The sequence below is a fragment of the Cygnus olor genome, chromosome 2 (genome assembly GCF_009769625.2).
Source record: "Cygnus olor isolate bCygOlo1 chromosome 2, bCygOlo1.pri.v2, whole genome shotgun sequence".
Lineage (NCBI taxonomy): Eukaryota > Metazoa > Chordata > Aves > Anseriformes > Anatidae > Cygnus > Cygnus olor.
In genome coordinates this window covers 160340177-160406878 of record NC_049170.1, presented here as the reverse complement: position 1 = coordinate 160406878, position 66702 = coordinate 160340177, and the positions used below count along the sequence as shown (strand labels likewise).

General features: G+C 69.8%; 3 protein-coding genes across 31 annotated transcripts in view; 1 reads left to right on the top strand and 2 right to left on the bottom strand.

Annotated features, from left to right (window-relative positions):
- Positions 1-9738: 9738 nt before the first annotated feature.
- Positions 9739-63903, bottom strand: PLEC (plectin). 29 transcript variants are annotated; one of them, XM_040547537.1, is made up of 36 exons: positions 63714-63903; positions 62994-63034; positions 62447-62563; positions 58445-58640; positions 36014-36075; positions 35011-35025; positions 34503-34592; positions 34118-34153; positions 32704-32781; positions 32487-32579; positions 32135-32301; positions 30308-30423; positions 30066-30172; positions 29871-29990; positions 28869-28964; positions 28444-28571; positions 27473-27566; positions 26908-27372; positions 26652-26729; positions 26253-26414; positions 25413-25517; positions 25185-25280; positions 24967-25092; positions 24405-24557; positions 24156-24310; positions 23942-24068; positions 23677-23860; positions 23431-23588; positions 23021-23199; positions 22638-22776; positions 22204-22560; positions 22040-22123; positions 21802-21906; positions 21527-21625; positions 16705-20085; positions 9739-16208 (listed from the first exon to the last, which is right to left on the bottom strand). In XM_040547537.1, exons 1-36 carry the CDS (start codon positions 63838-63840, stop codon positions 9885-9887), a joined length of 14160 nt encoding a protein of 4719 aa, XP_040403471.1. In that variant the 5' UTR covers positions 63841-63903; the 3' UTR covers positions 9739-9884. The 29 variants fall into 29 exon arrangements, with proteins under 29 accessions (XP_040403471.1, XP_040403474.1, XP_040403482.1 ...); XM_040547540.1 differs by lacking the exon at positions 35011-35025 and having other exon boundaries at positions 63714-63902; XM_040547548.1 differs by lacking the exon at positions 62994-63034 and having other exon boundaries at positions 63714-63728.
- On the top strand, positions 38174-41196 carry LOC121065088 (basic proline-rich protein-like). The gene is made up of 2 exons (XM_040547569.1): positions 38174-38251; positions 38283-41196. The coding sequence occupies exons 1-2, from the start codon at positions 38243-38245 to the stop codon at positions 40134-40136; spliced, it is 1863 nt and encodes a 620-aa protein (XP_040403503.1). The 5' UTR covers positions 38174-38242; the 3' UTR covers positions 40137-41196.
- Positions 63904-65790: 1887 nt separating the features above from the next.
- Positions 65791-66702, bottom strand: part of PARP10 (poly(ADP-ribose) polymerase family member 10) — a 5146-nt gene continuing 4234 nt past the window's right edge. The window contains exons 8-10 of the mRNA XM_040547568.1: positions 66635-66702; positions 66354-66528; positions 65791-66250 (exon numbers count right to left, since the gene is read on the bottom strand). The exon at positions 66635-66702 is cut by the window's right edge and continues 66 nt beyond it. Coding sequence (XP_040403502.1) covers positions 65946-66250; positions 66354-66528; positions 66635-66702 — 548 coding nt within the window. The 3' untranslated portion in view covers positions 65791-65945. The remainder of the gene's footprint in view (positions 66251-66353; positions 66529-66634) is intronic.

Here is a 66702-nt window from a genome sequence, read left to right as displayed (position 1 = left end):
TATCCCCAAAGGAGCCACGCCAACTGCGAGGCACTGAGGCCTGGCCAAGGGTGCTGAGCCCCTGGTGCTGCCTCTGTGCTGGGGCGGTGATGCTGCCCCACCAAGCACCCCAAAGAGGAGCTGGCCGGGGGGGCTGCACCCCTCGCCTGCTGCCCCCAGACCCAGCTCCATCTGCCACCTCCCGCAGCACTGCTCTCGCCCCCTCACCACGCAGCCCCATGGAGGGTGTGCAGGAGCCTGGACACCCCCGGCACAGCCGCCACGCTGGTGAGGCACCCGTGCCCCCGAGCACCCGGCCAGGGCCCCCCGAGGTGGGGGCAGCAGCCCCGGCTCCCTCCTGGAGCCGCTCGCTGTGCCCGACCTGCGCACCTGCCCGGAGCCCGCCTGGCACGCTCCCCGGCCTCAGGTACGGGCTGGGGGTGGCACGGGTGCCCCGGGCAGAGCGAGCGCAGCACGGGGCAGCGGCAGGAGCGGTCGGCTGGAATCCGCAGCCTCAGATCCCGGGAGCTGGGTGGGTTTCTCCTCGGCCTCGGCTTTGTCTGCGCCAGAGCCGCAATGAATGGCCCTTTCAGTTTGTGCTGTCATGTGTGCGCAGGGAGCCCGTGTGCTGGCCAGTCCCAGAACAAAAGGAGCCAGCGAGGGACTGCTCACAGGGCCGCGAGGAGGGGCTGGCCAGGGCAGCCCCCGCCGGCCGGGTGCTCCCGCTGCTGCTCCACACAGAGGCCGTGCTGGCCGGGGAGTTGGGGGGACGCCTCACACCCTGCTGGCAGGGGCCTGCGAGCAGATGGGCACGCAGGGCTGCGCAGCGGGGACACGGCTGCACGCGCCTGGGCAGTGTGTGCAACCCTCCCTGTGCACAGCTGCACACCCCTTGCTGGACGGAGGTGAGGCAGGACAGGGCTGCGCCCGGTGCAGGAGGTGGCCCTGCTGCCTGCAGGGTACGGGCAGGGACCGGCTGCCGGCAGGGGCTCGAGGCTCCAAGCTCACCGCAGCCAAAGGAGGTGCCGGTGGGGTACTGAGGCACAGCCGTGCCACGGGCAGGTCTGGCTGAGCACCGTGGGGCTGGGGAGGGTGGACCGGGGACACAGCACCCTGCCTGGTCCCTTGGTGCCAGTGGGAGTTTGGCGGGGCCACGCCATTCCCACCAGCCACAGCCAGGCACTGTCCTGCTTGGGGACTGAGACCTCACCAGCCTCTGCGAAACGTGGGCTGGGTCCTGCCTGGCTCTGCCGGCTGCCGTTCGCCCGGGGCAAGCCTATTACCTGCAGCGCAGGGCCCGGCTCCGGCAGCCTCTTCTCCACGGCGTCCAGCCAGTGCCGCAGGGCCAGCAGCTGCTCGTGCACTTCCAGCCGCCACTCCGTCCCCTCACCCCGCTGCTGCACCCTGCGGAGAGAGCGCGGGACATGCAGGGCTTCAGGGACACAGGGCACAGCCAGGACGTGCAGGCGTCCCTCCAGGGACCCCCTCAGTTTGGGTGGGACAGCGATGAATAACACCCTTGTCCCTTTCCCAGCGGCTGACCCAGACGGGACGGTGCCGGATTCACCCCAGCCCCTGCCATCACGAAGATGCCCATGAGCGGTCCCTGGCCCTGGACAGCCCTCGACGTGCCCGGCAGAGACCCGTACCTCTCCAGCTCCTCCGCCTCTGGTGACAACCCCTCCGCGCTCGTCCCAGAGAGCCCGGTGCCATCCGCAGCGAAGTGCGTCTGCAGAAAGAGCAGAAGGAAGGGGTGGGACGGGGTTTTCTGGCAGGGGCGCAGCGGGGCCAGTACCTGCGGGCAGGTGGAGCGGCGTAGTGCCACAGGGCAGCAGGGATGCGACCCAAGAGGGACCCCGTGGGTGTGACCCCGTCCCAGCCCAGGTGCCCAGGAAGCTGAAATCACGTTGTTCCAGCTGCTCTGTCATCCGGGCAAGGCCCTGCATGCTCGCCTCGCACTGGCACAGACTTGGCCCATCGCAGTCAGGGGCCCACCACATCCCTAAATCCGCTCCTCGCAAGGCCAGCAGCGCCAGACCCTGTGCTTGGTGCCAGGCTGAGCCCAGCCCACGCCGACCCGCAGTGCTGCCTGGGGCGTGATGGCTCCCAGCACCAGGGCAGGGAAAGCCCCTCAGTGCCCCAGAGAGCTCCCCACCTGCCCAAACCCTGCAGCCGGTGGCACACTGAGGCACTGCTCTGTCCCTGTCCCTGCACCACCGAGCCAGGCTGCCCCGTGCCGCATTGCACCCATCCCTGCATAGCCCATGGGTGGGTGTGGGATGCGCGGAGGGCTGGGCAGGCTTTGCAAACCCCAGCACCAAAGCCCCAGGAGCAGCAACTGTCTGGGGGCGCTGCCCAGAGGAGGCTGAGCTGCGCAGCACAAAGGACCCCCCGTGTTAGCTCACATGCTGGCTGCCTGTGGGAGTCCTCCCCTGCCTCCAGTGTCACCCCTGTGCTCTCCCAGTCCAGACCAGTGGGCTGGCAGGACTCGTCACCAGCAGTCTCGAGATGGGCACAGCACTGGGAGTGATGACTTTCTGACCCTGTCCCCACTGGGGCAGCGTCACCTCGCCCCATTTCCACCTCCTGTACATAGACTGCGTGTCTCAGACCAGTTACTGCATGCCCAGTCCCTGCAGCCCGCAGCCCCGCATGCGCCCTTGTGATCCCTCGCCCTCGCCGCCCCCCAGCAGTGGCCAGAGCAGCCCCGAGCCCTGTGCTGGCGCCCAGGGGCCAGCCCCAGCCCTGCCCGGCTGCAGAACCACTTGCCACCCTCCGCCAGCCTGGCTGAACATCATGAAGGAGGGCAGGATCCAGTGCTGTGAGTACCACTGGGAATCCCAAAGAGGGAAAAGCGTGTGGCAGAAAAGCACGCGGTGCCGGCAGCTGGATGAGAGCAGAGCAGGCGCTGCATGTGCCACAGTGAGCATCCATGTGTGGGACAAGGGGCTGCATCCACAAAAGGCTGTGGAAGCACGCGGGAAGAGGAGACACAGCCAAGCCTGAGGCATCCGTTGGCAGAGCAAAGGAGCTCAAAGGAGCTCAGGGTCGCACAGACCTTACCCAGGGCACAGCCAGAGAGCCGCCGAGAGGCGGGAGCGGGAGCACGACTGCTGCGAGAGGCCGTGGGAGGTGAAGTACAAACCTCCTGTGGGATGCTGTGAGAAGGGTGATGACAAGGAACGTGAGCACGAGGCAGAGAGAGGGTGGGCGTGTGGCCCCCACACAGATCTGCTGGCCGTGCATTTGAGATGCCGTGCATCGGCTCTGCCTGCAAGGGGCAGAGGCTGAGGACCACAGGCTCGATAAGCAGGGACATGGAATATTTTCACAAGCACGAGGAGTGACCATGGTGTTCACAGTCAAGTTCAGGCAGTCCGTGGGGCTCTTCGCTGCCCATGCTCCCCTCACTGCCCCCAGCTCAGCGCAGCAATGGGATGCGCTTCTCCAGCAACTGTGCCCAAACCCCAGCATGGGCTGGCAGGGAATGGAGCCCTGGCTACCGCTGCCAGCCCGTCACAGACACCACGCGGCATCGTGTCTGCACGGCTCCTGGGGACGTGCCGATGGACACGCGACAAGAGCAGAACCCCAAACCACTGCGGGTGCCCATGCGCTGGGTATTGCGTGCACCTGCAGTGGGAGCAGCCACAGCAGGCCCTGTGGCCACCACCCAGGCACATCTGGGTGCACCCAAAGCAGCCACCAGCCCCAGCTCGGCTGCTGGCCGGGGACAGCCACCAGGCACAGCTCCGTCCTGGGACATGACAACCAGAACAAACAGATTTGGAGCCGCCTGACAGCAGTGACGCGGTGCCTTAGGAGGGGGGCACAGGTCCCCGCGCTGCCGCAGTGCCTGCAGCCCTGTCAGCGGCTTCAGAGCTCAGGGCGCCCCGAGGCCTCTCGGTATCGCCGCAGCCCCTGGCCGGCCCCGCAGCCTGGCGGCACCCACCCGTGGCAGAGGCTGCCGGGCAGCCAGTGCCATCAGCCCTGCTCCTGCCTCCCGGGGCCTGCAGCCAGCAGAGGGGTGGGTTCAGCAGCCGGGACCACCGAGCACACTGCCAACAGCAGCCCACTGTGCTGACTGCACCGTGCCATGCAGCGGCACCAGGACACGGGCACACCCCACGGGGCAGCGCTGTCCTCAGCCGATGAGCATCAAGATTTCCACGGGGGCTGGGGGGGCTGCGTGCCGCCCCACAGTGACTGGGGGCTCCGTGCCCCGGGGCAGCGGCAGGCCGCTGGGGAGCCGCTGGGCTCCACACGTGTGGAGGAAGCAGAGCGGGGCAGCTTATGGCCCTAAAGAAAAGTTCAGCACCCTGGTGAAGGGGGGGGGCGTGGGAGAGGCCAGTCCTGCTTTGTGGCTGCCTGCTAAGCTGTACACAGCGTTCCCAGCGCGGCGAGCCGCGGGCTGCAGCGCGGCGCCAGCAGTGCCCGGGGCAGCGGGCGCACGGAGCTGGCAGCCGCTGCATGCCAGCGGGGACGAGCTGGCAGCCGTGGCCCCGCTTGGGATGGAAGCCACAGGTCCCCCGCGGCCGGACAGGGCCCTGCAGCCAAGGGCAATGCGCACCCCGGGCATGAGCTCCCGTGCCAGCAGCAGGGCTGGTGCCCGTCTCGGCTGCCACGCACCTGGGAGCACCGAGCCCCTCTGGCAAGCGTCGGCGGGGTCCCCGCAAGTGTTTTGTGTAAGTTGGTCACTGGCTGTTTGCAAATGTTTGTGCGCGCAGGCGGGCCCGCGTCGCAGGGCTGAGTGACAGCCATTATGGGCGCCACATTCAGCGCCCCGCATACCGCTGCCCAGAGGTTTTAATGCTGCGTGACTGTTCAGCTCGCAGGGGCTGAAAGGAGTGAACTCTGGCCTGCACGTCAGCGGGGCAAGCTAAGCTGCAGTGCATTAAAAACGGGAATAGAATAGAGTTATCCATCATAATTAGCCTGGCCCAATTACACGCTCGCTCGGCCGCTCCCAGCGCGCGGTGTCGTGCCGTGGCAGCTGACACTGCTCAGCGCCGCTCCCCTGGCCCGGCTGCAGCCCCGGCGCTCCCTCGCGCGGCGCTTGTGCTCGCTCGGCTGCGCCAGGGCCACCGGGGCTACAGGCACTGGGCAAACCTGCAGCAGCTCCAGCGGGGAGCAGTGGGACTGGGCAGCCCCTGCCACAGCTCTGCCCTGGCCCCCAGGGGCACGGTGGCATGGCAAGGGGCTCCCTGATGAGCTCCCCGATCCCTGGGAAAGCCTCGCTGCGGGATTTGGCTGGTCACAGCTGGTACCGGAGGCTGACAAGCAGCAGCGCCAGGGGCAGGTCCCCGGCTTCCCGCTGTCCCTGTGCCCGTGGTCCTGACGGTGCCGCTTGTCCGCACGGTGCCTGGCTGATGCCGAGTCCTGCTGCGCGACACCGAGGCACCGGTGCTGCCAGGTGCACAAGAAGCAACGCGGCTCTAGCGTGAGTGTGTGGGAGCCAGAGAGGCGTGGATGTGGGGGGTGTCCCTCCCCTGCACGCCCCACCGGGGACCTGCCCCTTTACCAGGCACTGCAGCGGGGTCCCACCACCCGGCCCCACTGCCATGCCAGGAGGCCGCCCATGCCATGGCCAACGTGGGCACAGTGCCGCGGGCCTGGGGCATGGGGTCCCCTCAGCAATCAGGCGCTGCTCCCAGGGGCCGAGGCTTCCCAGAAGGAGCCCGCAGGATTTGCAGAGTTCAGAGTTCGCTCTCAGGAGTTCTCAGCCCCAGGAAGGGGAGGTCAACCGCCCCCCCAGGAGGGTCTTTGCAGATAAGGGTATCTAGTCCATGGAGTGGGGTAGGGACGGGGGGGTTCTCCCTGAAGGCAGAAGGGTCTCAGTGGGCTCATGAGGTTTGTGAGAGGTGTCCAGCCCCGAGGGGCAGCAGGAAGGTGGAGGTGAGGCAGCAGGAATTACCTCTGGTGGCAGTGAGGTGGTGCACAGCCCCAGGGTGCTGATGAGCACGGGGTGCAGGCTCCGCACCGGCTGTGCCACCCTGGGGGAGCTGCCCCCTGCTGGGACCCATCCTAAGCCCACGAGGATGGGCGCAGCAGCCTGCAGCCACCCCTGACACGAGGGCTGTGCCCGCGCGGTGCCCCCACCCCTGCCACATCCAGTAGCTGTGTCCCAGCGCACCACGCTGCAGGGAGGGACGCTGCTGCTATTTGCTGACGCGCAATGCAATTAACTTGCTCCCAAGCCACTGCCATCTGTCTGGGTCAGCCCAGGCTCTCCCTGGGTGCCGCTACATGGCTGATGCGCTCAGCTGCTCCCAGCATGGTCCTGCTGCTGCTGGGCAGATCCCGCCGGCCCCAATATCGCACGGAGCGGGCCCTGCCCCTGCACCACCCGGCAGCCCGCTTGTGCCACGCTCAGCCCTGCTGTGCCAGCTCTGGTCTTCCTGGCATGGTGCCTGGCGCCCAGCCCAGCCCAGGGCCTGCAGGGCTGCAAGGACTTCATGTGCCAGTAGAGCCAGTGCCAGGAAATCCTCCTGAGCAGGTGCCTCCACGCTCAGGTTTGCCCACACAAACCCTGCCGCTTGGTTACCGGCCAGCTCGCCCCTGCCTGCCCAGGCCGCTCTGTCCCGGAAGCCATGCGGGGCGTTCCCAAGCACTGGGACCCATCCACGATGCTTTGTGCACCACCAGGCTGAGTGAGCCACGCTCCTGTTGCACCACAGGGACAAGCAGAGGCCAGCGGCCCACTGTGCACGGCCCCAGCAAGGCTCTGCTCACGCAGCAGCTGCACACATCGGCACCAGCACAGCAGCGCCCTGGGGTGCAGTGGGCACTGCCATACGCACTGCACTGCACAGGGGGTCAGAGCGGTGCTTGTGCACAAGATGCATCCTCAGGAGCCTCCACTCCACCAGCAGTGCCCCCCTGCTGCTGCTACCCCCGCCCCCAAAACCAGGGAGCCACTGGCAAGGGGCTGCAGCCTCCCAGGGCCATCTGAGCCCGCGGCCCTGCTGGGCCCACACTCACCTTTATGCAGAGCACACCCAACTCCGGGAGCCCAGGGCAGCCAGCAGCGTACCTGGGGTCCCTGGGACAATCCTGCAGCCCTGGTCTGGGCACAGTGGCATGGGGGGGGGGCTGCCTGGGCATGGCTTTGCATGCACCGAGCAGACTGGCATAGCACTCACACCAGGCACTGGGCAGTGTCTGCGGGCAGCAGGGTCCTGCTGGCCCCAGGTCACTGTACCAGTGCCCCAGCCATGCCCCAGCTGGACAGGCAGCCTCCTCCTCCACCCCGCCAGCAAGCACCCACAGTGGCACAGCCCCAGAGTGCAGGGGGTGACTGAGAGCCCCCGGCCCACCCACGGGGCACGGCCGCTGACCAGGGAGCAGCGAGTGTGAACAGACCACGCGGAGCTGCCGGCTGGTTTCATAGGATCTCTTTTACTGACCTCACTGGGGAGAGCCACGGGTCTATACTGCATGTTTTACAAACACTTCACGGTATATACAAGTCAGGTTTTAGTGTTTTGCCCCCAAAAAGAGATGCTTTTGGATTATTGATAAGCCCCTGCTGCCCTGATGAGAAATGATTGGGAAATCAGGGAAGCGCAGGGACCCAAAGGAGTGGGAGCCCTGGCTCGGGCTGGGTATGTTACAGAATCGCCCACGTTAGTATGTCATGCAAAAGCAAAACTGGATAATGAGAATAATAACAAATGCTGAGGAATAACATGATCGATTTACACATGGCAAAACGAGAGAAGGTGGGAAGGAGGAGAGGTGCTGTGGAGATCCGCGAGCGAGCCGTGGCACTGTGCGTGGAGGCTGATCCTGAGGGAGGATGGGGTGCACTGGCACGGGGCGAGGGGAGGGCCAGGCAACCGCGCGGGTGCCTCTGGGGCCAGGGTGGCCAGGCCGGGCAGGCACAGCCCCCGCTGCCACCTCACTTATTGCTTCAGCCCCTGCTGGGGCACCGGTGGAGGATGTGGTGGGGCTGGGGCCACGCGCTGCCAGGGGGCAGGGGCGGCTGGTTAGTCAGGGGCTCCCGTGCTGCGGAGCACCTCCTGCACCTGGGCAGCATGGCCCCAGGTCTCTGAGCGGGGATCTGGCAAGCGCAAAGGGAGAGGGAGCATTTCCCAGTGTCCTCAAGTGCGGTCCCACTTGCCCCAGCACTGGGGTACGGGCTCCGTGGCAGCGGTGAGGGGAGTTGGGATGGACATCCAGCAACACTAAAACAAAGCGAACAAAAAAGATGGGATGAGACAGGAGGACTGGCCCATGATATGAAGCCACTGAGCCCAGCCGGCAGCGCCACGTGCCCGCCCCACACCAGCCTGCTCGCCCCGTGGAGCCTGGGCACAGCAGGAGCTCGTGGGGAGAGCCAGAACTGCTCTGGCACGGCCATGGCTGAAAAGCCTCCACTGCTGGCCATGCTACCCCTGCACGTGCTTGGAGGAAAGCAATGCCCCGTGGCCATTTCACAGTCACAGTCTGGAGGACGTGCTCCCCCCCCCCAACAGCAGCCCAGCAGCAGCCCCGCAAGCTGCAGGACCACGGGAAGCCCCCGAGAGTAGGGAAAGGTCAGCATTACCTGCGCAGGTGAGCTCAGCCGAGGCGCTGCCGCGTCCAGGGCTCCCCTCGAGCTGATCCACGACCTGCTAACGTCGGAGACCCAGCTGAGGAACTCGCCCAGCGGCAAGGGGACATCTTTGGTGGGACTGGAAAAAGACATCTGCCAGAGAGAGCGCGCGTTATTGCGGGTGATGGGAAGGAGAGGAAAGCCAAGAGGAAAGGAATTCCCATAGGAAAGAGGAGACCGGTTTTAAGATCTGCTTTCTCTCCAGCCAGAGCGCGCTCCAGGCCCGCCCCACACAGAGGCTCCCACGGCCGGAGGAGCCTCGGCGAGGGGCAGACGTGCAGCCGGGCAGTGGGCTGGGGCCTGGGTGCAGAAACCACGCGCAGCACGCACAGATCCAGGCTGGCTTTGGCAGCAAGGAGTCAGCAGGGCTCCAGCATGGGCTCTGCCGAGCAGCTGCCAGTTTGTTAGGCTACGTCAGCGTTAAGAAACAGACCTTGTGCGGAGCACTTCCCAGATACACGGAGAGACAGACAGATAGATAGATAGACAGCGAGGTGCAGGTGCCGCCGCCAGCTGGCGGCCACACAGCTGCGCGTGGGGCAAGCCAAGCGAGCGGGCGGGCTGGCGGAGGTGGTGGGCACACAGCGAAGCCCCTGGGTGGGCGCAGCGGCGGTGCGGGGCAGCTCCCTCCGCACGGCACGGAAGCAGCGGGCAGCGCCAGCGCGCACTTACGGTCGGGGCACCGGGTCCGCGGTGGCGGCAGGGCTGTGCCGGGAAGCCAAGGAAAGGAGCTGGGGCAGCTCGGGAGGGGGCGCAGAGCCCCTGTGCCGTGCTGAGGGCAGGTGGAAGGGTCCGGGTGGCTCCAGAGTGGTGCACGGGATCGGGCTGCCCAGTGCTGAGTGGTGGGGGAGCCTGTGGCAGCGTCCTCCTCCGTCCCAGCCAGGCATGCCGCAGGGACAGCGCCGTCTCCTCCTTCAAGGTGCGGGGGTGAAGCCGGTAGGTTTTAATTACAAAAGAGTTGCTAAGTGGTTAGATCAAAAACACAAAACTGTTTTCAGGTTCTGCTTCGCTGTGTCCGAGTGGCTGGGCAGGATCTGCTCTGCAGAGGGCACGAACGGCAGCAAGCTCCCGGGGCTGTGGATCTGGGAGGGTAGTGTGTTCTCTCTCACATCTCTTAATATACAAATACTGTCAGAACAATCGTATATATTAATATATTAGTCTTTTTGGTTAAACTTTAGGCACTGCTTTGGAAGAATGGAGTTTAAAAATTAAAAAATAATAATAATAGTGATTAGCCAGCAGCATTGCAACATGCGGAGCAGGAGAGGCGGGCGGGCTCCTCAGAGGCTGGACGGGGCAGGCAGCCTCACGCCACGCTGAGCGGAGGCCCCCACAGCCCTGCCACACTCGCCTGCTGCCCGCAGAGCCCGCTCAGGAGGGATGGGGTGACGGAGGAGTCTCCTGCATCCACCGCACTCTGGGGACCTGCCATGTATCTGCGCCCAAAGCTGGAGGACGAGAAGGAGGAGGAAGAGTAGGTCATGGAGAAGCCAGAGCTGGTGGCGTCGAAGCTCCCTCGCCTGGAGCTCGACCTGGATCCCGTCCGGGAGCCCGACCGCGAGCCGGAGGTGGATCCGGCACTGCTGACGTTGTAGGGGCTGTAGTAGCCCTTGCTGGACTGGGAGGAGGCCTCCAGCAGCCGCAAGCCAGTCCCGTCCTCGATCATGCTCCGGTCCATTGCGTCCTTGTAGGAGATCTTCAGCTTGGTTTTGGGGCAGGTGAGATACTTGGAGTAGGTGTTCACGTCCCGCAGCTTCTGGGCCGTGCGTGTATCGATGGTGCCCTTCTGCAGTGCCTCATCCAAGGAGACCCGGCCCTCGACATCAGGCTCGATCAGGCCCCCTGTCAGGTACTGCACCTCCAGGAAGCGCTGCCCGGCCTCGTAGTATAGCCAGCCCTTCTTCAGGGCCTGGGCCGCCGACATCTTCGTCTTGGTCCGCGGGTCCTCGAAGCCGTAGAAGGCCTTCTGTGCCAGGTTGATGCGGTCCACCATGATTTTGTCAACCAGGCCCTTGTTCACCGCATCCGCGACAGAGCACTTGTCCCCAGTGTTGGGGTCAATGATGCCCCCGGTGCAGGCCTGGGCTTCCAGCAGTCTCTGCCCCGTGATGTTGTCTACAAGGTTGCGGTGCATTGCCTCCGTGATGGACACCTTCTCCAGAGTGTCCGTGTCCAGGATGCCTGCCACCGGCCCAGTCTCCTCGGTTGGGTCACTCCACATCTGCGTTCTCAAGGGGGCCGGGCTGACAGTATAGGAGGAAGACGAGCCCACAGAAGACGATCGCGACCGGAAGCCACCCATGTTGCCAGAGAGCATGTCTGCAAACTCAGTGATGGAAAGGGTGCCTGAGCGGTACTGGTCCAGGGCCGACTGGTCGATCAGGCCCTTGCTGATGGCATCATCTATGTCGTACTGGCGCCCCGAGCGCCTGTCGATGATCATGGACTTCACCACGCCATCAGAGGAGGAGGTGGTGATCTCCTCCCACTCGCACTCCTGTTCTGACAGCTCCAGGTAGGTCTGGTGGTCGATGAGGCCCTTGCGATAGGCTTCGTACACGGACATCTCCTTGCCTGTCTCTGGGTCGACGATCACAACCCTGCGCTTGCGGACAGAGGACTTGGAGGAGGTCTTCCTCTCACGCTTCTTCTCCTTCAGGGGCAGGAGGCAGAGGCCGGTCTCTGGGTCAGTGATGCACCGCTCCATGAGCTGCAGGTAGGTGAGGTTCTCCTCCGTGTTCGGATCAAAGAAGCCCTTGGTGTCATCACTGGGATCTAGTAGGATCTCATTCATCTCCTCGTCGAAAAGGCCCCTCTTGTAGGCAATCTCCACAGGGAGGCGATGGCTCTCCTCAGGATCAATTATGCCTCCTGTGGCAATCTGGGCCTCGAGCAAGCGGATCCCATGGTCCTTCAGGATCAGACCCTTCTTCATGGCCTGGAATAGGGAGATGAGCTTTCCAGTGTAGGGATCCCGGTAGCCAGTGACCGCCCTCTCAGCAGAGAGCAACTTGTCCTTGAACTCAGGGCCCACAATGCCCATCCGCACAGCCTCCTCCACAGTCAGCTTGAGGCCCTTGATGGGGTCAATCACGTACCCCGTGGCCGCCTGCGCCTCCAGGAGCTCAAACGCAGTGCCTGGCCTGATGATGCCCTTCTTCATGGCCTGGTACACGGACAGCCGCTCCTTCGTGGAATCCACAAAGACACCAGCAATGCAGCTGGTGCCCTCCAGGAACTTCTTTAGGTTCTTGGAGACCTCCTCGATGGAAGTGAGGCCCTCCTGGAGGCGCTGGGCGGTGGCTTCATCCATCACCTGCGAGCGGACCAGCTCCTCCACAGTGATCTGCTTCCGCAGCCCCCGGAAGGTGAGCTTCCTCGTGTCGCAGAGTGGGAGCAGGAGGAGCCCGCTGGTCTCATCTTTGCGGCACCGCTTCAGGAGCTGTGTGTAGCTGAGCTTCTCATCTGTGGATGGATCCACATAGCTTCGCACCTCACTGGGCTCAGACAGCATGTCATACGTGTCCTTGTTGATGAAGCCCCGCTGGTAGGCCACCTCCAGGGGCAGATGGAAGCCCAGGTGTGGGTCAATGATGCCACCAGTGGCTATCTGGGCATCCAGGAGCTTGAGGGCCTCTTCGCTAGGAATGAGGTCTTTCTTCATGGCCTGGAAGATGGAAATCTTCTGTTCACTGTATGGGTCTCTGTAACCTGTCACAGCCCTCTCTGCGGACAGGAGTCGGTCATGGATTTCAGGCCCCACCAAGCCTTTCCTGACGGCTTCATCGACAGTCAGCATCTCGTTCTTTATGGGGTCAATCATGAAGCCAGTGGCTGCCTGGGCCTCCAGGAGCGAGCGGGCCACCTCAGAGCTGATCAGCCCCTTCTTCAAAGCCTGGTAGATACTGAGTTTCTGCTTGGAAGAGGGGATGTAGATGCCAGCAACACAGCCTGACCCATAGAGATACTTCCAGATAGTCTCCACATCCAAGAGCTCCCGGAAGGTTTTGGAGCCCTGCTTCAGTAGGTTGTAGATGTCCTGAGAGATGATCTTGGCCTCATAGAGGTCCTCGGCTGTGATGCGGCGCCGGACATAGTCATAGGATGTGAGATTCTGCTGCCGAATGATCTCAGTCTTCTCGATGATCTCAATGATGATGATGATCATGCGCTCCTTGGACACACGGCCTGACTGGAACTCCTCCATGAGCTGCTTCCTCTGCTCCTCGGGCAGCAGGTCTGAGTGCATGATTTCCCAGAGTGACATAGAGGAACCCGCCCTGCTGCCCACGGGGATGTCCACCTGTGTCTCCTCAAACACCTTTCGTGTCTCTGCCTCCGTGTACACGTGGGTGGTCTCTACCACCGTTGGCTTCTCAGGCTCCCGCAGAGGCAGCAGGTACAGGCCTGTCTCAGGATCCTCAATGCACCTCTCCTTCAGCTGCATGTAGGTGAGGTTCTCATGCGTGTTGGGGTCAAAGAAGCCCTTGGTGTCATCGGTTGCGTCAGAGAGGATCCGGTTCATCTCCTCATCAAAGTAGCCACGCTTGTAAGCCACTTCCACAGGGAGGCGGTGGCTGTGCACGGGGTCGATGATGCCACCGGTGGCGATCTGGGCCTCGAGCAGGCGGATGCCGTGCTCCTTGACAATTAGTCCCTTCTTCATGGCCTCAAAGAGTGAGATGGTGTTCCCCGAGTAGGGGTCCTTGTACCCAGTGACAGCCTTCTCAGCAGACAGCAGCTTCTCGTGCAGCTCAGGCCCGACAACGCCGGCCTTCACCGCCTCATTGACATACAGTTTCCTGTTCTTCACAGGGTCAATCAAGAACCCAGTTGCTGCCTGGGCCTCCAGGAGGACCACAGCAGTGCTGGACCTCAGCAGGTTCCTCTTCATAGCCTCATAGATGTTCAGCTTCTCCTTAGTCGCCTCCACGTAGACGCCGGCAATGCAGTCACTCCCATGCAGGAATCTCCTCACTGTCTCTGTCTCGGCGAGTTCTTTCACTGATTTCTTACCTTCTTTCAGTTGCTCATACTGGGCTTTGCTGATGATGCGGGACTCCACCAGCTCGCTGGCAGGTACAGGTGCCCGGAGACCGCTGAACGTCAGCTTCTCCTGCTTTTTGGTCTCTGTCTCCTCAATGATGGTGATCACAATCTTGATGATCTTCTCAATGGTCACTTTGCCAGTCTTGTACTGTCGGAGGAGCTCCCGACGGTGCTCCTCTGTAAAGTACTCAGAGTGGATCAGCTCCCAGACAGTCATTGTCTGGCCCTTCAAGCTGCCTGCTGGGACTTCCACCACTGCCTTATCAAAGCTCTCCTTTGCCTGGCTGTCCGTGTAGATCTCCTCCTGCTGTGACTGGATGGCTCTGTCCGAGAGGGGCAGCAGGTAGAAGCCAGTCTGCTTGTCACGGTGGCAGTTCTTCTGCAACTGGGCATAGGTGACATGTTCTTGGGTGTTGGGACAATAGAAAGCTTTGATCTCATCATGGGCCGCAGACAAAGCCTCGTTCATCTCTGGATCAAAGTAGCCTCGCTTGTAGGCAACCTCGAGCGGGAGCCGGTGGCTATTCACAGGGTCGATGATGCCTCCAGTGGCAAGCTGGACATCCAGTAGACGGACCCCAGTGTCACCGGGTATGAGCCCCTTCTTGAGCGCTTGGAAGAGGGAAACTGTCTGGCCTGTATAGGGATCCTTGTAGCCAGTCACAGCCTTCTCTGCGGACAGCAGCTTCTCATGAAACTCTGGCCCTACAGCCTCAGCCTTCACTGCCTCGTCAACAGAGAACAGCTTGTTCCTTATGGGGTCAATGATGTAGCCAGTGGCAGCTTGCGCCTCCAGCAGGGACAGGGCGATCTCTGGCTTCACAAGGTTTCTCTTCAGGGCGTCGTAGAAGGTGAGCTTCTGGCCAGTTGACTCCACTAGGATGCCAGCAATGGCATCTGTGCCCTTCAGGTACTGCCTCACAGACTCCATCTCCGCCACATCCTTCACAGACTTCTTGCCCTGGTGCAGCTGGTTGTAGAGGTCCTTGTTGATGATTTTGCTTTCCAGCAACTCAGCGGCAGGCACAGGGGCCCGGAGCCCCTCAAAGCACATCTGGCTCTTCTTCTCACTTTCCTCCACAACCGTGATGATGATCTTAATGATCTTCTCCACTGTGATCTTGCCAGTCCTGTACTGCTGGATCAGGTCCCGCCTTTGGTCCTCAGTGAAATATTCAGAGTTGATGATCTCCCAGATGGTCACCGTCTTCCCTTGGAACTTCCCAAATGGTGCTGTCACTGTGGCCTTCTTAAAGACGTCCTTGGCTTCTTGGTCGGTGTAGACCAGCTCTCTCCCTGCAGCCGCCTGGTCAGTGAGCGGAAGGAGGCACAGTCCTGTGTCCGGGTCAGTCACACACCGCTCCATGAGCTGCAGGTAGGTGAGATTCTCCTGTGTGTTGGGGTCGAAGAAGCCTTTGGTGTCGTCGCTGGGGTCAGAGAGGATCTGGTTCATCTCCTGGTCAAAGTAGCCACGCTTGTAGGCAGCTTCTACGGGGAGGCGGTGGCTGTGCACGGGGTCGATGATGCCGCCGGTGGCGATCTGGGCCTCGAGCAGGCGGATGCCGTGCTCCTTGACAATGAGCTCCTTCTTCATGGCCTGGAAGAGGGAGATCTTGTCTCCTGTGTAAGGATCTTTGTAGCCAGTTACTGCTCGTTCAGCAGACAGCATTTTATTGTGCAATTCTGGCCCAATCACTCCCTCTCTAACCGCCTCGTTCACTGAGAGCCTCGCATTCCGCACAGGGTCAATTATGAAGCCAGAGGCAGCCTGCGCTTCCAGGAGGACCAGCGCGGTGCCTGGGCTGAGCAGCTTCTTCTTCATGGCTTCATAGATGCTCATCTTTTGATTGGTGGGTTTGATTAACAAACCAGCAATGCTGCTCTTGCCCTGAAGGTACTTCTTGACGTCTTCCCTCTGTGAGAGCTCACCAACACTCACGACACCCTTCACCAACTTGTCTAAGTTCTCCTTGCTCAATATGCCAGCCTCAGCTAGCTTCTCTGCAGATACCTTCTGACGGATGCCATCAAAGGCGAACTCTGGCTCCCCATTTTGTGCTAAGCCATCCACCACGTCTCTGCCGTTGGGCACGGCTTTGATATCTGGCATCTGTGTCATCGTAACTACAACCTCCTCAGGCAGGTCATCTGTCTGGATCATGATCTCTCGTGTCTGGGCAAGGGCGGCCTTGTGCTCTTCCTGCATCTGCTCGAGCCTCTCCCTAAGCTTCTTGTTTTCCTCTTCAAGGAGTTTTTCTTGCTGCTGCCGTTGTCTCTCCAGCTGCTGCAGCTCCTCCTGCTTATGCCTAACATTCTCCTCTGCTTCCTTCTGATGCTTCTTGGCTTCATCCAGCATGGCCTTCAGTTGCTGCTTCTCCTGCTCCATCTCCTTCTGCTGCCGCTCCTGCTCTGCCTTCAGGTTCTGTGCTTTGTCCACTTCATCTTTAAAGAGCTTCTCCAACTTAGCTTTCTCCTCCTCGATAAACTTCTCCTTCTGCAGCAAGGCATCCTTCTCCGTCAGGAAGGTCTGCTGGAGGATCTGCGTCTCCTGGCGGAGCTGTGCCTGCTGGGCCACCTGCATCTGGAGTGGGAGAGAGGACAGCACAGTCAGATGGCAACGTTCCCCCAGGAGGACAGCACTGGCAGGGCAGCGGGGGTGGGAAGACAGGCAGCAGGGTGCTACTGGGCTGCGCTGGGACGCGTGCTAGTTAGGGATGCGTCGCCCAACTGCTCTGCTACGCAGGTTAAGGGTTAAGGGAGCAGCACTGGGGTTAGGGAGCCACAGCAGGCAACACATGGGTGAAATGAGCAGGGAAAAGACAAGCTCTTTTGCGGGATGAGGGACTCGCCACCCGGCTACCGAGGCGCAGAGCTGGGGACAGCTCCTGTCTGCAGAGAGGAGCATGGCAGGACGCCCCCGGGCAGAGGCCAGCAGCCAACTCAAGGGCTGAGGCCAGCTCCCAGAGCCCGTCCAGCCACTCATGCACCCACTGTCCTGGGACACGGTGTGAGGCAGCTAGGGAGAAGGAAGGTAGCCCTGCGTACCACCACCGCTAAGGGGACCCGTAACCCAGTACCTCCTCCGCCTTCTGCTGCAGCAACGCCGCCTCCTGCTTCAGCTTCTCCTTCTCCTGCTCCAGGTCGGCGATGGCCCTCCGCAGCTTCTCCGCATCCTGGTCGCTTTGCTGCCGCTGGATCTCCAGAGTGTGCACCAGCGTCATCTTTTCCTGTGTGGCCAGCTCAGTCTCGTGCAGCCTCCCACTGATCTCCTCCGCCTGCTTCTTGAATCGCTTGGCCTCCTCCTCAGCCTTGGCCTGGGCCATGCTCATTTCCGCCACATGCAGCTTGAGGCGCTCAGCCTCGGCAGTGATCTCCAGCTGCCGCCGGCGCTCAGCCTCCAGGGTTTTCTGGAAGCCCTCAGTCTCCTCGGCCAGGCGCTGCTGCATCTGCTCCTTGTCCTCCTGCAGCCGCTTGGCGTGCTCCTGAGCCAGGTCCTTCTGCTTCTGCAGCATCTCTGCCTCGGCCTTCAGCCGTGTGGCCTCCTGTACTGCCTGCATCTTCTCCTTGAGCATCTTTTCTGCCAGCGCCCGTTGCTGTGCCAGGTCATCCTCAGCCAACTTCCGCATGCGGGCAGCCTCCTGGGCCTCCACACTGAGCCGGGCAGCCTCCTCTGCCACCTGCTTCATCTTCTCAGCCTCCTCTGCCAGAAACTTCTGTGTGTTGTCTTTGTCCTTGAGGATCAGCGCCTTGTTCTCCTCCTCAATCCGACTCTTCAGTTTTGCTAGCTCCTCCATCTGCACCCGGACCTTGAAGAGCTCCTCCTCCACCTGGGCCTTCTGCCGCACAGCGTCAGTCACCTCCTCCTTCAGTCGCTGCAGCTCCTCGTCCAGGATGCTTTTCTGGTGGTCCGTCTCATCCAGCTGCAGCTTCACCTTGGTCAGCTCCTGCTCCACCTGCGCCTTCTGCCGCAGCGTCTGCTCAGCGAACTTCTTGTGTTTCTCCATCTCGGCATCCGCCAGCTGCTTCTGCCTCAGGGCCGCCTGCTCTGCCTGCGCCCGTTTTGCCGCCTCCAGCTCAGCCTCCTTGCGCAGCTTCTCGGCATCTGCCTGGGCCTGCGCCTTGGCCTGTGCCTCTTCCTCTGCCCGCTGCTTCTGCCGCTCAGCCTCTTCCACCCGCTGCCGAGAGAGGCTGGCATCCTGCTCAGCCTTGCTGCGGGCAAACTCAGCTTCCTCGGCCAAACGCTTGGCCCTCTCGGCCTCCTCCCGAAGCCGGTCAAGGAGGCTCTGCTCCTGCCGCCGCGTCTGCAGCAGCTCCTGCTCCTTCTGTTGTACGGCGGCCAGGTGGGCCTTCTCCTCCGCTGCGATGCGCTTCTGTGCCGCCTCCCGTGCCAGCTGGATCTGCCGCTCTGACTCCTTCTCCGCCAGCTCCTTCTGCCGCCGAGCCTCCTCCACTGTGGCCTTCAGCCGCTCCACCTCCTCCAGGGCTAGCCGCCGCTGCCGCGCAGCCTCCTCCTCAGCTGCCAGGATGGCCTGCACCTTCTCCTCGGCCTCCCGCCGACGGCCCTCCTCCTCCAGTGCCAGTGCTCGCTGCCTCTCAGCCTCCCGCTCAGCCTGCTCCCGGCTGCGCTGCACCTCCTCTGCCTCGCCACGGATGCGGTTCAGCTCCCGCTCCAGGTCAGCCTTGCCTGCCGAGGCCTTCTCGAAGCTGGCCTTCAGTGCACGGATCTCCTCCTCAACCTGGCGCCGCTGCCTCAGTGTGTCCTCCACGAGGCCCTTCTGCCGCTCCAGCTCGCTCTCCGAGGAGCGCTTCAGCAAGGCAATCTTCTCCTCGATGTCCTGCTTGTGCTGGGCAGCCTGCTCCTCCAGCAGCTTGCGCTGGTAGGCCTCATCCTCTGCCAGGCGCCGCAGCCGCTCATTCTCAGCCTCTTTCTCCTTCAGGGCGATCTCGGCCTCTGCCTTCAGCCGCGAGGCCTCGTTGATGGCTGCCAGCTTCTCCTTCAGGATCCGTTCGGCCTCAGCCCGCTGCCGGCTAGCCTCCTCCTCTGCGAGCTGTCGCTGTCTCTTGGCCTCCTCAGAGAGGGCCCGCAGCCGGGCAGCCTCCTCTGCCAACTCCCGCAGCTTGCTGGCTTCAGCCTCCAGTCGCTGCTTGGACTTCTCGCTAGTGGAGCGTGACTCCTCCTCTGTCTTGGCCTTGCTCTCCAGCAGGACTTCCATCTCAGCCCGCAGCTTGGCCAGCTCCTCCTCCACCTCCTTCCTTTTCTGGATGGCCTCGCTCACCTCCTTCTTCAGCCGGAAGAGCTCCTCCTCCAGGAGCAGGCGCTGCTGCTCCCTATTCTCCATCTCTGCCTTCAGCCGGATCAGTTCCTGTTCCGCTGCCAGCTTCTGCTGGGCCGTGCCCTCTGCGAGCTCCCTCTGCTTCTCCAGCTCCTCCTCCGCCAGCTCCTTCTGCCGCAGGGCCGACTCCTCCGCCTTGGCACGCTTGCGAGCCTCCCGCTCCGCATCTTCTTTTTGCTTCTCTGCCTCCTCCTGCGCCAGAGTCTTCTTGTGGGCCACCTCCTCTGCCTGCAGCCGCAGCCGCAGCGCCTCATTGGCCTTCTGCCTCCAGTGCTCCAGCTCCTTCTCAGCCTCCTCCCGTGACTGCTCGGCCTCCAGCTGCTGCCTCTTCAGCCGCTCGGCCTCCTCCTGCAGGTGGGCCACTGTGATGTGCTCCTGCTGCAGCGACAGCTCCAGCTGTGCTGTCTTCTCGGCAAAGGAAAGCCGCTTGCTCTGCAGCTCGGCCTCGGCGCTCCGCTGGGCCACTTCCTGGGCCACCTGGATCTGCCTCTCCTTCTCAGCCTCCGCCTGCCGCATCCGCCGCTCAGCCTCCTCTGCCTGCAGCCGCAGCTTCTCCAGGTCCGCCAACGCCTTCTGCTTCTCCCGCGCTGCATCCCGCTCAGCCTGCACCTTGCGCTTCAGCTCCTCCTCTGCCTCCCGCTTCTTCTGGCTTTCCTCCTTCACCTGCCGGCGCAGGCGCTCAGCCTCCTCCTGTGCCTGCCTCTTCTGCCGCTCGGCCTCCTCAGCACGTGCCCGCAGCTCCTGCAGCTCCGTCTCGGCACCAGCCCGCTGCTTCTCAGTGGTCTCCAGCTGGAGGCGGATGAGACGGATCTCCTCCTCCACCTTCTTGCGGTTGTACTCAGCCTCCTCGATTAGCTTGACCTTGGACTTGATTTGGTGGTCGGAGTTCTGCCGCAGCTGCATCAGCTCCTGCTGGATGTTCTGCTTCTGCTGCTCAGCGTCCACGGCCACCACCTCCCGCCGGGTGACCTCCTCCTGCATGCGGAGCTGCAGCTCCCGCGCCTCCGCTTCCGCCTGCGCCTTGGCTTTGGCGTGGGCCTCGGCCAGCTGCCGCTGCTTCTCCAGCTGGGCCTCCACCTCCGCCAGCCGCTTCCTCTCCTCCTCCTTCAGCTTCTCGGCGGCTTTCTGGAGGAGAAAGAGGGTGCAGAGAAAACAGAAAGGGGGAAGAGAGAGAAATCACAACGGATGCGACCAAGCCATGGCGTCAATGCCAGCCACAACCACGCACCACCGAGACACGGGATGGTCCGGGGCAGAGGGGTGGAGGATGCGCATGGAATGGCGTCGGCTCCCTGGGCCTCCCCACGAGCTGGAGGCGGTGGCGCCAGCTTCCAGAAGACGTATGGCAGACAGGGGACACATGACTACTGATCTGACTTAGCAGGGCGCGGGCAGACAGGCGACAGGACCCGGACAGCAGTGCAGGAAGCAGGATGAACCACGTACCACAGACAAGGAATGGAGCGCGAGCCAAGCCCAAGGCAATGGAGACGGATGCAAGCAGCTTGCACACCACCACCGTGCCCACTGCCGTCCGGGCAGAGCCTCTCCCAGCCCCGTGCATGAGGGGAATGAGAGCCCCGGCCGGATGCAGCAGGACAGAAGAGAGCTGGGGTGAGGAAGGTGCCAGCTGCGCTTTCCCTGCCAGGAAAACCTTGACAATGTGGAAAGCGCTCCAAGCACCAGCACTGCCCCTGCCAGTCCGAGTCCCCCACCGGCCCGCTCCAGACAAGCCGGTGGGCTGGCTGGCTACCGAGGAGCCGACATAGCTCGTGTGTGGCTTGGGGCCGTGCTGCAGAGTGCTCGTGCTGCATGCACTGCGAGCTCAGGGACAGCCCCGGGGACGGGCACAGGCAGCACACGTGCAGGTGAGCCGGGTCCCCTTGCGCCACCCCGAGAGGTGCAGTGAGTGCCCAGGAGCGCAGGCAGGAGAGAAGGAAGGCGGGAGGGCAAGCGGCTCCCCGGAGGGCAGGAGCACAGTGAGCAGGAGCAGGGTGCGCAGGCTGCTGGCAGCCATGGGGTGAGGCGGGGGTGCCGTGAGGAGGGGGACATGCGCAGAGTGAGTACCTGGTGCAGGGATGCCAGAGTCATCCTGGTTTTTTACCCTCCATTAGATCCCCACCAACACAAACATCCCCCAAGACAAAGCACTGGCAAAGCGGCTCGACTTCCAAGGGCAGAAACCAAGAGTTAGAAAGGTTACCAAGACAGAACAACCGAGGCATCCGGTCCCGCGGCGCCCGAGCACAGCGTCATGCTGATGGCAGGTGCTGACTGCGCTACGTGTATCTGGGAAGTGCCTCCTACCACCGGTCACACCAGAGCCCGGCAGCGCCCACAGCCGGCTGTGCACCACCCCGGCTGGCCCTCGCTGCTCGGAAATTTGCTGCACCCAGAGCCAGCAGCTTCGGTCCCGGAAGCCCAGATCAGAGTGGGGTTAGAGGCCGTGGGCCAGTGTTAGTGATGGGGCTGGCAGTCATCATGAACCACGTTCCCCATTGTTATGAAGAAGAGAAAATGCAGCCGGAGTCATGCCGCCCCGCACGCCCATGCCCCGTGCCCCTACCTCCTCCTCCTCTAGCCGCCGCAGCGTCTCAGTAATGAACTTGATGTACTGGCTGGTCAGTGTGGTCAGCTCACTGTATCGTGTCCGCAGGTCCACGTACTGCAGCAGACAGTGGGGTCAGCGGGAGGGGAGCACACCACAGTGACCCCAGCCCCGCCACCCCACAGAGCTCTGGCCAGCCCCTGTGCCCTCCTTGTGCTGCAGCCCTCTGCTCCTGCTGAAGGAGCTCCAGGCTCAGCCACGTGCCAGGACCACACCGAGGTGTCCCCGCTCACCTCCTGGATGATGCTGTCAGACGCGGACTGCACTTTGGGCTTCTTGGCCGGAGAGGCCACGGGCTCCACCTGTGCCTTGAAGGTGACGAGCTGTAGTTCGTAGTCCTGCCAGGGAGAAGCCAGGTCAGCAGACGGGCCAGCACTCCGGGGAGCCCTGCACTGCCCCCCTCAGCCCCACGCTGGCCCCGGTGCCCCTGGCAAGGCCAGCCTGCAGCGGCACACATGGCCAGCGGCACACCTTGATGGCATCAATGTACTGCTTGGCGTAGCGCTGGCACTCCTCCACCTTCTCCTTGTTGCGGTCGCACTCCTCCAGGAGTTTCTGGGGAAATGCGTGGGGGTGAGCCCAGGCACCGTGAGCACTGGCCAGGCCACCCGCGCTCACCCTGCCCCGGGTGCTACCTTCTCCTGCAGCAGCTGCTCCCGCACAGTCTTGCTGTCGGTGATGGGCACCGCCTGGATTTTCTCCTGCCGCTGCTTGGCGTCCTGGATCCACTGGAGCAGCCCGTCGCAGCTCTCGCGGTAGTAGCGCAGCTGGCGGCCCAGCTGGTCCAGCTCGCGCTGGCGCAGGTCGATCTGGGTCAGGATGGCTTGCCAGCGCTCCAGCAGCTGCTGCACTCGCTCCCGGTAGCGGTCCAGGTCCACGTCCCGCTCGCTGTGGCCCCTCACCATCCGCTCATTGACATCCTTGGCCTTGCTCAGGTCAGTCTCCAGCGTGCTGAAGAAGGGCTGGTGCCCCTCCACCTGCGCACGCAGCCGCTGCAAGGCACAGAGCAGAGCTCAGCCCCGGTCCCCGCCGGCCCCGGCCCGCCCTCAGCGAGGCGCAGCCCCAATACCTTCAGCTCGGCCTTGCTGGCCTCCAGCTCCTTGAGGTCAGCTGGCACGGTCTGCACGTTCTTCAGCTGGTCCTCGTACTTCTTGACCAGCTCCTCTGCCCCCTGCGTGCTGCGGATCACCAGGTTGATAGTCTTCAGCCTGCAGAGAGAGGGGACAGCTTCTGTGGGTGCCAAGAGCCAAGCAGGCAGCAGTGCGAGAAGTATGCAGTGAGGAGACGGGAGCACCACCAGGGCACAGCCGGCCACCTCCTCATCCTTCCTCCTCCTCCTCTTCCTTCTCCTCCTCCTCCTCCCCCTTCCACCCCTGCCGATGCCCTGGTGTTTGTTCCCAGCACGGAGGATGAAGAACCACAGTGTGGAGCCACATGTGGCTGGGCACTCACTTCTCCAGGTAGATGCTGGAGAGGCTGTACACCTGGTCCATCTTCTGCAGCGTGATCTCCAGCTCTGAGCGCAGGACAGGGGCCGAGCTGGCCTGCTCTGGCTGAGCCAGCACCTTCTCCGTCTTCTCACTGACCTTGTCCAGGCTCTTCTTGATGCCCTCCAGCTCCAGGTGGATTTGCTGCAGGGAGAGCAGCGCGTGTCAGCTCACAGGCTGCTGGTGCAGCCTGGTGCCTACATCCACGTTGTGCCAAACACAACAACCTGACAGCAAGAGGCTCCCCGGGCATGGAAGGAGCGTACCCAGGGTGAGAAGGAGCAGGGCAGAGGAAGGGCAGGGGTCTGCAGCCCACCGGTGCAGCAGACTGGGCGCAGGGGTCCCCACGTGCTGCGTGTCTCCTGAAGCACATACCTGCTGCTCGGTGATGCGCTGGGCGCACTCCTTGACCGGGTCCTTGTCGAGGGGCAGGCGGATCTTGTGGATGGTGCGGGTCTCACAGCCCTCCAGCTGCAGGCGGATGTCCTTCAGCTGCGAGATGTAGTTCTTGCAGAGGGACTCATCCTGCTCTCCTGCAGGGACATCGGGGGCAGGTCAGTGGCTGCTGCGCTCACCCTGCCCGCGCCTCTGGGAGGGAGGGGATGCCCAGCAGAGGCTCACCTTTCTCCTGGCTGCGCAGCAGCAGCTCGTACTTTTGGGTGCAGGCGTTGTACTCGCGCTCCACCTGCAGCCGGTCGTCGGGCTGGAAGCTCTGCGAGTCCTGGCTGTCCCTCATGAAGTCCTGGTAGTGCGTCTCCAGGCTGTGCAGGACCTGCCTGCACTCCTCCACCTGCATCGTGCGGAACTGGGGGCAAGCAGCACCGTCAGCCCCTGCAGCGGCCCCCGGGGACCCACGATGCTGCCCCACGCCAGCCCCGGGACTCACCGTCAGGTGGGACCAGGACTGGATCTGCTGGATGTCGCGGATCAGGTACTGCCAGGAGAGCAGGCTCCTCATGTCCAGGTGCAGCTGGTGCCACAGCACCAGGAGCTGCTGGTGGGCGGCCTCCAGCCTGGGGAGAGGCAGTGTCAGCCGGGGGGCGACAGACAGAGCAAGCGGGGACCCCTGCTGGTGGCTGGGGGTCACCAGCGGCGCTCACCTGTGCACGGCCTCCAGCGCCTCCTTGTTGGGCGGCGGCACAAGGAAGCAGACGGAGGGCACGATGGACTCGCTGCCGGCGGCGCTCAGCACCTTCCACTTGTAGGGCTGGGCGTTGCTCAGCAGGGCGCACTCGTCGTTCTTGTGCACCGTGATCTGCGGGGCGGGCAGGCGTCAGCCCAGCGCGGGCGCAACGCGCGGCCCTCGGCCCTCGCCGCCGCCGCCCCCGGCCCCCTCCCGCCCCGCTCACCTCCATTTGCTTGTAGTCGCAGACGGCCTGGATGGGCAGGCGGCCCTTGAGCGGGGCGGCCGGGCTGCGGGGCTTCAGCTGCACGATGGCCTTGGCGCGCCGCGCCAGCCCCGCCAGCTGCCCCTGGTACTCGGAGAGCTGGTCCTTGGTGTCCTGCGGCACAGTGCGGCGTGAGCGGCCCCGCAGCCCCGGCCGCACGGGGCCCCATGGGACACTGCGGGGCGGGGGGGCTATGGGGGGAGAAGGGGTCGTGCCTGCCGTGGGGTCTGTCCGCAGGCTGGGGGGGTGGCAGTGGGCCCTGCAGCAGGGCGGCGGTGTTGGGCAGCGACCTGGGGTGCTGCCGTGGAATGCGCATGTGGGGGTCACTGCTGGGGTGCACACGTGGGGGTCAACGCTGGGGTGCACATATGGGAGATCAATGTTGGAGTGCACAAGTGGGGTGCACATACGGGGGATCATTGCTGGGGTGCACACGTGGGGGTTCAGCCTTGGCGTGCTGCAGTGGGGTGCATGTGTTGGGGGTCACCCTGGGGGGCTGCAGCAAGGCGGGGGGGGCACTCACAACGCAGTCCTGCAGCAGGTCCTCCAGGCGTGTGACTGTGATGCTGCGGTCACAGGAATATTTCTTCTTCATGTTCTCCTGCATCTTCCTCAGGAACTCCTCAGCCTCTTTCACGTCGGCAAAGAACTGGGGGGGCAGAGCAGGGTGAGCAGGGCCGCACAGCCCAGCCGCGGGGTGGCCGCAGCCGGTGGGGGCCCCGTGGGCACCCCCGCCCCTACCTGGAAGTAGGCGCTGTTCTCCTTCAGGTGGGCCTCGATGCAGCAGCACAGCTGGAGCATCCAGCTCCACTGCGTCTGCAGGGCTGCCTGGAAGGCCTGGGACAACGGGGACGGGGGGAACACATCAGGACGGAGCCTGCGCTGCCCCACCACCGTGCCCCACAGCAGTGCCCCTGAGCTGCCCCCCACACCGCCCCCCGGTACCCCTGCCCTGCACTCCCCGCTCACCTCCACCGTCTGCCTGCCCGGGTGCTCCTCCCGCAGCAGCCGGTCCCCCGTGCTCTGGATCTCTTTGATTTTGCGCTCCCTCAGCTCCAGCTCCCGCATCAGTCCCTGGCGTGGGCATCGAGAGCGGTGGTGAGTGCCAGAGCCCCATGCAAGGCTGGCACGGTCCCCACATGGGTGTGCGTGGGTGTGCACACACGTAGGTCTGCGTGTGCTCCGCACACGCTGGGGTGCAGCTCTGCGGCTCAGGGACACGCGAGGGGGATGCTCAGGGTGGGTGTTGGGTCCGCAGCCACGGCAGGAATGGGGAGCTGGGGGGCACAGGGCTGGGGGTGCTGGGGGACGGGGGCACGGGCTGGGTGCTGAGGCCTGCAGCCCTCCCCGGCGCTGCACACACAGCAGCTGGGGGGTGACGGGACTGGCGTGTGCTCAGCGCTGCAGCACGCAGATGTGGTTTCATCCAAGCGACCAGATAGCGAGACGGGAAGAGCAGACTGAAGCCCAGATCAGACAACAAAGAGATAAAGAGCAGCGCTGGCACGATGAGGAGATAAAGAGCTAAAGAGTGGGGCGGGAGCAAGCAGCGCCGCAGAGCACGTGAGGTGAGATGAGATGAGATGAGATGGGGCGGCTGAAGGTCCCAGAGAGGCCTCCCTGCCCCTGGCTGCATGAGGCACCATGCAGAAACCTGTCACCAGAGGGACTGGGACCATGTGGGAGCCACGCACAGGGCCAGGGGGGCTGGGGACCCCCAAGGACAGCCGTGTGTGCAGCCGGGGACAGTGCAGCACAGGGACAGCAGGGGTGGGGACGGCACAGGGCGGCAGCGCCGGCACTCCATACCGAGTAGTTCTCCTTCTTGGCCGTCATGTTGGGGTTGCGGTCGCTCCAGTCGAAGTTCACCTCCTCTTCCTCCTTCTCGTTCAGCCACATCAGCTCCTTGGTGGCAGCACTGACGAAGGCGTGGAGGCTCTCCAGGTGCCGCAGACGGGACTTGGAGGAGTTCTGGGGAGGGGGCACAGGGATGGGATGGGCCTGCACCCTCACCCACACGTCTCCTCCTGCCTCCCCCCCTCAGCATTTTCCTCCCCACATCCCCCCTCCATCCTCCTCCCCATTTCTCCATGTCCCACACATCCTTCCCACATCGCCCCATTTCTCCACGTTCCACACGTCCTCCCCACGTCCCCCCCACACCCTGCGCCTCCTCCCGTCTCCCCGGCCCCCAGCCCGGCGCCTCACCAGCAGCTTGGCGTACTGCAGGTCCAGCTTGCCCAGGCACTCCCGGTAAGCGTTGCGGGGGCCCGGCGAGAGCTGCGCCTACGGGAGAGCGAGCCGTGAGCACAGGGTGGCAGCCCCGCTGGCAGCCACTGCGGGGACACCCCGCGCCCCCAGAGGACAGGAGCACCCCAAAGGGAAGGTCCGGGCGAGGACGCCAACACCAGGGAGCGCTGGGATGCGGGCGGGACGCGGCGTCGGCAGCAGGCTGCCAGCTCACCTCGTCGGCGCGCGCCCGCTCGATCTTGGCGCGGAACTCCTCGATGGACTGGTGGAGGCCGCGGTGGCTGCCCAGGTGGGACTCCACGGTGGGCAGGTCCACGCCCCACTCGGCCGCCCCCAGCCGCCGCTGGTTCTCCTCCACCCAGGCCAGCAGATCCTGCAGGTAGCGCAGCGTGGCGTCGTCCAGCTCCTGCCGTGGCCGCTGCCCCAGCGCCGCGGGGGCCTGGGCGGCCACCGGCGCCCCCGACTTGAGGCGCAGGTTGTACTCGGTGCGGATGGCCACCAGGCGCTCGTGCAGGCGGTACACCCTGCGGTACATCTGCTCCCCCTGCGGGTGCCGGCCATCCTTCAGCGTCTGCACGTCGTTGAAGAGCACGCGGATCATGGTGTCCGCCTTGTCCAGGTCCCGCTCGATCTCAGCTGCCTTCTGCGGCGCCTTCCCTGCGTTCAGCAGCCGGATGTCCTGGGGATGGGGCACGGTCAGGGCGCTGCTGCACCGCACCGCACCGCGCCCCGCCGCACCGCACCACACCCCACCGCACCGCATCATGGCCGCCCCTCACCGACTGCAGCAGGGTGTCCGCCTGGTTGAGCTGCTCCTCGCAGAGTCCCGACTCCATCTGCAGCTTGCTGACGATGCGCTGCAGCCTCTCCAGCCTGCGCGGGGAGAGGGCAGGGTTGGGGACAGTGCATAGGCACGGATGCTGTCCGTACTTGGCACAGCCCCTGCCCCGGAATAGCACGGATCCTGTCCACACACAGCACAGGTTCCATCCACGCACAGCAAAGGACACAGAGCCCATCCTTGCGTGGCTGAGGCCCCGTGCGTGCACCGTGCAGATTGCTGCACAGCACACATCCCATCTATGCACGGCTCAGATCTGACCCGCACAGCCCAAATCCTGTCCCTGCAAGGCACGGATCCTGCCTGTGCGTGGCACAACTCCCATCCGCGCACTGCTCAGATCTCGCACATGCACGCCCAGATCCCGTCTCGGCACGGCTCAGATCCCTGCACACACAGCTCGGACTTTGCGCCAGCACAGCCCAGATCCCACCCCTGCAGGCGCGGATCCCTTCCCGCAGGCTCCTTGCCCATCCCCACCCAGCACAGCAGCGCCCGCCCCCGGGCTGGGATCCAGCCCCAACCCAGCCCTGGCCGCCCGCCACAGAGCCCCAGCCCCATTCCTGCCTGTGCCACCAGCCCCGACGCACCCGCGCTCCCCTGCCCCGGCGCAGCCCACCTGGTGCAGCCCACCCGGCACCCGGCGGAGCCCACCCGATGCACGGCAGAGCCCAGCAGCGGTGCTGTGCTCGGGGCTGGCGGTGCGCTGGCTTCCCGAGGGCGGGCAGTGACTCATGCACCCTGCGGTTCCATCCACGGGACGGGGGGGCCGCAGGGACACCCCGGCCCAGCCCAGCCCAGCCCAGGCGGAGCTCAGCCGCATGCAAAGGGGCCGCGAGGCCACACCGGCTCCAGAAGCCCCCACGCCGCGCCCCGTCCCCGCACCCGGTCCCACCGCGGGGCACTTGCCTCTCGAACTCAGCCCGCAGCAGCTTCTCGCGCTCCAGGATGGCCACGTGCAGCTTGCCCCATTCCTTCTCCACATCCAACGGGTGGTACCCGAGGGGCACCTTCAGCTGCCCTGACAGCACGGCGCCCTGCGCACATCGGGGCTCGTCAGACCCGCCAGCCGGGGCCCCGGGGGGCAGCGCAGCGGCTGGGGGGGGGAGCAGGACCGATGGGCAGGGGGCAGCCCTGGCTGCGGGTGCCACGTCTCAGCTGCTCATGCCGGAGGCAAAGCCTCACGGAAACGGAGAAATGGGAGAGGCGCAGGATGGCCTCCGCCCCCAGCACCAAACAGATGGTGCGAGAGGATTGCCCCGGGATCCTCCAGGACCCCCAGCACACCGGGACACCCAGAGCCTAGGGCACGGCCACCCCGGGGTCCTGCTCACCTCCAGTGACTGGAAGATGGCCTTGGAGCGGTTCTTGTCGGCCTCCTTGGCTGGGAGCTCTGTCTCCTTGAACTTCAGGAACTGGCGCCAGAGGATCTGCCAAGAGGGGGGCAGCTACAGAGGGGCAGCTACAGGGGGGCAGCGCAGACCCCTGGCCCCATGAGCCCTGCTGCAGGCACAGGCCGAGGCCCCGCTCCCCTGCCAGCCCCCTGCCCGCTGGCTGCCAGCCCAGCCCTCGTCCTGAACATGAGCCATGGCCGCCTGCAGACCAGAGCCAGGCTAGGGGGCAACTCAGGCAATCCCCCCCCACTTTCCATGGCACGCAGAGCCCGCAGGAAGGAAGGGGCCGGGTGTGGAGGCTCGTGTTTGCAGAGGGTGACTCACAAGGAGCCTGCCTGGAAAAGCTGAGTCAGAGGGACCCTCCCTGCCCGCAGCATCCCGGCTCCACCACCGCACGACCACCACAAACAGTGCCAGCACGGCCCCAGCCCTAGCCCCAAGCCCATTCCTGCCCCACAGCCCCCCCCTAAAAAGGGCCAGGCTGCAAGAACCGAGGGGGAACAGCACCAGGCAGCACCCGGCCAGGGATGGTGCCTCACAGAGCTGCGCAGCCCCCACGGAGCAGCAGGGCTGGGTGCGCGCTGCCTGGGGTGCCGCAGCGTGAGCCAGCCCACGGCTGGGCCGCCGGCCAGCTGGGCCAGCGCCAAGAGGCTCCCCGGGCACCGGCACCGCTCCCCTCTGCACTGGGGCCTTTCATCCCTCGCCAGCAGCGCGGCACTGGTACGCAGCTGCGAGCCGTGCGTGGGAACGGGGCCGGCACGCGGCACCGGAGGGGAGAGCCGAGCTGTTGGTGCCAAGGGGCGGGCACCGCGACCGGGAGTGCTGGCGTCCCTCGTCCCCCTGCACGGGGTCCCCACGCACACCCAGCCCTGGCCACTGAGACCCCACGGTGAACGCACGGGGCCCTGCAGCTCGGAGGCCGCCCTGCCCCAGCTCCCTCACCTCGATCTCCTCGTAGCTGGCAGGGAACCTGCGCTCCTCGAAGAGCACGGTGTGGTGGCGGATCCACTGCAGCAGCAGCGTCACCACCTCGTAGTACTCCTGCCAGCGCAGCTGCAGCTCCTGCGGCACAGAGGGGAGCCGTGGGGCCGAGTGTCCGCCAGCGGCACGCAGGCACAGCCCGGCCCCAGCACTCACGTTGGCCTTGACGCCGTCCTGCACGTCGGGCACGCGGGGCATGGCGTCGTAGAGCGAGGAGACATAGGTGATGATGGACTTCTCGTCCGGCTGCGGCACGTCCACGTCTGGGGGCACAGGGGGCGGTCAGGCCAGCGGGGGCCCGGAGCGGCCCTGCGCGCCCGCGGAGGCCACTGCCACCGCGAGGACACCGCCCCTTGCTGCAGCGCAGGGACGCGGGGGGACGGGTGGCGTGCCCGTACCTTCGGGGTCCAGCAGGCGCGTCACCCCCAGGTCCCGCTCAGCCACGGTGAAGGCCTGGTCCAGGTTCTCCAGGTTGCTCTGGCGGTACACCTTGTTCATGTCGATGAGCATGGGTCTGTGGGCAGAGGGAAGGGAGCGCTGAGCCGGTGCCCCCCAGCCAAGGACCCCATGGCGGGTGGGGGGCAGGCTCCACACTGGCAGCTGCTCTCCCTGCCTGCCCTGCAGGGCAGCCGGGGCCACGGGCAGCAGCGCCCGCCGCCCTCCCTGCCCCACGGCACACGGTTCTGGCAGCCTGAAAGCTTGGAGGAACACCGGGGTCGGCGGCCCCACCCTCCTCGGGTGCTGCCTGCACCTCTGCCGAGCCTTAGCATACCCATGCTGTGCTCCACGGCATGGGGAGCCAGGGGTCCAACAGTGGGGGCATAGGGAGCTGGGGACACCCCCAGACCTGCACCAGGAGCCTGGGGAGCCCGGTACAACCCTGCTGCAGGGACCGCAGGCATGCAGAGCCAGCGATGCCCCTGCGCAGACCCAAGCAACAAACAGCCCCTGGACCAACCCATGGGCATGGGAGGCCTGCGGCGCCCCCTCCCCTGGACCCACGGGCACAGGGAGCCAGCAGCGTCCCCGTGCAGGCACCCCAAGGGGCAGGCAGTGCCCCATGTCCCCGTGCACAGACCCCAAGAAGCAGTACCCCCTGGCTGCATCCACCCCCCTGCTCTCCTCTCCCCCCCTCGCCAGGGGCCACAGCAGTAGCGCAGGGCTCTGGCCCCAACCCCAGCTCCCCCCAGCCTCACGGTGGGACCGTGAGCCCCAGCCATGCCCGAGGTGTGGGGAGGGGAATAGCTCCCCCCACCCAGCATCCCGGGGGGCTGACAGCACCCCCCCGGCCCCAGCCCCAAGCCTACAGCTCCTTGAGGCGCAGGGTGGAGTGCACGGAGTAGATGGAGCCGCTGACACTGGCGGCCTCCAGGCGCTCAGCGGCAGCAGGAACATCTTCGCAGACCAGCACCACCCCGTCCTCGGCCCCCGGCAGCGCCCGCGCCGAGCTCCCTGCGCCACGGCGCCGCGGCTGCTTCCTGGCGCGATGCCGCCCGCTGTGCTCCATGCCGGCACCGAGCCCCGCTGAGCTCCTGCCGCGGCAGCGGCTCGGTGCAGAGTGTGGCGCGGCACGGCTCGGCTCGGCTCGGGCGCCTCCTCCCCACCCCATGCGGGCGCGGCACGCCGGCACGTACTTGTGTGCCCCAAAGGCTTGCGGCCCTGGCAGGGCCGGCGGGGGCCTGCCCGCCCCGCGCCCCAGCACGCTGCGCAGGCACAGTGCCGTGGCCGGGGGCTCAGCGCCGCCTGCCCACGCGGCTGGTGGGAGCGTGGGAAGGTGGCGAGGCTGCGCGGCTCCCCATGCCATGGTGCTGCTGGTGCAGGCCGATGGGTTGCGGCTTGTCAGGAGCTCGTGCCGACATTGCCCTGGAGCGACGGTGCCAGCGAGCACGTGCCTGCCCCGCGCATGGCTCAGCCCTGCGGGCCGGTGCAAGCGGCCAAATCCTGCCAGCGCTATAGAGCCCCAGCGGCTGCTGCTCCCCATGGCAGGGACCCAGAGATTCTGCGCGGCTCTACACCAGACATGAGCAAAGGCAGGGTACGGCTGTGCCACCAGAGAAGCTCCGTGCCACGGGAACGGGGAGCCCCGCAGCTGGTGGTATGGCATCAGGCCACCCCAACACCCCCGCGTGCTGCCCTGGCACGCCGCAGCGAGCAGCAGGCACGGGGCCGCACACCCTGCCAGGCCTGGGGACGGCCAGGTCCCTGCCCCGCCCCAGGGGACCTACTTGTGCCGGTGGATGATGGCATTGAAAAGGCGCCCATCCCGCCAGCTGGTGGTAAAGTTGTCGCAGCGCAAGCCCTGGTAGTCCTCCACCATGCGCTGGGACCAGAGCAGCAGCTTCTCCTTGGCCGTCATGTCCTCCGACTGCCCCGTCACCTGGATGTCCGAGATCTGCAGGGACGCAGCTGTTATGCTTGGCGAGCCACGGGCCCCATCCTGCGCTGCACCGCGCACGGCAGTGCTCGCTCTTCCACCACCAGCACCACCCGCAGTGGGTGCAGCTGGCGCCGTGGGGCTGCCCCCCAGCTACCCCCCATCCCGGAGGTGCCGCAGAGCCCCGGCACCACCTGCCCCACCTGGAAGTGGAGGATGATGGTCCAGATGAGGCCCAGCGTCAGCTTGGGGTTGCCGTCGGCGATGTCATCGTTGCGGATGTTGACCAGCTTCACCTGCCCAGAGCGAGGCGTGAGAGTTGCAGGGGGCAGGGGCCGCGCCGCAGCCCCGCAGCGGGGGTCCCAGCCGGGGTCCCAGTGGGGGCCCCCCCACCCCTCACATGCCCGGTGCCCCCCTCACCTGGCGATGCTTCAGGTAGTTGAGGGCGATCTGCACGTTCTGCAGCTTGTGGAAGCGCATCCGGCCCTTCTCCCGGGGCTGCAGGGAGAGAGAGCAGGCATCTGAGCTGCAGCCGCCCCGGGGTGCGGCACCGCAGACCCCCCAAAACACCCGGCCCCTCCTGGAGCTGCACATGCCAATGCCACACACCCTCCGCACTTCGTCCCCGCGTTGTGCCACGAGGCGCCAGCCCCTGCTCGGCGGGCAGGAAGCTGCCCCCAGCCCTGGGGCCAGCCCAGCCTGGGCACGAGCAGCACCCAGGGCCGTGGGCTGCGGTGCAAGGGGAGCCCAACACCGGCAAGGGATGAGCGCTGCACGGCCACACGGCAGTCCTGCTCCCCATGGCACCCACCGCATGGGGGCCCATCCCTATCCCCATCCCCACGTCCCCACCTCGGGCACCAGCCCTCCTGCCCAAAACGTGGGAGCCACCGGTGCAGCAGCAGCAGGACAGGGTGGAGCACAGGCTCCGTGCACCCCATGGCTGCAGGGAGCTGACCCCCAGAGATGCAGCCGTGCGCTCCCCATGGCACAGGGCATCACCACCGAGCATTGCGCCCCGCTCTGCCACCAGGCAACACCTGCGCAGGAAGGAGCGAGCCCGGAAATCCTCCCCTCGTCCCGCCGGGAGGAAACGCTGCTGGACCCAACAATGGCAGGCGCGGGCAGCCTCCCACCGGCTGTGCCTGCGCTTCCTCGGCCATGCAGCACTGCCGGCCCCGTGGCACGGCGCGCCCCGCTCTGCCCATCCTGCCGCAGCCGGTTCCCCGTGGCGGGGCCGTGCTGGTGGCACTAGGGAGCTCCCTGGCACGCTTGCGGCAGGGACCGGGCACTGCCACGCTAGGACATCCCCCCCGATGGGATCTCCCCGGCTCTGCGGGGATCCCCACTCAGGATCCTGCAGGCAGCTCCCCTGGCACGCCTCGTGCCTGCCCAGAGACCCCAGGCCCTCTTCTCCCCACAGGCGGCGGTTTTCCTTGACCCCGGCTGCAGAAGGTGCCAGGAGACCCCGGACCCGCCACGCTGCACCTCAGCGACGAACCAAGAGGTTTTTCTGCCCCCAGAGCCTGCCGGCTGCAGGACACCAGCAGGGAGGTGCCAACTCTGCCCTGCTGCGGGTACCCCGGTGCCTCTGCAGCCAGGAGGGCCAGGAGGGCCCCGCGCAGCTCGCCCTGTCCTGCACTGCCCGGCTCTCCTCCTCAGCCACAACGGCCGGCCCACGCGCCGCCCTCCCCGGGCGCACAGCACTGAGCGCGTGGAGCTGCCTCGCCTCTGGTGACCCTGGGATGGGGCAGGACGGGGTGGCTGTGCCGGGGCAGCTCCCGGGTGCACGCCGCGCTGGGCCATGCGGAGAGCAAACGGCAGAACCACTCACCAACCGCAAGTTCCTGATCACGTCGCGCTCCCTCGGCTACCCAGCAAGAGCAGTGCAAAGAAAGGAGGCAAAGGCCAGAGGGGAGAAGGTCAGGGTCAGATCAGCAAACAGGAGACCAGTACAGAGGAGCAGAGTTCACCAAAGCAAAGAAACGTTAATGTGTTAGAGAGGTCACGGCGCGGCAGAGGGGCAGCGGGGACGGGGCCTCGGGGCGGAGAGGCCGGTGCCAGCCCCAGGTCGACCCCTCTCCGGTGCCGGGCAACTCCCGCGCCGGGACCAAAGCAGGGAGGAGGCCAAGCAGGGTGGGAGGTGGGTGCAGGAAGCGGGGACGGGGCAGCCGGGGGTCCCGGCACGCCAACGTCCGGCCCGGTGGCGCGGCACCTACCAGTGTGTCCCCCGAGAGCACCTCCAGCAGCGAGATGAGGTTGTGTCCATCCCGCAGGTCCTCGTAGAGGTCGTTGACGTGGCGCTGCGCCTGTAGGGATGGGAGGCAGCATTACCACGACGCCACACGCATGCAGCACCAACTGCCACTCGCCGCTCCAGCCCCGCTCCAATGGGCACTGGCACGGGAGTGGCAGGGGGAAACTCGCACCCCTCCGCCACAAGGTGCTCGCACACGTCCTGCCTGGTGCCCAACAGCAGGACCAGACCCCGGCCCCGCATCCCCCCACACACACCCCCAAGCGCACGCAGAGGGCAGCTCCCCTCCCTGCGCCCCAGGGACCAGAGGCCAGGCGGGTTGGGTGCAGGCTCCTTCATGCACATGGCCCCACCGCCCACCGTGCTCGTGGCCACGGGGCCATCGGCCCCAGTGCGGGTGAAGGGAAGCAGTGAGAAAAGAAAGGAGCGTGGAGAGGGGCAGCCCGTGCCCGGAGAGGGAGCGCACCTACCTCTGCTCGCCAGTGCTGCCGCAAGGAGGAGAGCCAGAGAGAAAAGAGAGAGGTTAGGAGAGGCAGGCGGAGAGGAGACAGGCTGGAGACCGGGGGCGTGGGGTCACCCCGAGGTGCCCAGCCCACGGCACGGCACTCGGCGCCGCAGGCACGCGGGGACACGTCGGTGCGCGGGGGCTGGGGGAGATGTCTCGGCGTGTGCCAGGCGCTGACGCGGGCTCTGCCCGCGGCGCAGCAGGGACGGGTGCCGGCACGCTCGCAGGGCCCTGGCTGGGTTTGGCAGGAACGTGGTGCAGGCGGCACGGGAGAGAGGGAAACTGTGGGGGACGGGAGGACAGGACGGGACGGCGGCAGGCAGCAGCGCCCGGGGACGTCAAGCCCCTCCGGGACGGAGCCAGCCCCTGTGGGGACAAGCCGGTGCTGCCGGGATGGGCATCCTGGAGCCAGTTCAGGAGGCCGGCAGGCAGCAAAGGGCACCAGCACGCACCGCCCCCAGAGCCCCCAGGCCCTGTGGAGCCCCCGAACCTGCTGCATCAAAGCCCTGTGGAAGGTCCCCGCCCTCCCCAGGCCAGAGCATGGTCCCCGGCCCCATGTGGGAGGGGGTGGCACAGCTGTGATAGCACCGGCTGCCGGTGGGGCCAGGGAAGGAGAGAGGCAGCGCAGGCGGCGCCTCAAGGAGCTCGGTGCCGCGCCAGAAGGGGCCAAGCACCGGGTGCTGCCGCGGCGCTGCCCACATCCCACCACGCACCGCCGCTGCCGCGACACATCCCGCAGCGGTGCTCAAGGCCAGGCTGGCTGGGGCTTTGAGCGACCTGGCCTGGTGGGGGGGTCCCTGCCCATGTCAGGGGGCTGGAGCTGGGTGGTGGGTGCCCTCGCGCCTTGCGCCCAACCGAACCGCTCCGCGATTCTCTGAGCCCACGCTCCTGCGCCCGGGGCTGGGCACCACGGCTGGCGGAGCCCGCCCGGGGCTGGGAGGTCTGCAGGAAGAGGTGTGCGCCCGTACCTTGATGAGGTGCTTGTTGACCCATTTCGTGAAGGTTTTCTTCTGGACCCGGTCTCGCTCATCTGCAAGAGAGAGAAGGCAGAGCTGAGTGGGCAGCGGAAGGAGCAGGGGAAGCCCCGGGGGGGCCTGGCAGGAGGCCCCACCACCCCGCGGGATGCATTGGCAGCAGGAAGCGATGAGCCAACCGCGATGGGGAACCACGGTGAGTCAGCCGGCACGCAACGGGAAGGAGACAGTTAACGTGAATCAGCCCCTGCACGTCGAGCACCACTGCAGCACCGCAGGGAGAGGCTGCGCCCTCCCTGCCCGCGGCCCCGCGGGTGCTGGCGGCAGACGGGACCGCGGGGCACGGCCCCGAGCACCGCCCGTGCGCCCCGAGAGACGGCAAACGGGGCGGGGAGGAGCCCGCTGACAGCCTGCACCGACACGGCTCCAGGTGCTGCATGTACTGCGTGGGGACGAGCCCACGGGGCACCCGCACAGCCCCAGCACCACCGGCGCAGCCCAGGCTGCAGGCGCGTGGGGAGCGGTGCTGCGTGGTGAGGGGCAGCCCGGGGCTGGTGGTCCCCATGGGGTGCGCGCAGGGACCGGTTCCAGGAGCGAGAGCCCCCTGGGGCCTGCCCCACGGAGCCCGGGCACCCCAGGGTGGAGGCAGCCGGGGGCTGCCCCTGCTCCCAGCCGCGAGGGGTGTCCCTGCCCGCGGGGCTCTGACTCACCGGGCACTCCCTGCCCCTCTGCCCTGTAATTACGGGGACGGGGCTGACGCACCCGGCCGGGCACCACGAGCCGGCGCTGCCCGGAGCCAGGCAGCCCCGCGGGCCCCACCCTGTGCCCTTCCTGCCCCTGCTGATGAGGGCCTGCATTGTTACCCCTGCTGATGAGCACCCAGGCCACTTATCTCCGCTAATGAGCACCCACCCCACGCGTCCCCGTTAGGGACGCTTCACCCGCCTCGCCACAGTCGTTCCCAGCATCACAGCAGAGCCCAGGATGGCTGGTCCTGGTCCTGGTCCCAGCACGGGGACAAGGAGGGTTTAACGACACATACGGGGCAATGCTACTGGCCCCCTCCTGCCCACGCTGCAGTGATCCATCGGGATCAGGGTGGCGCGTGCCGCATCTCGCCCCGCTGCAGCGTGCCGGGATCTGCCCACGCAGCGCCCCGCTGCCAGCGCAGCACCCAGCCCTCCGCACCGGGGACACCGGACACCCCAATGCCCCGACCCCAGTGGCGTGAGCCCCATGGGCAGCTCGTCCTCAGGCCCTGGGCACACAGCACGAGGCCAGGGCGCTGCACGGGGACGGGACGCGCAGGGGAGCGAGCGAGCTCAGGGAGTGGCACAAGTGCGCAGGGAGGAAGGAAGTGTGGCGGGCACCCGCTCCCAGGCGGGTACGTGTGCACCATCGGGAGCGCTCCTGTGCTCAGTGCTGGCATGAGCAGCACCCAAACAGCCCCGGCAGCCCGCTGTGCCCCTGGATGGGGACAGCCACTGCGCGCAGGCAGCCGGGGCGGGGTGGCCGCGGGCAGGACGGGCAGGGCGTGGGAGGAAGCGCTCACTGCCGCCGCGGGCAGCGCCTGCGCCCCGCGCTGACACAGCAGGGATGGGGACTGGCGCCGGCGTGGGACTGGGGCCGGCGCCCCGGCTGCAGGGCACTGCAGGGCCCAGTCCTGCGGGCAAGCTCTGGCCCCACGGCATTGCCCCACAGGACAATGGGCCAGCATGGAGGTCTGCCCCGTAGCCTGACCAGGGGACACCGCCCCAGTATGGGGTCTGTCCCATAGCCTAACCAAGGGACACCACCCCAGTATGGGGTCTGTCCCATAGCCCAAACAGGGGACACTGCCCCAGTACGGGGTCTGTCCCATAGCCCAACCAGGGGACACTGCCCCAGTACGGGGTCTGTCCCATAGCCTAACCAAGGGACACCGCCCCAGTACGGGGTCTGTCCCATAGCCTAACCAAGGGACACCGCCCCAGCTTGGGGTCTCCCCATAGCCCAACCAGAGGACACCCCCCCAGCGCAGGCTCTTCCCTGGCAGGGGCTGCATCAAGGCCCCCTGTGCTGCTGGCCAGGCCGTCCGAGCGGATGCAGCCCCCGCGCCCCCCGCTACCTTTCTTGCCCTCGGAGGCGCGCAGCACGGCCAGGTAGAGGTTGTCTTCCGAGGTGCTCCTCTGGCCCGCAGCGAGACCCTCCTCCTCCTCGCGGCCCCACGCGCGCTGCCGGGACATGGTGGCTCGGCGCTGCGCTCTCCCCGCTCGGCTCGGCGCGGCTCGGCTCGGCTCGGCGCTGCCCGGGCTGCAAACCCCTCCCCGGCCCGGCCCCTCCCGGCCGAGGTGCGGAGCTGTGGGGCGGAGACTGGGGCGTGGGGCTCCCCCCCCCAGGAAGCCGCCGGCCCCTCCTCGCCCTTTCCTCCCCACGCCACGCGCTCGGGGCGCGGCCGGGGGCTGCGGGCGCGGAGCAGAGCCCCCGGGAGACCCCTCCCCGGGCGGGGGGGGAGCAAAGCCCCGGGACCCCCGCGCCTCGGCACCCCCGGGTCCGCGAACCTGGCGAGTCGGGACCCCCAGCCCCATACCCGAGAGCTGCGGGACCCGCGGGACCCGCGCTTTGGGGGCTCAGGACCCCCGGGTCTGCAAACCCGGGGTCCTCAGGACCCCCGTCCCCCCGCCCTGGAGCTGCAGGACCTATGGGACACCGTGGGCTCAGGACCCCAGGTCTGCAAGCACAAAGCACTTGGAGTCCCCAGGTTCACAAGACGAGGAGGCTTGGGGCCTCCCAGCCCCACGCCCCAGAGCTGCAGGACCCATGGGACCCATATCCACGGACTACAAGACCCCACGTGTGCAAGCCCAGGAGGCTCAGGACCCCCAGGCTCACAAGCCCAGGAGCCCCAGAGACCCTGAGCCACCCCCAGGCCCTGTCCCCAGGGACCTCAGCACCACCTGGTTCCCTAGGCCAGGGGATTTGGGATCTGGCACACCCACAACCAGGGATAACAGGACTGCCAAGTTTGCAAGGCTCAGGACCACCAAATCCATATGCCCAGGGTCCTCAGGACCCCCAGAGCTACAGGACTCATGGGACCCATATCCTGGGGCTACAGGACCCTGAGCTTCACAAGACCAGGAGGCTCGGGACCGCCAGCCCTGTGCCCCACAACTGCAGGACCCACGCTCCCCACGCTCAGGGGGCTCGGGACCCCCCTGCCCCGGGGCTGAGAGCCGCCATCCGCATGCCCACGCGGGTGCAGGAGCTGGGCTCCTCCACCCCAGGCAGCGCGTGGGGCTGGAGCCAGCGTGGGGCTGGAGCCAGCGCTCCCGGCAACGCATTCCAGGCGCTCCTGCGCCGCGTCTGGCACAGCCAGGGCGGGCAGCCGCCGGCCCCGCGCCTGCCGCCAGCACAGCACCCAGCTCTGCTGAGCTCCTGGGGCCTCACCCCACCGCCCCCCTGCCCCAGGGGCACCCGTGGGGTGCTTGCAAGGGATGGGGGGTGCGGGCAGTGCTGCCGGGGGCACACGGAGGAATCCCGTCCCTGGCACCAGGGAGCACCCCTGCTCACATGGGACCTCGTAACCTGCCTGGCCACGCGTGTCCCCCAGGAGACCCCCAGCCGCCCTGACCCTGCCCACGGCGCCCAGCACGCAGGCTGCTGGCAGGAACGAGGGCAGCAAGAGAAAGGGCACAGCCGGCGCAGCACAGCCCCACGCAGAGGCTGGCACCCACACAGCGCCAGCACTGGCGCCGACCAGCCTGGCCCCGCCGCCAGTGCTGGGACACGGCCCGACCCTTGCGTGGATTCCGAGAGACACAGAGGCCGGCGAACATCACCCCGTGCCCTGCTCGTGGCACACTGCAGGCAGTGCCCACCGGCACCGACCCCACCAGGTCGGCTCCGGCAGAGGCAGGCGCAGAGGCAGGAGCGGGGCTGCTGCTCTGGCTGCCCGCTGCCGGGAAGGAGCCGCCCCGCTCCCAGCGCCGGCCGCTCTCCCGGCCCAGCACCGCCTGCTGGGCTGGGGCCAGGGCCAGGCGCTGAGGAATGCGGGCGGCAGCAAGCTGCAAAGGCGCAGATTTTCCGCCAACAACACATCTGGAGCAGCGAGCTACAGCTGCGGGAGCGCGGCTGACGCCAACGCGCGTCAGAGGGCAGGGACATACCTGAGCCACAGCTCATCCGCACGCGGCACCGTGGCGCTGGCTGCCACAGATGGGATGGGCACAGGGGGCAACGGTGCCTCGGCAGGGGTTGACACGGGGCACCCGGGTCAGGGGGGCAAGGGGCGCCTGTGCCTCCGGGTGGGGCCACACAGGCGGCTCCGTGCCGGCGTGTTTTGCTCCACCTGTACCCACGCCCAGCACCGGCACCACGGGGCCACGGCACAGACAGCGCCCACACGCTGCCGAAGGATCCGGCCACCGCAGCGCAGCCAAGAGCTCTCCCTGCCGGAGCAGCGGGCGCCTGGGCTGCAGCACAGGCAGGCACCCCGGCACCGATCCCAGCCCTGGCCCCGCTCCAACGCAACACCAGAGCCTGAGCACCGTGCAGTGGCGGAGCGAGACGCGCGGCACAGGCTGCTGGCAAGGGCCGGATCCAGGCCGCCACGACAGCCCTGGGGCCGGGAGGCAGCGCCGGCTCCCGCGCTTCCCACGGTGAGGCACCGGGCGCTCCCATACCCCTCACTCGGTCGCGCAGCGGCCACCAGCACCTCCCCGCCGCCCCGGTGCCACCGCTGAGCGTCCCCAGCTGGTGACAGCCCCGCAGCACCGTGCCCCGGGGGTGAGCACAGCGTCGGGCAGGGTGGCGCAAGAGGCAGCTCGCGGCCCGTGGGCAGGCCGGAGGGCGGCGTGGGACGGTGCGCGGCGGCGGTGGCGTGGCTACGGTGGCACTTTGAAGATCTGAAGAGCCCCGGAGCAGCCCCGGGGACAGGGAGGGCTCCCGGCACCGGGAGCTGCCAGCCCGGCCTCACCGGGCGCCGAGCTGCTCCCCGCCTCCGCCGGGGGCCGCGGGGCCCCGTGGGCGCTGCACCGGCCGGGCCGGCCCGTCGGGACCCACCACACCTCGCCGCCCCCGGCGCCACCGGGGGCACCCGGACCCTGGACCCCTCCCATGCCCGCTCCCCTCCCGCAGCACCGGGACTGGTGCCGGCCCTTGGGGGGGCTCTGCGCGTGGCTCCCCTGGCCCCGTGCGCCCACGCAGAGTGGCCGGGCTGCCCCACGGCAGGGTTCGGAGCGCCACGGACCCCACGGTGACACGCGTGGGGCAGCTGCGAGGGGGCCAGGGAGGGCGGGGGGAGCCGGGGGTCCCAGCAGTGCCGTGGGGATGGGTACGCGCGCCCAGGCCGTGCAGGTGTGCGTGGGCACGCCCGTGGGGCACAGACACGCGGACACCCGCTGACACGGACACGCGCGTGTGCTCCCCGGACCCGCCCCCGCCCAACCTAGCTTGGCGGGGGCGGGGCTCGGGGGGGGGCTTAACGGGCAAGCCACGCCCCGTTAACCCTTCCCTGCCCGGAGCAGGCCCCGCGCCACCCTCCCCGGCCCCCCCCCCCGGCACGGCAGCGCGGCCCAGCGCGGCCCGGCGCTCCCCGGCCCGGCACGGTTCGGACCCCGCCGGCACGGCCCCGGGCATGGCGCGGCCCCGCAGCAGCCCCCGGCGCCGGGCACGGCGCAGCTCCCACCAGCAGCGCGCCCGGCACGGCTCGGCTCGGCTCGGCCCCGACAGCGCTGTCCCGGCGCGCCGCGGCCCCGTCCCGTCCCGACCGTCCCGTCCCGTCCCGTCCCGTCCCGACCGTCCCGTCCCGCCCCGCCCCGACGCACCGGCGCAGCAGAGCTGGGCGCTCAGGTACCGCTTCCTCTCGGGCTCGGAGCCGCCGCGCAGCCACTCGGAGCCCGCCATCGCCGCGCTCCTGCCGCCGGCTCCGGTCCCGGCCCCGGCCCCGGGGCCGCGCGTGGGACCCGCCCCGCGCCGCCCCGCCTCGCCCCGCCGCGCCGCGCCTCCCGACGGGCCCGCAGCCGCCCCCCCCCCGCGCCCCGGGACCCCCGCGCCCGTCTCGCCCCGCGCCGCCCCCCCCTCCCCGCCGCCCCGGGCGCGGGTGGGGGCCCCGCGCCCCGTCCCCGCGTGCCCGGGCCCCCGGCACCCCCGGTCACTCCGCCGGCCACGTCCCAGGTGCGCGCCCGGTGATCCCCGCGCCCCCCCCGGCTGGCTCCCAGGGCGGGCTCCGTCCCGGCCTCGTGCCCCGCACATGCCCCGGTCCCGGCGAGGCCACGCAGGACCCGCGCCAGCCCCGCCAGCAGCAGACGCGCGGCTCCCGTGCCCCCCTCGCACCCCAGCAGCAGCCCCACGCCGCGTCCGAGTGCCCCCCGGCGCAGCACGGGTGCCCCTCTGTGCCCCCCCGGCACGCGGGGGCGAGCGGAGCTGCACCAGGGGCGACCCCACGGGGATGGCAGCCCCTGGCTGGGGGGATGCCACCGGACCCCCGGCACCTGCCTCGCCGCTCGCAGCAGCAGCAGCAGCAGCAGCAGAGGCGGCGCAGCATCGTCGGGCCCTGCCTCGCCGGAGACCGCCGCGCTGCGCTCTGCTCCGCGCGCTCCCGCATCTGGAGGGGAGCTGTGGGACGCGGTGACTCACACAGCCCAGGGCCGCTGCCAGACCCGGCTCTTCCTGCCCCCGGCCGGCCGCTGCCGCCGCGGACGAGCCCACCCTGGGGCTCACCCGGGGGTCCCCTACGTCCCGGAGCCGCTGAGTGCCAAGAGCTCGCAGCGGGACCAAAGGGCCTGGCCTGGCAGGCATGGCACGGCACAGCATGGCACGGCACAGAGCGGGAAGTTGGGGGGCCGGGGGCCACTGCCGTCCCCACTGCCCCGTACCAGGAGGGGGCCGCAGCGCGGCATGGCCCCACCAGGCAGCACAAGGGGAGCACCACACCGTGGGGCTGCAGTGCAAGAGCGGCTCACAGGGTAGGGCTGGGCACGGCACAGGCCAGCCCCACGGCTCTGCCCCACGGATCAGCCCCATGTGCCGCTCGCATCCCATCTGTGCTGCCGAGATAAGGGGCAGGAGGGGACCGATTGTACACGGGACGGGCAGGGCCGGGGCGATTAGCACCAGGGCAGCCGGAGCAGGAAACACGGCTGGGACGCAGGCTGTGTACTTTCTTTGGAGTGCCTGTGCTGCTCCCCCTGCACTCGCCCCGCTCGGGACCCCAGCCCCAGCCGATGGGACCCCGACAGGCTCCAAGCTGCAGCGCTGGGGCTGGGGCTGAGAACAGCAGCCGGAGCTGAGCACCCGCACACCAAGCGGGGAGAACCCCCACGTCCTGCCCCCCCTCGTGCCACGGCCCTGTGCCACCGTGCCAGGGAGCCTCGGCTGCTGCCGAGCGCAGGCAGCAGCTGCCAGCCCGGCCCCAAGCCGCAGCCTTCGCCATTTCCTGCGAGGCCGGTGACTCATCAGTGAGGCCGAAGCCAGCGGCAGCGCCCGACCCCCCCCCTTCGGCCCCCGGCCTGGCACAGCCGCAGCCACAAGGGCTGTGGAAAAGCTGAGTGGAGAGGCCGGGCGGGAGGATGGGGGTTCCCAAGCCTCTCTGGGGGCCTCCTCCACCCACGGCCGCCGCTGCGGCGGAGGCCACAAGCAGCCTCTGGCAGCCTTGGTAACAGGAGCCAGGCCCAAACAAACAGCCGGCATCCTGCTACCGAAACCAGCGCAGCCGTCCTGCTGCCGCCGGCTGCTCCACCGCCACCAGAACCTGCATGCGCTCCTGCAGCTGCTGTGCCACGGCCCCCAGGGTCCCCACCCAAGCCTGCCGCCTTTCCCAGTGCTGCCTCATCGCCCCCAGGCCCCTGCCCCAGGCGAGGGGACCTGTAGCCCCCCAGGGCCACAGCTCTGTCCCCACTCGATGGGCTGGGGGCTGCTGCTGCCCCACTCTGCCCCAGTGATCCTGCACCTGACTCCAAGAGAGGGCCCGGAGGGACCCTCACCTCTCCGCAGCGGTGTAGGACGGGGGTGGCTCAGCCCTGGGATGGGCATGGGAGGAAACGAGGCACGAGCAGAGCAGGGGCGCAGAATCCTGGGTAAACGCCCCAACACTGTGCCAATGGCACAACGGAGAGCAGTCAGGAGTGCAGTGGGGCAGAGCCCCACAGATGCCCCGGCAGCGTCCCCGCCCCACGTTATTCCGGGAACAATGCTCAAAAATAGCCCCAGCTCCCCGCAGGGCGTCCCCGCCGAGCGGCACCACGGTGGCGTGGGGACCGTGGGACAGAGACCCCAGGCACACCGGGGCACTAGGACGGGGACGAGGGCGCACAGGGGCGGCGCCGTGGGGCGGGAGCGGGGACACCCGGCGCGGGGACGCAGGCAGGGCCGGGTGGGATGATGGAGCCCAGCAGCTGCGACCTTGGGGGTGCCCTTTGGACAGCACTGGGCAGGTGCCAGGGACAGCAGCCCCACGGGGGGGCCGCACTGCGCCAAGGTGCCCTGCTCGCGCTGGCGGCAGGGAGAAGAGGAGGCCGCGGCGTCTCCCTGCACAAGCAGCCCGCGTCACCAGCTGCAAGACTGCGGTTTCGCGAGCGCCAGCACCGGGGCACCGCAGCCCGGCTGCCATGGCAATGTGGGTCGATGCCTGGCCCTGATGCCGGTAGCGTGACAGCTCCGAATGCCGTGCACAGATCGACGGAAACCACAGCCAACGCCCTGGAAAGAGCAGCGGGGGGGCTGAGACCACAGCCTGCATCCCCCCCACGTCCATCAGCCCTGCGGGATGGACAGGAGGGGCTGCAGGTGGCTGCCCCAGCCACAGGCACAGGGGTCTCACAGGACCTGTCCCCCACCAACCCCTCACAATTCGCCGGGGGAGACGGTGCCATGGGTGCAATGGAATGCGTGAGAAGAGCCCCGGCACGCGAGCGCAGCGGTGCTGAGCCACTGACCGCAGCGGCTGACCGGCCTCTCTGCAGCCAGCCCAGCCCTTCTGCGGCACAAGCGTGCCGCACCGCGGGCAGCCGCACCAGGACCCCTCCGCCCGGCGGCTGCGCCCTTCAGACGCTGCCAGCATCCTCCACGCGGGGCACAGTGCCAGCATCCTCCAGCAGGGTGGGGGGGGTCTGTGCCCGTGTTTCATGGGGGGGCAATGGGGAGGGGGGGCTCCGTGAAGCCACCAAACGACCTGCGCAGGAGCAGCCCCCCCCCCCCCATCACTTCCAGCAGCAGCACCGGGGCACAACCAGGACCCTGCAGCCCCCTGGACGGCCCCATGGCGCGGGGCAGACATGCCGAGGACCCCCCCGGCGGGCGGCCCCGAGCCGCGCAGGCGTGGAGCTGGCGCTCCCCAGCGCCCCCCCGTCACCAGAGCCCTGTCCCCGAAGGCATTTGGCACCTCGGCGCCTCGGGGCAGCACCTGCCGCCTGCCCGGGGCCGGCACCGGGCTGCCGGGAACGGCCGGGGAGGGGCCGGGCTGGGGACACGGGGGGACACGGGGGCAGGGGGGCTCAGCATCGCCACCCCCGGCCCGCGGAGCGCCCGCGCCCCCACCAGCCCCCCGCGGCGGCTCCGCCGCCCCCGACCCCCCCGCGCCGCCGCCCGCCCCGACGGCGCGGCCGGGCCCTCCCCCGCCGGGGCTGGGCCGGTGCCCGGGGGCGGGGCGAGGGGCGGCGGCGGGCGGCGGAGCCCCGGAGCCCCGCAGCTCGGCAGCCCCGGGCCGGGCCGGACTCACCTGCAGCGGGCGGCTCGGCGCGGCGCCGCCAGTACCAGACCAGGGCGAGCGACACGGCGTGCCCCGCCGCCACCAGCGACGGGAACAGCGACCCGGGGTCGTCCATGCGGGCGCGGCTCCGCGGCACCGCCCGCCCTCCGGCTCGGCTCGGCTCGGCTCGGCGGGGCTGCCGGGCCCGGCGGGGCTGGGAGGCGCCAGCGCCCGCCCCCCCCGGAGCCGCTCCCGCTCCGCCTTAACCCCTCCCGGTGCGCGGCGCGGAGCCGCCTTCCCCCCGCCGCACCGGCGGGATCGGGCCCCGCGGGGGCGGCCCCGGGCCCGGCGCCAGCCCCTGCCCCCTGCCCGCGCCCCCCCACGCCCGTGCCGGCTTTTTATACCGCGGGCGGCGCCGCCCCCCCCGGCCCGGCGCGGCCCGGCCCGGCCCGGCCCGGCGCGGCTCTCGCCTACCCGGCACGACCTTCATGGGCAGCGCGGAGCGAGGCGCAGCGGCTCCGCCGGTCAGCCCGCGGGGGAGGGACGGAGGGAGGGAGGCGGCGGGCGGGCGCCGATATAAATAACCGGGGCCCGTCACGGCGCCCGAGTTAGAACATGACACGGCCGGGGGCGGGACGGCCCCGGCCCCCGGCGAGGGGCGAGCCGCCGGGCCGCAGGGGGTTAACGGCCCGCGCGGCGGAGCCCCCTGCACCGGCCCGACGGGGAGGCCGCCGCCGCCGGGGGACGCGGGGCCGGGGCTGGACGTTGTGCCGCGGCTTCCCCGCTCCCCCCCGCCGCCCCCCGACGGCGCGGCCCCGTCCCCCCGCCGCCGGCTCCAGGCCGGGTTTTCCCGCACCGACGGCCCCGAGCGGGAGGAAAACCCGGCTCCGGACCCCCCGGTGGCGGAGCGGCGCCTGCCCGGTCCCGGTTCCCACCAGGTGTCGGGCACGGCCGCGGACACGGGCACGGCCACGGGCGGCGCCGGCTGCGGCCGGGGGCATGCCCCCGCCCTGACACTGCCCTGCGCGGGGACGCGCCTCGGGCACGCGCGGCCGGTAGCGGGCAGGGCAGCGCGCCCGGTCCCCGCGGCCCACGTTGCCCACGCGTGCAGGCGGCCCCCCCGGCCCCCCCGCGCTGACTCACGGCCTGGCCGGGGCGCGGGCTCGGCCCCTTCCTGCTGGAAACTTGGAGCGGCCGCGGCCGCGGGGCTGAGTCACGGGCGGCGGCACGGGGAGGGCGAGCGGCCGACACCGCGGCCTCGGGGCGCAGCTGCCCCGGCCCCCCCGCCGCGGATGCCCCGCGGCCCCCGCCGGATCCAGCTGCCGCCGCGCCCCCCGGCCGCGGATCGGGTGTCGGCATCGCGTGTCCGCGGGGCGGGGGGGCGCGGCAGCCCCCTCCCCACCAGCCGCCCCGTCTGCCCCAGCTGCCGCCGTCCGTCCCCGGGCTCGGCCCCGCGGCAGCGCCGAGCATCTCCCGCTGCAGGACGCGGCGCCAGCGCCCCCCCCGCCCCGGCCCAGCCCCTCCGTGCCCGGAGGATCCCCCCCGGCAGGGCCCGGAGCCCCCCCCCCCCCGACCCTCAGGAGCCCCGCCGGGCCCCCGGGTCCCCGCGTCCCCATCCCCGCTTCCCCCGTCCCCACGCGCGTCCCCATCCCCGCGGGTGCCCTTTGGCCGGGCGGGGGGGTGGGAGGAGCCACCCCCTCTCCGGGATGGGAAGAGGGGCACGGCCGGCACCGGAACCGGCACCCGCGCTGCGGAGCCCCCCCCGTGGGCAGCGGGCCGGCGCCCCCCCTCCCGGCCCCGCGCGGGGTCCCACGCGGGTCCCCCCTCCCCACGCGGCCGCCGGGATCTACCTGGGGCCGGGCCGGGCCGGGGGCCCTCCCGGGCCACCCCCCCCGCGGCGGCGGCGGGCTCCACGTGCTGCTCGCCCTCCTCCTTCCTCCGATACAGCCGGGAGCCGGGGGGCTCCTCGCGCGTCCTGCCGGGGCCGGGGGGCGCGGCGGGGCGGCGGGCGGGCGCGGGGGGCGCGGCGGGGCGGCGGGCGCGCTGCAGGGACAGCGGGACGATGTCGGGCGGCAGGCGCAGGAACTGGCGCAGGTAGGCGATGCCCTCGTCCGTCAGGTACCAGTAGTAGTGCCGCCAGGCGAAGGTCTCCCGCACCAGCCCGCGGGAGCGCAGCGAGCCCATGGCGCGGATCACCTGCACCGTGGGCACCCCGGGCAGCTGCGGGTGGCAGCGCCGCGGCCGCCGCTCCTTCTCGGCCACCAGCACGCCCTCGCGGAACAGCAGCTCCAGGATGGCGCGGAGCCGCTCCAGCGGCATCAGCATCCCGGCCACCATGGCTCGGCACGGCCCGGCACGGTTCTGCACGGCCTGGCACGGCACGGCACGGCACGGCACGGCACAGTCCTGCGCGGCCCGGCGCGGTTTGGCACGGCCCGACCCGGCTCGGCTCGGCGCGGTTGCTCGCTGCGCGCGGCGGGGCAGACTGGCGGCGGCTCCACCTCCCGGGCTGGGCGCGGGGGGGCCGGGGCACTCGCGGCTCGGCGGCGGCCCTGACTCAGCGGCCCCTCCCCGGCCCCGCGCAGCCCCCCCGGGCCGGCCCCGCGGCTCCCCCGGCCCGCCCCGACCCACCGGGCCGGTTCCCCGCGCCGTGGGAACCCCCGCGGGACGCGGCCCCGGGGGAAGGGCGGCGGGGGGGGGGGGGGGTCCCGGGGCCGCCGGGCCGCCACCTGCCCGGGGACGTGGCCCCCGCGCCCCCCCCCCCCCGTCGCCATGGCGAGGAGGAAGAAACAGGCGGGGGCGGCCCCGCCCCGCCGCCCCCCCAGCCCCGCCGGGCCGCATCGCCGCGCACCGGGGCCGCGCACCGGGGCCGCATCCTGCCAGCGCCACTGTTTGCTCTGCTGCTGTTTGAGCAGGGCCGGGCCCGCCGCGGGGGGAGGTTCCCGGGGCGCGGGGGGGCTCCCCCGGGCCGGGCCGGGCGAACCGGAGTCCCCGTGTCCCGTGCCGGGATCCCCCCCCGTGTCCGCGCTGCCTGTCCCGAAGGCTGGCAGCTGGGGGACTTTGGGGGGAGGGACGCCAGAAGCACCCCCCGGGCCCGGTGACGGGCGCAGCCCCGCGGTGCCAGCCCTGGGGCACCCAGTGCGGGGTCTGGGACCGGGTGCGGTGCGGAGCCCCCACGCCACGTGCCCCGGTCACTTCCCCACCTGGCATCGTGCGCCCTGTCCCAACGGGACACCCAGCACCCGCACCAGCCTGCGGGGAGCCCCCCGGGCTGAAGGAGTCCTGCAGCAAAGCGACCCAAGGACGGGCAAACCTACAGCCCCAGGAGGGACAGGGACGTGAGGACAGAGCCCAGCACGGCTCCGGGGTCAGGCCAGGCTGGCACGGGATGTGGCCAGAGGAACGAGGAACCCCTGGTGGCGGCACACGGCCAGGGGCCTTGGGGACACTGCGGTGCTGGGGATGGCACCATCAGGAGAAGCAGCACCAAGGCTGGTGCCCCAGGTCCTGCGAGCTGTGCCCTGGGGAGCAGAGCAGCGATGGGGGCCAGCAGTGGTGGGGAGCGGGGATGGACACGGGTAGGGGTCCAGGGGTCTGCACCCTGCTGTGCTTGGCTCTGTGCAGCAGCGAGCAAGGAGGTGAGTGCAGCCCTGGGCATGGGCAGCGTGGCACAAAACGCCGTAGCAGCCGTGGCACAAATCAGCCGTGGCACAAATGCAGGGGCTCCCCAAGCCCGTCGCTCATGGGCAGCCACGTGGATCACCCCTAGCCATGCGCCCCCACCGCAGACCCCTCCGTCTGGCTCAGGAGTGACGGGGCCCAGAGCCGTGGCACCGCGCACCCCGCTCCACCCGGCTTCCCCCCCGGGGCAGGGACGGCGACAGCAGCCGTCACGCCACCGCCAGCACCGCGTCACCTCCGCAGCTGCGCCAGACCCCAGGGCAGGGTCCCCACCCAGCAGCCCCCAGGCTCCCCCGGCAGGGCAGGGAGAGGCAGGGACGCGGCACCGCGGCAGGCAGCCGGCCCCCTGCATGCAAATCCCCGTGCCGCCCGCAGCGCTGCTCCCTCTGCGGCGCCACGGGGGGGGGGCACGGAGCTGGGGACACCCCCCCCCATGCTGGCTCCCACCCCGGGGTGCCCCCAGCCCTGCCCATGCCAGGCACAGCGGGGACAAGATGGGGCACGGACACAGCACGGACCTGGGGGGACAGGATGGGTCAATGCATGTGGGTGCTGTGCTCCTCGCTGCAGCCGCCAGCAGCAGCCTCCCCGTGCGCAGCACCCTCGGCCTCCCCACGCAGCTGCCTCCTGTCCCACGCCGCCACCAGCACCGGCCCACGGCCCCCCCAGGCAGCACCGGGTGCCCTGTCCCCATGTTGGTGGCACAGGGACAGCTCGGGGACGTGCTCGCAGCCCTCGGCCGGAGCATCCCCCCAGCCCCCCCGGCCCCCTGCCCAGTGACTGCAGCATGCCGGGAAGTGCCGAGTCAGCGCCTGCCGCAGCAACCCGCTGCGCTGTGACAGCGGAGCCAGCTCTGGCTGCTCCATCCCGCCGGGGACACCGGGCACGGTGCCGGACCCCTCCCCGCCTCCCCCCAACCCATGGCTGGGGGTCCGGGCAGGCTGCAGCCCCACCGCGCTGTGGGGCAGGCGGGTGGGCAGCGGGGGCCCCGGCCGGCAGCCCCTGGCCCCAGGCCCGGTGCCGGTGCCCCTGGGGGCTGGCGTTGCCGCAGGGCTCCCGTGCCGAGGCAGGAACAAAGGCGCCGCTGTTCGCAGGGCGCTGCGGCCGAGCCAAGCAGCCCGAAAGCCCCAGGGGGATTAATGAGGACGGGGCCGGCGGGGGTCCTGCGGCCATGCCCGTTCTCACCATAAATCTCCCCGCTGGCAGCCCGGGAGCTGCAAGGGGGGGAAGGGATGGGGGGAACAGAGCCCAACCGCTCCCTGACCCTGGCCGGGGTCTGAGCCAGCACAGCCCCAGCCCCAGCGCCGTGGCTCGTTAGCGTAATTGGCCGTGCAGTGGCCGCATGCCCACTGCGGCGGCTTAGAGGGGACAGAAGCACGCGGTGCAGCAGCCCCGTGACGAGCATCCGCGGGGCCCGTTACTCACGCCCCAGCGCACCGGCTCTGCGGCATGGCACGGCACGGCACAGCCTCCCCGCCCCTGCCCCCAGCACCTCCCCGAGCCCCTCTCCCGCGCCGCAGGCAGTGCGCCGGTGCAGCTGAGCAAGCGCTGGCGCAGCAGCGGCCCCAAGCCCCCCGCCTGCAGGCTCAGGCACCCAGCGAGCCGGGGGCTGTCCCGTGACAGTGACCGTGCCCCCCCGGGGGACAACCCTGCCCCAGGCTGGCCACAGGGCCCCCACTCCACAGGGCGGTGGTAGTGCTGGGGACTGCAGAGCCGCACAGATGGGGCAGGCGCCCAGCACCCCGCACATCCCCTGCCCCACCGCACACCCAGCACCCCACACGTCCCCTGCCCCACTGCAGAGCATCCAGGGTGGGTGCTGAGCACCCTGCATGCCACCAGCCCCACTGCATGCTCAGTTCCCCTACACCCCAGCCCCACTGCAGAGCACCCAGGGCAGATGCTGAGCACCGCAGGTGCCCCCACACCACTGCAGAGCACCCACAGTGCGTACCGAGCTCCGTGCATGCCCCCAGCCCTACTGCAGAGCACTCAGATCGGGTGCCCAGCGCCCCAATTGCCCCCAGCCCCACTGTGGAGCACCCAGGGTGGACGCTGAGCACTTTGCCTGCCCCCAGCCCCGCTGTGTGACAAGCTCCCCATACACCCCAGCCCCACTGCAGAGCATCCAGGGCGGGTGCCGAGCCCCCCCACACACCTCCAGCCCCACTGCGGAGCATCCAGGGCGGGTGCCGAGCCCCCCGCACGCCCGGCAAGGTGACCCCGGCCGGTACCTTTGAGCGAGATGATCTCGTGGTGGATGGAGCGGGACGCGTCCATGGCCCGGCTCGGCTCGGCCCGGCGCTGCGCCCCGCGCCCCCCCCCGCACTTATGGGGCGGCCGCAGCCAATCAGGGCCGGTCCGCCCCGTCCGGTGCGCCGGGAACGGGCAGCTCCTGCGGCAGCCCCGCCCCCGGCACGGGCGGCTCGGGTCGGCTCGGATCGGCTCGGCACGGCGCCGCCATCCGCACCTGCCGCGCCACAGCCCCCCCATCCCCATACACTGCGGCGCAGCCCCCACCAGCGCAGCCCCCCCCCCCGACCCAGTAACGCCTCGCCCTCCCCCCCCATCACGGCGCAGCCCCCCCTGCACAGCCCCCTCCCCGCGGGGCCACCCCCCGGCACCGGGCCTGGGCAGCAGCACACAGGCCGCAGTCCCCCCCCCACCGCTGCCAGGACCACCGGCACGGGTGGGGGGAAGAAGGGGAGGGGGACACCTACGCAGCCCCTGCCACGGGCAGAGCCGAGCCGCAGCCCCCACGGAGCTGCCGCCAGCCCCAACATTCTGCGGCCGGTGCTGCCCGTGCCCGGGGGGGCCGGGGGCCATGGGGTGCCCACGCGGTGCCCCCCCCGGTGCTCCCAGCTGGGCAGCGATAACGGCAGCAGCCAGCAGCCGCCGGCACCCGGGCACGTGTCTGCGGGGCAGGGACGGCGCCGTGCGGCACCCACGGCATCGACGCCCGCGGCACCGCCGCCGCCCCGTCCTGAGGGCTCGCTCGCGGGCATCCTGCGACCCACGGCGGGGCTGCCGGTGCCAGCCCTGCTGCCCTGGGGCTGCTTGTGCTGCGCGGGGACGGCCCAGGACGTGGGGTGTCGGCGGCGGGAGGAACGCGCTGCACGCCCCCCCTGCGGCACAGGCACCGGGGCCAGGCCTCCCCAGGCAGCGCGGCCGCCCCTGCGCAGCAGCGAGCGCGGCGCCCGGCCAACGGCAGCTCCGTCCTGCTGCCGGCGTGCTCCAGCTTTTATCCTTACACGGCCGCCTGCGCCCATTTGCTGCGCTTCGCCGGGGGGGGGCATGAGCCCAGACGCGGCCCCACGAGCGCAGGACACAGGGAGCTGCCCCCAGACCCCCGCCGGTGGCCGCAGTGCCCACGCAGAGACACCGAGCATGAGGACACCGAGCTCCCCGGCCACAGGGCTGGGCTGGGGCTGGGGCTGGTGCGGGGCCGTGCCTGCGGTCACTCGCTGCGGTGCCCGGGGGGATGCAGCCGGCGCTGCCTCTGGCTGGGACCCGGGGCCGGCGCGCGCCAGTGTCGCCAGCCCAGGCGGAGCTGACAGGTACAGGCGGCGCCGGCGGGCTCCGGGCCAAGCCGTCTGCTCCTCGCTCGTGGTGTCAACACTTTTTGCAGAGCCCCGAGGCTCGGCTGACGCTTCCCGGCTTTGCCAGCAGCTGTGGGACAGCGGCGCGTGCAATGACCCCGCTGGCTGCGGGGAAGTGACCCCTCCCAGCGCCGGGGCAGGGGTCGGCACCCAGACCCCCCCACCGGCCCCGACAGCGGGACCCGAGGCACCCCGGGGTCCCTGAGCTGTGCAGTGTCGGGGGGACCCCGGGGCTGGGACGGGCCCTGAACCGCTGGCCCCAAGCACACAGAGTCACGCACAGGCAGGGGCCCCTCCGCGCCCCCCCCGAAAGGACACCCGCTGCGGCCGCCAGGATGTTGGCCGGGATCCCACCCCGGTGGTGCCGCACGCACAGGGGAAAAAAGCCCCTGGGGCGCGGGGACGGACGGACGGCACGGGGACAGGCCCCGGCGAGGGCGGCAGCGCAGCTGGGGCTTGGCCGTGCGTGGCCCCCCCCGGCCCCCCGGCCCCCCGCGGGGATCCCCGGCCCCCGCAGCCGCGGTGACGTGCCGGGGTCAGGCAGCGCCGGCCGCGCTCGCGCCCCTTGTAAGGGCATGGCTGCTCCGAGCCGGCGGCCGCGGCACCGCCACCACGCTGTGGGGCCCGGGGGGCCCGCGGCGGCCCCAAGCCCACGCCCTGGACCCTGCGCACCCGTCCCCACCCCACGACCACCCCACGACCCCATGCACCCCACACCCAGGGTGGGCAGGGGGGTCTGGGTGCCCCTGGGGTGTCGACACGGACCCCCCACGCACCCCCACGTGCCCCACGCACGCCCCCACGCACCCCCCACGCGTGCCCACCCCTCCCACGGGGCCGCGGGACGCCGCACCGTGCCCACCGAGGGGGGCTCCGCACGGGGGCACAGCCCCCCCTCCCCTCTCCCCCCCCTCCCGCAGCTCTGCCCCGGCGCTCAGCCCCACGGCGGCCCCTGCTCGGCGCGCCCCGGCCCCCCACGCGGAACACCCGTGGGGCCCGGCGCTACCTTTGTAGCGCTCCCGCACGTCCTCGTAGGCCTGGATGAAGTCCTGCTCCTCGGGGTTGGGGGGCAGGCTGCCCAGCTCGTACGTGGCCATGGCCGGGCCGGGGGCGGCGGGGGGGGGACGCAGCCGCGTGGCCGCGCCGCGTGGGAGCCGTGGGAGCCGCGGGAGCCCCGCGCGGCCCGGCCCGGCCCGGCCCGGCCTTAAGGGAAGCGGACACGGGGGGGCGGGGGGCGGCGGAGCGGCGGCGGGGGGCGGGGCGCGGGGCGGGGGCAGGGGGCGGGAGGGGCTGGGGGCGAGGGGGGGCGAGGGGGGGCGAGGGGGGGTGACAGGGGACGGGACCGGGACAGGGTGGGGCCGGGGGACAGGGGACAGGGGACAGGGCAGGTGAGAGGGACGGGATGGGGGGACACGGGACGGGACGGGGGGGCAAGGGACGAGGGATGGTGTGGGGCTGGGGTGCGGGTGACAAGGGACAGGACACGGGGACAGGATGGGGCTGGGGGGACAGGGGACAGCACAGGTGAGAGGGACGGGACGGGGGGACAAGGGAGGGACAGGGGGACACAAGAGAGGACCGGGGGATGAGGGACGGGATGGGGGTATAGGATGGGGGAACAAGGGAGGGACAGGACGGGGGATGAGGGACAGGACGGGGGACAAAAGAGGGACAGGGGGACAAGGGACAGGACAGGGGGACAATGGACAAGGGATGGTGTGGGGCTGGGGTGCAGGTGACAAGGGACAGGACCTGGGGACAGGATGGGGCTGGGGGAACAACACAGGTGACAAGGGGCAGGACGGGGGGACAAGGGACAGGACACAGAGCACAGGTGACAGGGGATGGTGTGGGGCAGGGGGTGCAGGTGACAAAGGACAGCAGGGGACGGGGCCACAGGTGACAAAGGACGGGACAGGGTGCAGGTGACCAAGGCTGGGACACGGTGAGGAGGGACAGGATGGGGCTGGGGGGTGACAAGGGACAGGATGGGGCTGGGGGCGGAGGTGACAGGGGATGCACAGGACCCGGGGTGCAGGTGACAAAGGATGGGACAGAGGACACGGGTGGGAAGGGACAGGGTGGGCACAGGTGACAAGGGATGGTGTGGGGCTGGGGGTGTAGGTGACAAGGGACAGGACATGGGGACAGAATGGGGACAGGGGGACAGGGGACAAGGGACAGCACCAGACAGGGGTCACAGGTGACAAGGGATGGGACAGGGATGTAGGTGACAAGGGACGGGACACAGAACACAGGTGACAAGGGGCAGGACAGGGCTGGGGATGCCGGTGACAGGGGGTGACAGGGGCCCAAGGGGTGCCCAGCACCACCAGACACCCGCGGGGAGCACAGAACCACGAGCAGGTGCAGGATCGGGCCCTGGCCGGCACAGGGACACCCCCGCGAGTGGCACCGGCCCTAAAGGCAGAGGAGGCCAAGGGGGGGGGACAGGGCCAGGAACAGTGGGGGGGAGGCAGCAATGGGGGACAATGGGGGCACTGAGAGCTGGGGGGGCTTGGTGCTGCTGGGGGGAACTGGGCACCAGTGGGGGGCGCTGGGCACTGGTTGGGGGGGGCTGATGGGGGGCATTGGACACCACTGGGGAGCACTGGGAACTAATGGGGGACGCTGGGCACTGGGGGGGGGCTGATGGGGGGCACTGGGCACTGATGGGGGGCTGATGGGGGGCACTGGGAACTAAGGGGGGGCACTGGGCACTGATGGGGGGCCCTGGGCACTAACAGGGGCCCCACGGAGCACGTAGGGGTGCCTCCCTGGGGGGGCGGAGCAGGGCTGGGGGGGGCACCGCTGCTCTCTCACGGTGTGCACATGGCCCTCCCCCGGGCGCTGCACGTGCACGCCTGCCCCACGCGTGCCCACGTCCCCCCCCGGCCCCCACCAGCCCCATGCACGCCCGGTGCCGGATGGCCCAGCCCGGCCCCCCCGCCGCCGCCCCACCCCGTGACTCAGCACCGCAGCGTCACCACCGCTGCCGCCGCGTCCCCGGCACCCCACAGCACCCCACAGCACCCCACAGCACCCCACGGCCCCCCCGCACCCAGCCCCTGGGGTCCGGCTCTGCCCCCCCCAGCGGGACCCTCGGACCCCCAACGCTGACCCCCGGCAGAGCCCCGCAGCCCCCAAATGGGGTCACCTGGGGGGCCAGGACCCCGGGACCCCCCCCGGAGGATTGTCCCCCCCGGGACCCCGTCAGCAGCGGGGACCCCAGCGCGGCGGCGGTGCCGGGATCAGCCCCGAGGCCGTGGGGCCAAGGCCGGGGGGGGGCAGCGGGGGGGCGGCTGCTAAATCGGGGAGGAGGACGGGCGGCGGAAACAATGCGGGCCCATAGCTGGCAGGGCGCTGGGCCCCCGGCGGGGGGTGCGGGGGGGCACGAACCCCCCCGGGTGTGTGTGTGCCCCCCCCAGCCACAGGGACAGGGCCCCCCGGCAGGGACACGGCGCCCACCAGGAGCAGCCCCCCCGGCACAAGGGGGGGGGGGGCACGGGGCCCGCTTCGCCACGGCCGTGGGGGCACGGAGCTGCGGTGCCAGCAGCGAGGGCACGGGGACGGCCCCCCCCCGGGGGGGGCACCACGGAGCGAGGTCCCCAGGCTGTCCCCGGGGCGTCCCCAGCAGCCGCGGGGCCGGGACGCGGAGGCGCCGCCTCGGCCCGCGCCCCCCCCGCCGGGGGTCCCGGTGCCGGGCTCCCCCCCGGCCCCCCCCGCGGCCCGGCCCCGGGGGCCCTCTGACGGCGGCCGGGGACACTGCAGGGCCCGGGGACGGCGTCCCGAGGGCGCCCCGCGGCGAGGCCGGGACGCGGCAGCCAGAGGGGACTCGGTGTCCCCAAGTGACGGGGACAGCCCGGCCCCGGCCGCACGTGCCCCGCCCGGGTGTCCCCAGCGCCGTCCCCAGGCGCCCAGCAGCGGGGCAGCGGAGGGCTCCCGGCCAGCGCACGCAGCCCCGGGGCAGCGGCAGCCACGTCCTGCCCCGACAGCAGCCCCCGCACGGGGACACCACGGACACGGTGCGCGGGGGGCACGGCACGACCACCGCCACACGGCACGGTCACAACAGCAGCAGGGCACAGGGGGCACGGCACAGCCACGGCGACACTGACATGGCACAGGGGGCACAGCATGGCCACCGTGACAGCACGGCACGGTGGGCACAGCACAGTCACCGTGACACTGTGACGTGGCACAGGGGGCATGGCACGGCCACCGCAACAGCACGGCATGGGGGGCATGGCATGGTCACCGTGACACAGCACGGGGGGCACGGCACAACCACCACAACACGGCACAACCACCGCGACAGCACGGCACAGGAGGCACAGCACGGCCACAACAACAGCACGGCACGGGGGGCACGGTGTGCTCACTGTGACACACCACGGGGGGCACGGCACAACTACTGCAACACGACATGGCCACAACAGCAGCAGGGCACAGGGGGCACGGCACAGCCACAGCGACACTGTGACGTGGCACATGGGGCACGGCACGGCCACTGTGACGGCACGGCCACTGTGACAGCACGGCACAGGGGGCACGGCACGGTCGCTGTGACACGGCATGGCCACAGCAACAGCATGGGACGGTCACCGCGACACGCTGTCGTGGCACAGGGGACGTGGCACAGCTCGGCCACCCCGACAGGGCGCAGGGGCCACAGTGCCTGCAGTACGGCACGGCGCAGCTCTGAGCCACGGCATCGCCCCCCTGCTCCCCGGCCCGGTGCCGCCGGTGTCAGCGGTGCCACAGAGAATCACCAAACGTCAGGGACTGGAAGGGACCCTGGAAGATCAGCCAGTCCCATCCCCCTGCCGGAGCAGGAACACCTGGATCAGGTCACACAGGATCGCGTCCAGGCGAAGAGAAGCAGACCCCACAATCCCCCTGGGCAGCCTGTTCCATGCTCTGTCACCCTCACCGTAAGAAAGTTTCATCTCATATTTAAGCTGCACCTCCTGTGTTCCAGCTTGCACCCACTGCCCCTTGTCCTGTCATTGGGTGTCACCGAGAAGAGCCTGGTTCCGTCCTCCTGACACTCGCCCTTTCCATATTTATAAACGTTAATGGGGTCACCCCTCGGACTCCTCTTCCCCACCCTACAGAGCCCCAGCTCCCTCAGCCTCCCCTCTAAGGGAGATGCCCCGCTCTCCTAACCATCCTCGGGGCTCAGCCGGAACCTCCCGCGGCATCGCCCCGTGGCACCGCCGCGCGCTGCGGCACAGCCAGGCCTCCTGGCACCGACCACAGGGGCTTGCCCCATGCTGGGCACAACCACCACGCGCGTGTGCAACGGCGCAGCCTGGCACGGCCACAATCGCCAGCGGTCCCTGCGGGCAGCTGGATGCATCGGACAGCGCGACTGGACCCCGCCACGACAACACCGGGTCCCCGATGGGGACGAGCCCTCCCTGGAGCCCCACAAGCACTGCCCCGAGACGGTGCCGCCTGTGCCACCGGCCCTACCTGCGATCCTGATCACCGCCCGCTCGGCGGGGTCCAGCACCGTCCCGTTGCCCGCGGTCGCCTTGGTGCGTTTGGTGCGCTGGTGCTTGGCCAGGTTCCAGGGCAGGGTGTCCCCGGGGCTCGGGGAGCTGCTGCTGCCACTCGAGCTCTCCTCCGCCATCTCCGCCGGCTGCCGGCACCCCGCCGGCCTCAGCTCCTGCGGCAGAGGGACGGGGTCAGGGCAGGGGGACCTCCAAGCGCCACCGGCCCCCGGCACCGCCGCTCCCAGCTCCGAGGCCTCGGCACGGCTTCTGGGCACGCCCCAACCGCCCCGGCTCGCACCTGCCACCGGCAGCGCCCGCAAAACCCACAGCCGGCCCCGTGCCAAACGGGAGGGAGGCGCAGCCGGGAGGGAGCAGCCCCCAGGTGGGGGCACGGGGAGCAGCTGCTTCGGGTTCCCCCACCAGGAACCGCAGCCAGCCCCCTGGGGTTGTCACATGGGGCAGGGGGCTGGGAATGGGGGACCTGGGGGCACAGGGAGCGCTGCGGGCGAAGCACCGAGCTGTTGGTGAAAGGCACGAGCAGGATGCGGCCGCAGCCTCACCCCAGCAAACGCAGCCCCACGCATGATGCACCCCAAGACCCCAAGGCCGGGAGGGGACCGGGGACGCCACCAGGGCGGAGGCTGCACCGGGGCTACCACAGGGAGCACCTGGGGCCACCAGGAGCTGCAGCCGGGGCCCGCTGCAGCCTCGTGGCACCTGGGGAGCGTGGCGCAGGTTGCCAGGCGAGGCCGCACGTCAGGGCTGCCAGCAGCGAGGACGCCTCTGCAGTTCCACCCCCTCACGCAGCGCCGCGAGAAGCCAGCACCGGTTACGTGATCTCGGGCAATGTTTTTCCACCGGAGCCCGCATCGCCCCGTGCCGGGGCCGGGCTGCACCAGCAGGCCAGGAGGAGCGGCCCTGCTGCCCGTACGGTGCCCGGCACCACCAGCACCACGGGGATGGCAGCACCGTCCTCTGCACCCGGCCGTGTGGGGATGGGGACCCCCTGCCCTCCCCGCCGCACCAGGCAGTGCCGCGCTGCTGCCGCACCGTTCCCAGCGGCTGGGGCCGGCTCGGGGCCGGATCCGGAGCACAGCAGCTGACAGCAGGCACTGGGAGCATCCTCGGGCCTTGGAACCCTTGGGGCTGCTGCGGGCGAAGCTGCTCCCTGCGAGCGCAGAGCCCAGCCCCAGCCCCACGGCTCCCAGACCCGGAGGGACACCCGCGCCCGCAGCGCCCGAGCAGGGGCCACATGCACAGCACGGCAGTGCCGCCGCCACCGGCCCCACGGGAACCCACTGCTCCCGCCCCCTGCAACAGGGCCCTCGGGGGCCTCTCCCCCGCCAGCCGCTGCCCACACGCTGCGGAAGGGCCCCCCCGGGACCCCCGTCACGGCTGATTCACAGCCTCCGTCCCCTGCGCCTCCGCCGCAGCCCACGGCCCCTCCTGCGCCCGGCAGCGCACCCCCAGCCCCGCGGGGGCCGCAGCCCCCCCCCGGCACCGCCAGGAACTCGGCACGGGGGGGCAGCACGGGACACCCCCGCAGCACAGCCCCTGCCCCACATCCACCCCCAGCCCAGCCCCCAGCCCCCCACCCCGCACCCCCGTGCACCTCCCGCAGCCCGGCCCCCCGCAGCCCCTGCGGCACAGCCCCCCCCCCCGCCCCCCTCCCCCCGCAACAGCCCCCCCCGCCCCGCACCCCCGCTCCCCGCGGCTCCTTCCCCACGCCCGGCCCCTGCAGCAGCCCCGCGCTCGCTGCACCCCCGCCGCCCCCCCATTTTTACCGCAGCCCCCGCCGCCCCCCCGCAGCAACCCCGCCGTACCCCGCAGCCCCGCCGCCCCCCCAAGCCGGGGGCCGCCCGCACCCACGCGGGACCCACGCGGTGAGGAGCGCCCGTGGCCCCGCTGCTCCCAGCCCCGCCGGCGGCCGCCACGCGTGGGCCCGGCCCGGCCGCACTCACGGAGCGCCGCGGGGACCCCCGGTGCGCGCCCGCCGCGGGGGCATCTCGGGGCTGGGGGGCGCGGCGGCTGCGGCCCGGCGGGGCTCGGGCACCGGCACCGGCACCGGCACCGGCAGCGCTGCGCTGCGCTCCGGCGGGGCCCGGCTCCGGGGGCGGGCGGCGGGCGGGGCCGGGGGGGGCGGGCGGGGCCGCCCCTATCTCGCACCCGCACCCGCACCCGCGGGGCCGCGCACAGCGGGCGGCGAGCGGGAACCGGGGGGGTGCGGGGGGGTGAGGGGTAACCGCGACCCCCGCCCGCCGCGCGCCCGGCACGGCAGGGGTTAACCGCGACCCCCCGCCCCGAAGGGCCCCGTCCCCTTTAACCCCTTCCGTGCCGCCCCGCAGCGCGGCCTTGGGGGCTCCCGGGGCTCGTCCCGGCCCCAGCCCGCGGCCCCGACCCGCACCGAGCTGCGGCACGGCCGGGACGGGGGCACCGCACCGGCGGCGCCGGGCACCGCGGGGCAGGGGACGGGGGCACCGGGCACCGCGGATGGGGGCACCGGGTGCCGGGGACACGGACACCGGGTACCGGGGTACCCAAGAGCTGGAGCTGCAGGGCCGGGGCCGCACCCCCCGCAGCAGCCCCGGGCACCAGCCCTGCACCCGCCGTCCCGCGCCCCGCTGCCTCCCGCGCCCTGTTACCGGGTGCCGCCGCGGCCGGGCCGAGCAGCGCGCCCCGCCACCCGTGCCACCGGTGCCACCATCCCCACGCGGGCGGCATCAGCCTTCACATGACCCAGTTCCTCTCCTGCCTGGCGCAGCCTCTGTTGGCTCCGGGCCTGTTTACGCTGCGGTGGCACCGGAGCTGAGCGCCCCGGCACGCCCGGCCTCCGCAGGAAGGCCCCAGCGGCACCGGGGCACTGCTGGGGTGACCGCAGGCGGTGGTGGCGCAGAGCGGTGGGGGTGTGGGCCCTGTCCCCACAGCAGCCCCGGGCTCCGTGCCCAGCCACGGCTGCAGAGCACGGCGAGGTGCCACAGCTGCGCGGCCTTGCAGGAGGCCGGGCCGGTGGGAGCACGGGCAGGCGGTGCCGCCGCATCCTGGCACCGCGTGAGCCGGGCTGGCGGCACAGGGGCAACACCAGGAGCCCCGGCACAGGCCCCGGCGTGCTGCAGAGGGAGAGGAGCCCGGCCTCTGCTCCGCTGCCTCCTCTCCGCCGGTGGCCCCGCAGCCGGGATGGAGCTCGGCGCCGCCACGGGAGGCAGCGGGCAGGGGCGAGGCGCTGGCAGCCAGCGAGGCCCCGGAGCTGGCACCGCGCCATGACCGGGGTGGTGTCGGGCGAGGGTGGCGCTGCAGGCACACAGAGCGGGGCCGCGGGGCCCAGGCGCCTGCAGCGCACCCGAGCTCCGCGGGCACCAGCAGCACGCAGGCAGCGAGCATCCACACAGACACTGCCGGCACATCCATCTGCACCAGGCACACCCACGTGCACGCAGTGACTGTGTACACGCGTGCACACCCACACATGCACACCCACATATGCATGCACACTCATGCACATGCACACATGCATGCACACGTGTGCAAAAACACATGTACATGTATGTGCACAGACACGTACATGCATGCACACGTCTGCAAACACATGTGCACAGACATATACACACATGTACACACAGTTGCACACACATGCACAAACGCACACACTGAGCCTCGCTGGATGCAGCACGCAGGCACACACAGATGCAGGCATACACACACAAACACACACGCATGCACCCACCAGGTGTGCAAGGCACACCCATGTGCTTGTGCATGCGCAGCCCTCCCCCCCGCCCAGCAGACGCCCTCTCCCCAGCTCCCAGGCACATCCCTTGCCCCTCCCAGCCCTTCCCAGTGCCCCCATTACGCCCCAGCCCCGTCTGCCTGCCCGGTGGTGGCACAACGCATTCCAGCCCCCGCCCAGCCCCATGGCGCTGCCAGCACCATCGGGGTTAGGGGACCCCAGGGCCACCCCCACGTCCACCCCCCAGCTCCCTACCGCTGTGTGTGTCCGGTGGCTGCTGCCCGTCCTCGTCCCCGTCCTCGTCCTGGTCCCTGCCGGCCGCTGTCCCCCAGCAGGCGCCGGGTGCTGCTTCGGGCCCCTCCTGCGGCCCCACTGTAAGGCAAAGCTCTTGGCACGTGAGCCCCCGCTGCCGACGGGGACGCAGCCCCACGGCACCGCGTGGCACGGCACGGCACCCACCCGTCCCGCTGCCTGCCCATGGCCTCCCCCTGCGCCGGGCAGGGCATGGGCGCTCCGGCCGTGATTACGTGCAGCACCCGGCAGGGGAGAAGGGGGCGATTCCCTCGCTGAGAGCACAGACAAAGAGCCTCATTCAGCACCGCGCTCAGCCCCGCGGGCCCCTCGGGACAAAGGTCCCTCACGCTTGGCACCAGCAGCACCAGGCTCCCCCCGCTCAAGGCCCACGGCCGGCAGGGCCCCATGGGGCACAGCAGGGTTGGAAGGGGGCCCCCAGCCCCACGCGGGACAGGGTGCAGAGCCCCCAGCCCAGCTGCATTTTGGCACCCCGGGGCCAGGCTCCTACCTGTGAGGCTGCCGGCGGCGTTGTGCTTCCCGACCGCTTCCCTGCAGGAGCAAAGCGGGAGCGAGCGGCTCGGTGCTGGCACGTGAGGAGTGCCCCAGCGCCGCTCCCCGCCCCGGATCCCGGCACCCGCCCTGCTCGGCCGGAGCTGGGCACTGGCAGCGCTTCCACGTGCGGATGCGACGCCTGCCCTGGGTCGTGCCCAGGAGGAGCTGGTGCCAGGTACTGGCGCTGGCGGCGCGGGCACGCTCTCGTTCATGCTGCCGGTTGTGCCCGCGGTGCTGTGCCCAAGCAGACAGCCCCACCGCCTGTCCCCGGCACGCGCTGTGGGCACGGCTCCGTGGGTTCACCCCAGCACAACCCAGAGGTGCCCTCGCGTGGGAGCCACCCTCCCCCTGCCCACACCGCGGGGTCCCATGGGGTGTGAGGGGGGTTCAGCAGCCCCCCGGTGCCGCTCACCCTGTGGGGACAGGGAGGGCCAAAAGCCGGGGGCTCCTATGGGAAGGGGCCGCCGTAGGATCGGCGCAATGGGAACAGGGCTCGCCCTGGCGCCGCCGTGCCCCTCGCCCCCGCTGCCACTCCCCAGCTGGAATCCGGCCCCAGGGAGCTGGGAGGAAAATCCCACGGCCCCGTGCTGCCAGGGGCCGGCTGGGGGCGGCCCCGCGGGGCCATCGTGCCTGTGCCGCTTCCCGCCACGTGTCACCGTGTCCCCATGCGTCCTACCCGGGGGGCGTGGGCACCGCAGCACGAAGAGCGCCCAGAGGCAGAGGGGGCCCAGCACTGAGGCCAGCACCCAAAGTGCCCGCAGCCACGCAGGGTCCCCCGGCGTCCCCAGGCTTGGCGGGGCCATGCGCGAGCCCCGGGAATTCGCGGCCCCGTCCGGCTGCTGCAGGACGGATCCAGATGTGCGGCCTCTCCCCGCTGACTCACTGCGGCCAGCGGGGACGCCTCCAGCTCTGCCGCGGAGCCTTAACCCTCGCGGGGGCCGCGTTGGGGATCCCCCAGCTGCAGGCACTCCCCCGGCCCCTGCGCTCCCTCACCTCTGAATGCCCCCCGGGAAGGGGACCCCGTTTGTGGCTCGACTGCGTGGGGCTGGATCCTGGCACTGGGAGGGTGCGGTGCTGCCATCCCCTGGCTGTGCCACCTGCCCCACGCCGTGCCCCCTGCGTACCCCCCCCAACATCCCCTGGGGCCCCCAGACCCCCTGTATCCCATGTCCAGCAGCCGCACCACATGGCCCCGTGTCCCCTACATTGCCCGTGTCCCCTACACCCCCTTTCACCTCCACCCCCGTGTCCCCTGCACCCGCTGTCTGCAGGCAGCTCCAACGCGCAGCCCCGTCCCCTGTATCCTTCATGGCCCCAGCACCCCGACATTGCTCATGTCCCCAGATCCCTCACGTCTTGCAAGGACCTCCCCACGCCCCTGCCCCCTGCACCCTCTTTGTCCCCTACACCCTCCCATGTCCCCTGCATCCCCCATGTTCCCTGCATCCCCTACACCCCCTGCACCCCCCCATGTCCCCCGCATCCCCCATGTCCCCACCCCTGGCACTGCTCTGGGGTGCCCCCCAGACAAACACATCCCCAGGCAGTGGCTCCATGCCCACAGCCCAGCTCCTGCCAGCTCCAGCAGTACCCACGGCCCCGGCAGTCCCGGCCCTGTTTCAGCCCCCCCAGGACCCCTGGTGCTGGGCTCTGGGGACTGGTGCCCCTTCAGTGGCACCCCCTGGGCAGGCAGCATGGGGGAGGGAGGCCCTGCCCCATAGCCAAAGGGACCCCCAATCCCCAAGGGTCCCCACTGCAGGCCAGCAGACACCCGTGCTGCCCAGTGCCTGGGGCTGTGCCCGCTGCTGGCACCATGCCAATGGGCTGGGGACGGGCAGCGGAGCCCCCCTGAGACCCCCAGGGTGCCGCGAGGCCCTGCCGGGGGGGCAAGTACAGGCAGCTGCAGCGCAGGCAGGAGACAGGCAGGGTGCAGGCAGGGTGCTCAGGGTGCAGGCAGGGTACAAGTAGGGTGCTCGGGGTGCAGGCAGGGTGCAGGCAGGGTGCTCAGGGTGCAGGCAGGACACAGGCAGGGTGCAGGCAGGGTTAACCCCCCCGCACGGAGGCACTGCCCGCTCAGCCCCCGGGGCGCTGTGCCGGGGCCAAGCAGCGCCGCCGCTCCGCATCCGCCCGCGGCCCCCACGGGCCCCACGCGAGGGGGGAGCGGGGCCGGGGCCAGCCCAGCCCGGATGCCCCGGAGCTGCCGGTGCCAAGGTCCGGAAAACCCTGCTGAAATCCCCCGGGGTTGCGAAACGCCGAGCGGCGCCGCCCGGCCCCGGCCCCCCTGGGGCCCCAGTGCCCGCCCCCCCGCCCCGTGCCCCCGCCCGGTCCCTGGCACCGGGGGGGGCCGAGCCCCGGGACGCCCCCCCCCCGTGCCCACGCGCGGGGCCGGGCCCCGTGGCCGTCCCCTCGCGGCTGCTGCCATCGTGCGGCCACGCGCGGCACCAGCGCCACGGGTGGCACCAGCACCACGGGTAACATCAGCGCCACGGGTGGCACCAGTGCCCAGGGCCACCCAGCTCCATCCCCACGGGCTCGGGCCCCCCCGGCCCCCCCCCCGGAGCCCACCCTAGGGGTGGCACCTCCCGACTCCCCCCCCCCAACCCACAGATGCAGACAGGTGAGCACCTCTCTGTGGGACCTGCCTGTGAGGCCCACTCCAGCAGGGCCCCCCCAGGTTCCTGCCAGCCCCACACCCCCAAGGGGCCTGGTGAGCCCCCCAACCCCCTCAGCCCCCCCACTCTCAGCACACAAGGAGCCGTCCAGTCTTTATTCCAAATCCCATATGCGTTGCACCCGCGTCCCTGCGCCCCGCACCTGTCCCTGCCCCCTGAGGCCAGCCCGGGGCCATCCCCACGTCCCCGACCCCCGCTGGGACCCCCCCGCAGCCAGTCCCGGGGGGCCGCCGGGCTCAGGCCCCCAGCTTGGCGCGGCGGCAGGTGATGAGGTACTGGGGGTAGGCCTGCGTGTCGTTGAAGATGACGAAGATGCTGGGCTCGGACAGGTTGTCCACAACGCTGTCGTAGCGCCGCGGGGCGCCCGCCGCCTCCCGCAGCGGAGGTGCCCGCATGTCCCGGCTGCCCAGCGTGTAGTCCCCCGTCAGCGCCTTGGCCACGAAGATGTACTTGTTGCCGTCCGTGCCGCAGGGCGAGTACTGCTCCTGCGCCGACACGGCCGCCTTGGCCGCGAAGTACACGCCGAGCCCATAGAGAGCAGCTGCGGCAGAGGGGTCAGCCGGCACCGCCGGGGGCACGGGGCCGGCACCCAACACTGGCGCGTGGTGCTGCGCCCGCGGTCCTCCCCCCCACCCCGTGCTCACCGTTCTTGCCACAGAAGCTGCGGTTGAAGCCGTGCAGGCAGATCTCGCGGCTGGACTGCTCCGTGGTGCCGTGGAAGAGGACCCGCTCCACGGCCCGGCTGCGGCACGCCTTCTCCATGCTGGCCTTCTTCAGCTGGTACTGCTTGTAGAGCAGCGGGTGGATCAGCTTCTCCACCTGCCGACAGCGCGCAGCGTTCAGGCCCTGTGGCTCCAACCCCCCGGGACCCCCACCAGGACCCTGCTTCGGACCCCAGCCCCGCGCCACCCCGCGGGGACCCCACCTTCACGATGTGGATCTTGTTGTACAGCTCCTCCAGGGTGGCGTAAAAGAGCTGCACGGTGTCCCCGA

What these genes read in the sequence shown, in the direction of transcription:
- PLEC (XM_040547536.1), bottom strand. Translation starts at nt 48,023, where the DNA reads ATGGTGGCCGGGATGCTGATGCCGCTGGAGCGGCTCCGCGCCATCCTG. An exon ending in CCAGCTACGAGGAGATCGAG is followed by an intron (nt 28,965 to 29,870) that starts GTGAGGGAGCTG and finishes CCCTCTTGGCAG; the next exon opens with ATCCTCTGGCGCCAGTTCCT. An exon ending in CGGACACCCTGCTGCAGTCG is followed by an intron (nt 27,373 to 27,472) that starts GTGAGGGGCGGC and finishes CCCCATCCCCAG; the next exon opens with GACATCCGGCTGCTGAACGC.